The sequence below is a fragment of the Cryptomeria japonica genome, chromosome 10 (genome assembly GCF_030272615.1).
Source record: "Cryptomeria japonica chromosome 10, Sugi_1.0, whole genome shotgun sequence".
Taxonomy (NCBI): domain Eukaryota; kingdom Viridiplantae; phylum Streptophyta; class Pinopsida; order Cupressales; family Cupressaceae; genus Cryptomeria; species Cryptomeria japonica.
Window position 1 is genome coordinate 474,067,439 of NC_081414.1, and position 72,089 is coordinate 474,139,527.

Genomic DNA, 72,089 nt, shown 5'->3' on the forward strand with positions numbered 1-72,089 from the left:
CACCTTCAATCTTGTAAACATCAACAATGCTTAATCTTAACTCAACATAATCATCTCTCAATGCTTCTACTTAACATACCTTATTAGAAGTTAACCAAATCAACAAATAAGATCACAATCACAAAAGCATTCATCACTTGACACAAATGTTTATATGTGGAAAACCCAAATAGGTAAAAGCCATGATGAGATGGGACTCACAAGGATAGCTATCTGAACTCTTTCGAAGTTTGCCCTATTAGGAGCGAAAGCCTGTTAGAGCTTTACAATAAATCATGTTAAGGACTAATTCCGGTTAGGAATCACCCGGTTAAGGGATTTACAAATATGCCTTGTTAGAAGCACAACACCCTGTTAGGAGTAACCTCGCTTGAGGATTTAAGAATCCAAGCTAATGGACCACCTTGTTAGAGGATTTAATGAGTAACCAAGCTTGTTAGATCTTACCCAGTTAAGGGATTTTACTTCTATTGTAATTGTTAGAAAACAACAAGCACTAGTACATTCAGAGTTGATTTTCGAAGGCCGTTTGTCGGATTTTTGACGAATTTTCTTCGAAGTGTCGACAAAATCCACCATCGAAAACTCGGCGTCGGATTGGTCGACGATGCCATCCCCATCGGAAATTCGACAATCCAATGGACTCTGCCGACGGTCAAAGAAGTCATCGAGTGAAAGCTTGGTATTCGTCGTAATTCCGACGATGACCATTTTTATAAAAAAAAGTAATAATTATCATCGATATAAAAAAAAATAATACATGAGAAAAGCCCTTTTGGTTTCTAATTTGGCATTACTGTACTATTCACTTAAGTGATAGGTCCATTTATCATAAAAGTGTTCTCCCCTTGTCATTTACCTAGGCAGTCCCTTTAAATATTTTATTTGTTGTTCACTTTTAATCTGCCTTTTCTAATGTCCGTCGGGCCTTATAATTATCATGCAATTTTCTATTGATCCGACAGTCCGCGTTGATTCGTGACCAAAAAGTGCTCGAAACTTAGTTTCCGCAAAGTAGCGAAAGGCGAAGGTGGACCCAACATATAGGTTTGGACCAAAGCTAAACACCGATCAAGTTTCATTTGATCAGACGGACAGCATGGTTTCGTGAGATCAAGCTAAATGTGTTTTAACCTTCGCAAAGTGGCGAAAGGGTTTGGTGGGTCCCAGAGACAGGCGGTCTTCTTTGGTTAAAGAATGATCGGGTTCGAAAAAGATCAATGGCTTCTTGTTGTTTCGTAGTCAAGAGATGCATGAGCTATACCTTCAGTGAAATAGCAAAAAGGTGGAGGGTCTCGCTAAGAGTGGTAGTAAATGTGGTAACCCCAGTTGGCAATGACATGGTGGTGACAAGGCACTGAGTTGGCGGTATGCAATGGGTCTGGGAAAGGTTGTCATAAAAAGAGTAAACAATGAGCAAGTTCTTGAGATCTAACGACTCGCTTGAATTCGTGAAGATAAGATGCTAGCAAGTTAGTCATTGCAAAGTAGCAAAAAGGCCGATGGGCCCAAGGGACAGGCATGGCATGAAGTTAAAAGTAGATCAAGTCTATTTTGATGTAACGGTTCTCATGGTTTCGTGGCTGCAAGCCAAATGAAGAATAATGTTTGAGAAGTCGCGAAAGATAGGTGGAAATCACACGGAGGAGTGACATGGCATAACAGCTCCCACTTTTTGTAGAGCTTGGAAAAAGATCAATGGCTTCTCGTTATTTCGTGGCCGGGAGATGCATGAGCTATACCTTCAGCGAAATAGAGAAAAGGTGGAGGGTCCCGCTAAGAGTGGTAGTAAATGTGGTAACCCCAGTTGGTGATGACATGGTGGTGACAAGGCACTAAGTTGGTGGTATGCAGTGGATCCGGGCAAGGTTGTCATAAAAAGAGCAAACAACGAGCAAGTTCTTGAGATCTAACGGCTCACATGAATTCGCGAAGATAAGATGCTAGCAAGTTAGTCATTCCAAAGTAGCGAAAAGGCTGATGGGCCCAAGGGACAGGCATGGTATGAAGTTAAAAGAAGATCAGGTCTATTTTGATCTAACGGTTCTCGTGGTTTCGTGGCTACAAGACAAACAAAGAATAATGTTCATGAAGTCATGAAAGACAGGTGGAAATCACACGGAGGAGTGACGTGACACATGGTTTAAAAAAGTGGTTGAGGACCCGCCTAGGTGTAACCGGCAGTTATGTGGGAATAGTAAAAGGAACATGTGGTGGATTAAGGGTGGAACCAAAAGGAGTTTCCAGAGCTAATGGCCGATTGCCATGTGGCATTTATTAACTGGATAACAAGTGGGGTAAGTAATTCCCAGATAAAGGGCCCACTTAAAAGGCATTCATCTCAAGATTGATCCAACGCTTCTCGTTGTTTCGTGACCCAAAGATGCCTGCAGATTAACCTCAATGAAATGGTGAAAATAGTTAGCCATCAAGATGAGGCGTGGTTAGTTAAAAGGATTGACGGTCCCGGTTAGAGTTAAAGGCTGGGTGATTTGAGTTTGATCTAACGCTTGGCACGGCCTCGCGAAGGAAAAGTGCACGACTGTTAAACTCCGTGAAGTGGCAAAAAGGAGGTAGGGCCCGACACTAAAGAAAAGAGATTAAATGGAGATAAAGGTGATGTAAGTTCTCAAGATCCAATGGCTAACATTTTTTTGTGAAAGAAAAGAGCACGGGTTTTATGTTTGGCGAAGTAGCGAAAGAGCGAAACAGAGGAAAGACTTAGAGAAATTATGACCCATTGGAGCCAGTTTTGAATTTGATTTGGCGAATTTAATTCTGAAAAGAAAGCCGAAGCATGCGGAGTTAATTTCTAAAAACTTAAATGCCAACTTGCCCTTTTCAGTTCGCATCAACTTGATTGCTAAGTATTGTTTCATCGAAGTTTGTTGTAGAGCGAATTGTTGCAGAGCGATTTTCTTTAGGTGAATAATCAGGTTTCTTGTGCTTTTCTTGATAACTCTTGGTTTGTTCTCAAATACTGCTATGTGAATTACTTCATTAGAGGTCTGTGCTAGCTTCTAGTGGTATAATTGTTTGACCATAATGGCACCCAGAAGAGAATTTACAGGGAAAGTGAATTACCAGGACCGAAATATCTATGATGATTTTTTAGAGCAATTAACCATGTCCACCAATGTTGGGGCTAAGGCCAAAGAGCTAGTACCTAAGAACCCTCATCTAAAAATTGGAGATGGCCTTTATGATAAGGGTAATTGGTTGAGGGACCCTGAAATAGGATTGTCAGGCTTAGGACTCTTCAAAGTCAGTTTTGGGTAGAGGAATTCCCCAGCTCCTTTGAATGGCATATGGGACCAGGATGTAGGAAAGCTTGTGGTCCCAGGTGTTTTTATGGATGTAGATCTATTAGCCCTAATTGCACAAAATTATGACTCTGTGGCAAGATGCATCAGGAACATAAAGGGATCAATCTTGATTGAGATAAATGAAGATGAATTCAAGAAAGTGTTTAAACTCAGTGAGTCCTCCAATTTGTTAGAACCTATTGACTTTGAGTCGTTAGCCCAGGTTTACAACACACAAAGGGATCATCTTAGAATTGGCCCATTGAAAGAATTCTTTGTAAAGATAGGGGGGTTAATAGTTGTAGGCCCCAGCACAATGGAACCATTCTCTCTCAACCTATTCACTCTAAGAGCTAAGGGTATGTATTGGGCATTATGCCAGATTTTTGGAGAGGATGCTGAAAAGAATATGCCAACCCATTATATGTTAATGATTGCACAAATTCTAAACCCCTCCCTAGCAATAACATTTGATTATGCCTCATACCTTGCTGATGCAATTCATAAAGGGCTAGTAGGAATAAAAAATGGTAAGGTGGATAGGCCATTTGGATGGTACTCCATGTTAATGCATATGTTTCTATTCAAAGGGGCTGATTATTTTGGAAAGGAGATGGACCTGATTAAGGTCAAGGATAAAGAGGAGATGCCAGTGTAGTTGTGGAGTACTGTTCTATCTTGGGATAGAGAAGATGCAAGTTATTTAAAGTTTGATAGATGCTTTGCATCTAAAATTAGGATTCTTCTATGCAGAGAAAACCCTAGAATTCCTAAGGCTCTTTTGGAGTTTCTCAGACCAAAGGAGTTTGTAGAGGATATCAAGATTGTTCACAATTAGGGAGACATATATTTGTGCCCTGTGTCTACTATTTTTAGAGTGTTTGGATTTAGAGGCACCCCCTTTTTACTACCCTATCAAGTCCCATTGAAGATAGGGATTGCAGAAGTCCTGAGACAAATTAGGGGAGTACAAGAAGCAAAGCTAACCAATAGAGGTAAAGGGACTATTTTCCCAACTATTACCATGGCTCACCATTTTGTGAGCACTAAGGGTGGATGGATATTTTTTGAAGAATTTTTTAAGCCATATAGGTTGTCTATTGCAATGTCAAGATGTGCAGACCCTGAGGATTTTTTCAATGGCATGTTCAGAAAAAGAGTAGTGTGCAGAGGTAGGCCACATCAATTTCAGTTCCTAGAAGATCTGATTAGAAATGAATTCAACTTAGATGAACAAGAACTGAGTAAGGAGAAGTGGGTGGCATATAAGAAAGCCCTTAATTTTATCCATCAATTTGACACTGGCTATGACCCCCTTTCTAGCTTCAATCCATTTGAGGAGAAAATAAAATTCCTGATTCTTTATTTTAAAGATCTCATGCAGACCTTAAAAGAAAAGAGGGATGACATAATGCAAAATGAGCCTAATAAGGCTAAGATGGTATTGGCTAAGCCTGCCTTTGCTAGAGATATCCCATGTGGTGACTATGTAATGCACAAAAGGCCAAAGTACACTGTGATAATGCTAGTGATAGGTGAGCCTTCCACTTCAAAAGGGAAGAGGAAAATTGAAGATGTCATTGACATCCAAGATTCCCCTAAGAAGCAGAGAGTGGGAAAGGAAATTGAAACTGATGAGCCTCAATATTCTCCATCTTAGTCTCCTATCCACATTGGAGATGAACAAGATGTGGCTAAACAATTATTGTAGTTAGGGAGTCTCGGTGAGATTGCCTATACCTATAAGGAGACCCAAGAGGGGATGCCTGAAGAGCCACCTAATGCTGAAATGGATTTGACTGATGGTGAGTTAAAGGGCCAAGAAATGGACCTTACCATTAAGAAATCTAGTGAAGAATTCCTAGCTGACAGTAATTTTGTCACATCAAGAGCTTTTATATAGTTTCTATGGAAGCAAAATATTGATCAATTCAAGGCTAGATGTGAACAGAGGAAAAGTGAACAACCTCTTAAAATTACAACTCAAGTAGAAGAAGAGGTTAAGAAAGAAATGATGGAGGAGTTCAAAGCAATCACCCCTGAGAAAGGAAGAGAAATGGTAGCAAAGGCTGGTGTGTTGATTCTCCCTGAATGGGATATAGCTAATGCCTTGGTGCTTGATGCAGTGAGGAAAGAAACAAAGCCTATGGAAGGAGTGACATTCAGCAAAGATAATGTTGCTCTTGTCATGTGGTCTTAAAGAAGGATGAAAACAAAAGAAGGAAGGATGCATTAGATTCTAGCCTCTTAGGAGGCATGATAGTTAAAAGAGTCCAAGACATAAGGGTAGTGGAAGCTGCAAGCACAGTCCTAGAGACTGCAAAATTCAGTGTTACGGTGGCAGAGAAAGAGGCACAAGAAAAGGCTAATCTCCAATTGAAGTTGGAGACTATTTTAAAAGCTTACAATGATGCTAAAGAAGGAATAGCCAATAGAGACAACATAATTGCTAGACTCCAGAGTCAACTGGCAGGTCAATATCATCTCGATGAATCTTCTACACTCATGATAGCCTCCTCTCCAGCAAGACCCCCTCCTACTAGTCCCATCATTGAATATCCCCCTTCTCCTATGCCTTCTAGATCCCAATTACCTGAAAATGTCCAACATGAGTTGGAAAAATTGAAACAAGCTCAGACATTGTATGCAAACAAATATGAGGAGATGGTGAAAGCCACCATCTTGAAGTTTGTTGACTTAGTCAAACCCTCCAATGTATACATAAATATGAAGAGGATTCTTGAGATTTTGATCAAATTGAGAGAATAAGAAGCCACTTTGGAACCAATCCTGAATAAGTGGGTGCCTAGAGGTAAAGAGTTAGAGCTCATGTGTTCTTCCCATGCAGATGCAGAAGAGAATGACAATCTAAGGTCCACATGTGAGTTTATAAAAGAGATGAATATTCCTTTAGTGGAAGGAGCAGGTATAAAAAGAAAAGCCCAACTTTATAGGAAAGAATATGCAAATCATAAATTTGAAATGTTTCCAGGAGGTTTCATTGGTCCTGTCCAGCTAAAGGAAGAGAAGACTTGGTTAAAGGAGGTGGACCACAATTTGTCCCTAAGGATCAATCAGATTATTAGTACTGATGACACATCCTTATTTGTCCAAACAATTGAGTAAATTGAAAAAGTGAAATCTCATTATGGTTTCATAGAAACAGAGATTGGGCATGTACGAATCACTTGGAAGTGGCTAGAAGATATGAAACAAAAGATTGCTAGTTTTACTTGGCCTAGTGATGATGTGTATCAGGAGTGGAAAGATAAGTATATGGGACAGAAAGAAGATGCTCAGGAGCACTTAAAAGAGGTTGCAATAGAACAACAAGTAGAGGAAGCCATAGATGCTAAAAAGGACTTATAACCACTTCTTGAAAACGACCGGTTGTTTGTAACAAACTTTCTTTTAAAGGGTCCAAAGCTTGTATGCATCCATACTATTATAAATGGATACCAGGACTCCTAAAAAAATGATTGCAAGTAATTGTAAGAAAACGCTGCAAAAATTTATCTGAGCTTTTTTCTAGTCTTATGGAGAATACTCTAAGTTTTGTAATATTTTCTCCAAATTAATATCAATATACAGACCAGAAATAGTGTATATACATAAATGTGCATAGAAGTCATAGGGAAACTCATGTCAAATGTGCAACTCAATACAATAAATAATCTTAGTTTGTAGCCCTATAGCATCATAATGCAGTCCTTGACCAAGTATGCATACAAGAAACATCTAGTTCTATTAAGGCACAAGCATCAAAGTCAGAGGTTATGACAACTAGTGAAAAACATCAAGAACAAAAAGTTTAGTCTCAAGAATTAGGAGTTGTAATAAAAAAACTTACAAGGATGAGGCATATTCATAACTTTTGCAGTCCCACCTTGGATATCAACACTAGAAGCAACTCATATTGTTCATGTAAAGACAAGGCAATATGGGAGTTCATTATACCCAGCAACTCATGGTGTTGTTGTTCATGTTGGCTCTGTTGGACCCTGCAATTAAGATTCAATATACATTATTCAATAAGATTAACTGTGCAACATAATGAAATATTGAAAAGTGTGTTACCTTGTTGAGCTTCGCTTGGTTTCAAGAATAGTTTAATATTATCTACTTAACAGGGCCAACCACATGAAGGTGGAAGCTCATTTGGCCCCTCCCCCCCCCCTAACATCACTCTGAATTCCCCATTAACATCTTATAACATTCATTCATTAATTCTTTCTACCATTAATAAAATATAGCATTCATTCATTAATATCACATAACATTCATTAACACATAACATTGATTAACATTAATTAACACGCAACATTCATCAATATTAATTAACACATATCATCCATAACCATTAATTAGTACATAATTACATTCACTAAAACATAAAAATCAGTCATTATCAAATAAGTTAGATTACAATCATTTCTTTCTTTGTTTTTTCTTTAAAGATATGAAAAGACTAAGTGGAACATCGGTGTCTTCATCATTTCCCCCCTCTGTAGATGTTCTGCCAACTGCTCATGATCTCAATGTATGCCTAGTCCTATACTGAGGATGAGGACACTGAAGCGAAGGGGGGTTCTCTGCAATAACAAAGAAATGGGTTAAATTCAAAAAAAAAAAAAATTATTGTTACAAGTATTTCATTAATTTAGAGAACATAATTGTTGTGCTCTTTACTTGATGGGGCCACATCATTTTGTGTAGCCTCAACCTCAACATGCTAAACACCATGTTCCTCTTCACCTGAGTGGGGAACATTACGTTCTTGAGGTTGTGTACCCAGATCATGCTCCACTTGCTCACCACTGACTACATGCTCTAAAATATTAACAAGAAAGGTTACATTAATTACTACTCTAATTACAAATTAAGATGTTTAATTGTATTAATAGCTAAATAAATAAATTTGAATAGCAAATGAATACCTCCACTACTGGGATGCACATTTGGACCTTCATGTGCAGGTGGTGTTTCACAATTAGCAGGCTGCATTCTAATGACATGCACATTGTCATCAATGCTTGCTTATTTAAAACAAATATAGTTACTTTATGTTGGAACTCAACATCAATTAGATTATTGGTAAAGAATTCAAATTGAAACAACTTCCATTTACCATATCTACCTATGTGATGGATGCATTTGAATGTTGTGTATACCCACTCAATTCTCGTAGTCGATCAGCCATGGCTAAATAGCCTTGCTGGTAGGCAATTCTCTTGTCATCTTCTGTGGGCGATCTATTGAATTCAAAGCCCTGCATTTTTGCTTGGTACCGTGAATTTTGCTTGCATTGTTTGATAAAAACAAATGTTTGCAATTTATTAATATTTTGAGACAATATGGGAGTTTACAAGAGATACTTACAATTCGTGCAACAAGTTTCATGTAACCACTAGAGTCGAGTTTGTGTTGCCTGTGCTTTTCTTGCCTTGCCTTGGTTGCCTTTGACGTGTCACTCAGTCTATAAAAAGTTTGAAATATGTTAGATTATATAAATATAAAGAGTAATTAATTAGTACATAATTACATTCTTAATAGTATCCCGTACCTTCTTTTGGCACCTACTGGTGTATTTCCTTTTTTCCTTTCAATTCTCTCCTTGCCATCCAAAATCAAATCCTTCCACTCCCTCTCTGGAATCATGGGGGGACGCACGTACTTTAGGTTCCTCTCCAAATGGATCCTGTATTGGTCCCTCACATACTTTAGATATGTGCCAGCTTTTTCAAGGAGCTTGGTTTTGTCAAAGGTGTCATTTCCAAACCACTCAACCATTTGGTTTGTCAATTCATCTTTTAACCTTTTTTCTTGGTCATTCCACCTTTTAAAGCAAAAACAAACCTGTTAGATTCAGAAATGAACTGAAGCTACATTTATTACACTTCAAGAAATGGATCAAAGGAAAAGTATTCTAGCAATGATATGAAATCAAAAGTGGATAAGGGTTGTTCACATATGATGTACCACCTTTTACGTATGGTGGGCCCAAATATCTGCAATGCAATGTCACTAAGATGTTTATAGAAAATATCATTGCCTCCAAAAAAATTCATGGGATCAATATTAGTCCAAAATGAGTGATCATAAAGTAAATTACAATTAGAGTATATATAATAATAATTTTAAAGTACCTAGAACCTTTTGTATCTTTAAGGGAAGCATTTCTTTGTCGCTCACCACGAATGTGGCCTGCAATGTTCTCGTGCTAGCAATATGAGAAGATCTAGGAAATGATGCTATGTTATCAGCAGTAGTCGACTGTGGCACATCCTCATGTGCATCTCCTCCTACAAAAAATGAATCCACTATGAAATGGCATTAGAATTCAAGAAAGAATGCTTGAAGGGAAATAAACACATGATAGAAGATAGAGAAAAAGAGGGATCTACCAACAGTGGGCGGGCCAATATGACGTGCACTAGAGGATGTCTGCATGCTACATGTTTCTGACATTGCAGTCGGCAATACAGGTGAGGGTGACCTCTGATGAGGCGGCATCGGCATCATTTGCATAGTAACATTGATAGCACCTAAAGAATAATACATTAAATATATCAAACATTAAATATATGAAAAGTGCAAGAATTGTAAACAAGGATGAACCTTTATTTTGAAAATTGACAGTATCAAGTATGATGTGTTTTGGGTACTCAGAGTGATAAGCCAAGCAAGTGATGATTACCTCATGTATTTTCCAAGATCATATATGACTTGCTTGACATTATTGTCGAAGTCGTCTGGAAGAGATAGAGGTAGAACATACTGCAACAATTATAAAGTTATCTTTTCATTTTTTTCTAACATAATACAATGAAAAGTACATGCATAGTACTTAAATATATAGTAAAAACACAAGAACATGAATTACCTTAATGAAGGTATGTCAATCATGCGTTTTCATCCCTGGCCCAAATTCACTTTTCTTTGATATGAGATTGTTTATGTTCATAGCAAATCCTGTGGGAAATCAAATTTTTCGTATGACTTCTTTTATAGCATTGCTTTGCTAGTCCATTAATAACCAAGGAAGCTCACTTATATTAATCTGGTCTCCATGGCTATTCGATTGAATGACATTTTTCATTGCATGATTGGAATCCTGAATGTCACTACAAATTTTGACATTTTTTTCTTTGTCACGCCTTCCATCCAATATTTTCCATAATGTCTTTGTTATATTCTTTCCAATATGCATAGTATCAAACAAATGCACAATTTGTAACTGCTCGTAGTAGGGAAACCTACTAAATTGTCAGGGATAACTTTTTAGTCCCTTAGAAAGGTGGTCATTTATGCCTTCATGACCTTCACGATCATCAATCACATCATCAGTAAACAAAACACAATAGAAAATATGTTTTATGACATAAACCATTAGATGGAATGCATTACCTTGACGATTAATTCTATTATATTCCAACTTCCACAGGTGAGGTGTCATTCTTCGTGGCTTTGATGCATTCTCTTCTTTCCCATTGAAAAGATGTTTTTCAGTATTTCGATACTTATGATTTTTGTGGAGAAAGTGCCTATACTCATCAAACACCTGCTTTCCTAAACTTCTTGAATGACGAGATTTCATCTTTGGACCACAAACAGGACATGCAAATTTTCCCTTTGTTTGAAGACCTACAAGATAATGTATAATTGGATTAAATATGATAATTTTTTGAATTATAATGTTCATGCACAACTTAAACACTATAACATACCACAAAAATGTGTTATCCCCGAGGCATCGTGTATTGTCCATAGAATGGCATGGAATTGAAATTGTCTTTGTCCTATTGGTCTAGAGACATCATACATAGTGACACCATTCCATAACTCTAGCAACTCGTCGATAAGAGGCTCAATATATACATTCATATCTTTAACTTGGTACTTACCTAATCGAATGAACAAAAACATTACATAATTATTATGACCATTTTACTGCAATATTTATAATTAAATTTAGATGACTATATTTAAATGATAAAATACCTGGAACAATCATTGCCAACATTATGTGCTCCCTCTTTATTGACATCCATGGAGGAATGTTATTGTTGATAACAAAAACAGGCCACACTGAGTAAACAGATCTGATCTCTCCAAATGGATTGACACCGTCCGCTGCCAATGAAAGCTTGAGATTATGAGGTTCTTCTTTAAAGTGTGGCCACTTTTCCTCTATGTCCATAAATGTTGAACCATCCATAGGCATTCGAATAATTTCATCTCGACTTCTATTGCATGCATGGTAATCCATAAATTGTGCCAAGGTAGTGCACTTGAATAATCATTGCATACGTGAAATAATGGGAATATAGTGAAGAACCTTGCGAGGAACCCTTTTTGTTATTTGATCTGTTCAATATCTACTGATATGACATTCAGGGCATTTAGTTAGAAATTCATGTTGTTTGTGATATATAATATGATCATTGGGACAAGCATCTATTGCTTGATACTCCATTCCAATATCTTTCATAACGATAGATAATTCTTGGTATGAGCGAGGTAGAATATTTGATGGTGGTTACAAAAACTCACCTATCAATCTACAACAACAAAATATAAATTTTTATAATAAAGAATATTAAGGGTACAACATATTCACATTTTATTATGACATATATGACATGCCTTAACATACGTGATATTGTTATGTTGGATAAACCATTCATAACCTTCAACAATACAACAGAGAGAAGAGTTGCCTACAAGCCTTCATAAAGGGCCTCAGATGCCTTCTCAAGTAGAGGGACATCATGAACAACATCATGGTCATCTTCATAATCATGATCAGCTGCGTGAGTACTAAATGAGTCATGGATCAATGTATTTGTACCATCATCTTCAATTGTGTTTTCTGGCTCATGATCATCATCTTCCATGGGATCATTATCTTTAGCTTCAATATTCACACCTCCATGTTCATCCACTTTGAAAACCATATTCTTAGGGTTGTGTTGATCCATACCATGTGCTCCAAGGTGCTCGACCTATATAAAATTGATATACATAAATAAACCGTGATCATGATCTCATCATCACTTGATTTATTATGTATATAAATTGTCAAAATGATATAATGAAAAACTTACCAATGGATGATAATCATGTCCACCTTCAATGTGACCATGTAGCCTACAATGTTTCTTCGCTATTTTGATTAGAAGTCTTCTAGTCTTTAACCCCTTACAAATTTTGCACGAACAATAACATTTTCCATCACCTTTTCTTTTCAAGTTAGACCACAATCTAGCAATTGTCTCCTTATTTTGTTGTTCGTTGATATTGTCTGGCATGGTCTTTCTTCACAGGCAAGAAAATAGAAATTATTGTCTGACATGGTCTTTCCCTCAGGAGTTGGCAGATCCTGCTTCCATACTTTAATTCTATTTTCTCAAAGGACAATCCTAAAAATCTATGCATTGCAAACAACTTTTTACACCTTTGTTGGTTGTGGTGGCGTCACAGAGAGTTTACATCAATAAATGAAGAACATGCCAATGCTTTTAATGCAGCAGTAGAAGTCTATCTCTTATTCAATATCTCTAGTGAAACCCCCATGATCTTTTGTTAGAGTAGAATTTGTTATATTCTAGAAAGGGTCTTGTCCTTTGTTGATGGGATATTCATCTACCTCAAGAAATAACTGTTCTTATCTCCAACAAGAAGTGGAACTAAATGAAGATTTAGCACCATGAAATTAATCCTCAAAAGGATTACTATAGTTAGTTTTGGTAGATAATGATCTAGGTAAAATACTAATGTGGCTTTACGAAACATTATGTACTAGCCGTTGGCATTTGGCATTATAACAGACAATGGGAGATTGTTGGCATTTCAATAATGATATTGAGAAGGTTGTTGATGATTATGGATATAACTGATTAAGGATGTTTACTGTCTTGATATTATTATTTTGTCATTGATGTCAAGAAATTGATTTTCTAATTTAGTATGATGTTGCCATATCTTGAGAAGTATGATTTGAAGAGTATAAAGATGTTGGTAAAAGACACAGAAAGAATATGATGAATAAGGGGATGAATAAGGTATTCAATGGGAAACTATTACCGAGTCAGACAATGATGAGATCATGATGTTTAGATTGTTTTAACATCATACATATGTTGTAAATTGTAAGGATAATACTATACTATGTTACCGAGCAAAGAACCTAGTAGGTAAACCCAAAGAACCTAGTCGGTAAACCCTAAGGTTATCGCTATCGGTTAATGAAGGTAGAATGTCTACCGAGTGAAGTTTAGTATTTATTGAGTTGTAACCGAGCTATAACAGAATACATTAAATGGTTACATGCGTTATTTAATGAAGGAAGCTAATGAGCTAGAACTAATTAAATGATTGGTATGTCATGCATGAAGTTTGTTAATGAATCTATGGCAAAGGAAAATCGGCGTGAAGATCTACAGCTCAAATTGAACTACAATACCCTAGCACAAGTTCCAAGAAATGTATGCAAGTTCCAAGGCAAGGTAAAACATTTTTAGATCAAAGGATACATTGAACCTAGTCAAAGTTTGAAGATCTGATGGCTATGATTGATCATGGGAAATGTGATCAAGGAGATTGAGTGGTTAGCTAATTGTTTATAAATAGGGAGTTGTTGATAAACAATGTATGCGGGCAAATGTATGCACAGGGATGCTACAGTATGATTACCGAGCATAGAAGCTTGAAGACCTGTTTGAATAACAGAGTATAGAAGCCTAGCAGATGGACAAGATTAGTTCTATGTCTAGATTGTATTGAGCAAATAAGAATCTGCTTTAGCATTTTAGATGTGAAGTTGCAGATAGATTTTTATTACTGTTATTTTGTGAAGTGATAGAAAATCTCTTAACCAAGTGGACTTAATAGTCTTATTTGTAAAACCCTCTAGAAAGGTGACATTCTAATTGAGTGTTTGAAATCCTTTAACAAGGTCACTTCTAACAAGGTGAAGATCCTAATAGATCTGAGGGAAATCCCTTAACTGGGTCACATCTAGCAATGTGTTTGTAATCTTTAACAAGATTTGCTTTTAACCGAGCATACTCTAGAAGAGTATATTTCTTAGTGGGTCTGAAATCCCACAGTGGTTTTTCCCTATTTGGGTTTCCATGTTAAATCTGGTGTTATGAGGTTTATGATGTTTATATGCTTTTGAGTTTGCATGTTTAGTAGTTTTGGTTATATTATTGAAGTATATGTTACCAAGGTTGAATCTGATGTTTTTATGGAAGGTTAAGTTTGTATGATTCACCCCCCCCCCTCTCATCTTGTTGGCTATTGGATCCATACTTACATTAAGTATCAGAGCCTTGGACTCCAGAAGAAAAGTTTAAAGGTACTTGAGGCAAAGATCCAAAGATGTATAAGAGGGATGCACCAAAGCTGAACAAGTCAAGTTTCTCTACATGGCAGAAAAGGATGAAGTTGCACCTATCAGGAGTTGGAGAATATGTTGTATATTATTTGGAGAATGATTTCATCACACCGAGAACCTATCCATTAACAATGGAAGAGATAAAGGCAAAGCAAGAATATATCCAAGCAATGATTGAAATAACATCTGCATTGACCGACTCAGAGTTTAATGATCTAGAAGGCTACAATGATGCAAAGGCTATGTGGGATAAGCTCATATCACTATATGGAGGAGATGAACATGTTCAAAGAGCAAAATTAGACAATGTAAGAGGACAACTTGAATCTATGAGGATGAATGAAGGTGAGAACATAACCCAGTATAGTACAAGACTAAAGGAGATTGTCAATCAAAGCAAAGGAGTAGGTGGAACTATCGAAGAAAAGGATATAACAAGTAAGTTGTTAAGAACCCTTCTACTGGCTTATGCAATCTGAGTCTCTACAATCAATGAATTGAGGTCTGTACCTAATATGCCAGTTTCTTTAGATGCTACTATTGGTAAGCTACATGCATTTGAGTTAAGTAACTTTGATAATAGTGGATCTTTGGCAAATAAAGTTGAATCTGCATTTAGTACATTCATCTTGATGAATCTAATGATTACAATGAAAGAAAGTATAAGTACTCTGATGGAGATCACAGTGGAGCAAGTGAAAGATTTCATAAGAACATGGAAGAAGTACACAAACTATATGAGGAAATCAGAAAGCAGGAAGAGTTTGAAGCACTATTAGCCAGAAGGTTACCGAGAGGCAAAGGTAAGTCTAAAGGAAAACTACCTTTGAAATGTTTCAATTGTGATAAGATAGGACATATGGCTTCTAACTATCCTGACAAAGAATCTACTAAAAAGAGAGATTACCGAGATGACAGACAGAAAGACAATCATTACAGAGGACACCGAGACTTCAGAAGAAGAGATAGAAAGACATGCTTAATAGCCGATGAGGAATCCAATGATGATAAATTAGATGAAACTGATACAGAGGAAGTAGTTTATGTGGCTATCAAAGATGGATCAGATGAAGAAAGGTATGAAGAAAAAGCCCTAATATCTCACATAAATACTAATGATTCTTGGATCATAGATAGTGGATGCTCACATCATATGACAGGTGACAAACACAAGTTTGTTATGTTAGAAGATTATGATGGAGGCTATGTGAGATTTGGTAATGATGCACCATGTCCAGTAAGAGGTAAAGGATCTATAACACTTCTTGAAAATGCAAGATGCAATGATGTTTATTGGGTTGAAGGTTTGAAATACAATTTGTTGAGTGTAGCACAACTAAACAATATAGGTTACCGAATAGAATTTCAAAAAGGAATTGTCAAAGTTCATGACAAGCATGGAAAGTTAGCTGCTACCAGGACACAAACAAAAGGTAATACATTTCACCTTGACTCAACTCGGAACAAGTGTCTATATGCAAAGATAGATGATACCTAATTATGGCATAAAAGGTTTTGTCATGTAAATTTTAATAATCTGATCAAAATAAGTAAGAAGCACCGAGTGATGAAGAAGATCATACAGAGCCTACCGCACCTATATTGGCCAAGTATGTCAGAAGACATCATGCACCAAGTCAGATTATAGGAGATAAGGATGATCCAGTGATGACAAGGAACAAACTGAGACAGAACACATGTCTGATATCTGAATTTGAACTGAGAATAGTGAAAGAGGCATTTAACAGTGAAGATTGGATAAATGCTATGAAAGAAGAGATTGATCAAATCAAGAAGAATGACACATGGACACTAATCCCAAGACCAAAGGACAAAAATGTAATCGGTACAAAGTGGATTTTAAGAAACAAGCTAAATGAAAAAGGTGAGGTCATTCGAAATAAAGCAAGACTAGTTTACAAAGGTTATGCTCAAGAAGAAGGAATTGATTATGGTGAAACTTTTGCACCTGTGGCTAGACTTGAAGGAGTAAGAACATTGTTGGCATATGCTACTTTCAAGAACTTCAAGGTATATCAAATGGATGTCAAATCTGCATTTCTGAATGGAATATTAGAAGAAGAAGTTTTTATTGAACAACTTGAAGGATTTGTTGAAGACAATAATAAAGATCAGATATGTAAATTGAACAAAGCATTATATGGTTTGAAACAAGCACCTAGAGCATGGTATGAAAGATTGCACTCTTATTTGATTAAAATTGGTTTTATATGGACAAGTGAGAACAACAATATGTACATGAAGAATTATGAAAATGGAATACTGATCTCAACCATATTTGTTGATGATATTACATTTTGTGGAAATGACTCTTTATGCAAGAACTTTGGAAATGAAATGAGCAAAGAATTTGAGATGTCATTAATCGGTGAGATAAAGTATTTTATAGGTTTACAGATACAGCAAATGAAAAATGAGATTTTCATTACTCAATCCAAGTACATAAAGGAAATCTTGAAGAAATTTGGAATGGAGGATTCAAAACCAATAAGTACTCCTATGACTACCAACTGTAAATTATCAAAGAATGATGAATTTGCATCTGTTGATGAGACACTTTACTGATCCATGATTGGAAAGCTACAATATGTTGTTCACAGTAGACCAGACATAGCACATGCAGTAGGTATAGTTGCAAGATTCTCTGCAGATCCTAAGGAAACACACATGACAGCAATCAAAATAATTTTTAGCTACTTGAAAGGCACAAAAGATTATGGCTTAGTATATCAGAAAGGAAATGATTTTGATTTAAAATTTTATACTGATGCTGATTGGGTAGGCAACATTGATGACATGAAAAGCACAAGTGGAGGAGCTTTCTTTTTAGGAGAAAGACTAGTGAGTTGGCTTAGTAAGAAACAAGGATGTGTTTCACAGTCAACAACAGAAGCTGAATACGTTGTTGTAGGATTGAATTGTACCAACATAGCATGGATCAAACAATAATTGGAAGGAATAAATGAGAAAGTTACCAAGCCAGTAACTATATTCTATGACAATACTAGTGCCATTAACATTTCGAAGAATCTTGTTATGCACTCTAAGACAAAGCACATCTCTATCAAATATCATTATCTTAGAGAAGAAGCTCAAAAGAAGAAAGTGGTGTTGGAGTATGTTAGCACAAAGGAAAAAATAGTAGATATCTTTACCAAGCCACTACCAAGGGACACTTTTGAATATCTCAGAAGTAAGTTAGGGGTCCTACCCCTATCTTCTACTCACTGACCGAGTTCGGTGAAAGCATTAATTCAATGACTCTATCGAATATCTTTTAAGAGTTGATGCTGATTTACACACTTTAGGATGTTTTCTAAAGGTGTGCAGGAAATAATACAGGATACAATACAGGGAATAGGAATTGAAGACAAAATGCTCTGACTGAGACTCAGTTGATACACAACAGCAGGAAATCACTTCCTGTAGGAAAAAATTATGTTTTAGTTCTTTACTTTTTAGCATTTTTGTCAAAGGGGGAGAAGACTAATTGAAAAGACTAAAACTGAAGATTGAAAAAAGGGGGAGAAGACTGAAGAAAATAGGAGAAGTCTATTGAAAGCAACAGAGCATTTCAACATTTCAGAATCATAGCAATCTGAATCTTTTTAAGGTCAGATCAATTGGTTTTGCTATCAATGCCAAAGGGGGAGATTGTTGGCATTTGGCATTATAACAAACAATGGGAGATTGTCGGCATTTCAATAAGGATATTGAGAAGGTTGTTGATGATTATGGATATAACTGATTAAGGATGTTTACTATCTTGATATTATTATTTTGTCATTGATGTCAAGAAATTGATTTTCTAATTCAGTATGATGTTGCCATATCTTGAGAAGTATGATTTGAAGAGTATAAAGATGTCGGTAAAAGACACAGAAAGAATATGATGAATAAGGGGATGAATGAGGTATTCAATGGGCAACTATTACCGAGTCAGACAATGATGAGATCGTGATGTTTACATTGTTTTAACTTCATACATATGTTGTAAATTGTAAGGATAATACTATACTATGTTATCGAGCAAAGAACCTAGTCGGTAAACCCAAAGAACCTAGTCGATAAACCCTAAGGTTATCGCTATCGGTTAATGAAGGCAGAATGTCTACTGAGTGAAGTTTAGTATTTACCAAGTTGTTACCAAGTTGTAACCGAGCTATAACAGAATACATTAAATGGTTACATGCATTATTTAATGAAGGAAGCTGATGAGATGGAACTGATTAAATGATTGGTATGTCGTGCATGAAGTTTGTTAATGAATCTATGGCAAAGGAAAATCGGCATGAAGATCTATAGCTCAGATTGAACCACAATACCCTAGCACAAGTTCCAAGAAATGTATGAAAGTTCCAAGGTAGGGTAAAACATTTTCAGATCGAAGGATACACTGAACCTGGTCAAAGTTTGAAGATCTGATGGCTATGATTGATCATGAGAAATGTGATCAAGGAGATTAAGCGGTTAGCTAATTGTTTATAAATAGGGAGTTGTTGATAAACAATGTATGTGGGCAAATGTATGTGCATGGATGCTACAAAATGATTACCAAGCACAGAAGCTTGAAGACCTATTTGAATAATAGAGTATAGAAGCCCAGAAGATGGACAAGATTAGTTCTATGTCTAGATTGTATTGAGCAAATAAGAATCTGCTTTAGCATTTTAGATGTGAAGTTGCAGATAGATTTTTCTTACTGTTATTTTGTGAAGTGACAGAAAATCTCTTAACCAAGTGGACTTAACAGTCTTATTTGTAAAACCCTCTAGCAAGGTGACATTTTAATTGAGTGTTTGAAATCCTTTAACAAGGCCACTTCTAACAAGGTGAAGATCCTAACAGATCTGAGCGAAATCCCTTAACCGGGTCACATCTAGCAATGTGTTTGTAATCTTTAACAGGATTTGGTTTTAACCGAGCATACTCTAGAAGAGTATATTTCTTAGTGGGTCCGAAATCCCACAATGGTTTTTCCCCATTTGGGTTTCCATGTTAAATCTGGTGTTATGAGGTTTATGATGTTTATATGCTTTTGAGTTTGCATGTTTAGCAGTTTTGGTTATATTACTGAATTATATGTTACTGAGGTTGAATCTGATATTTTTATGGAAGGTTAAGTTTGTATGATTCACCCCCCCCTCTCATCTTGTTGGCTATTAGATATGTACTTACATTAAGTATCATAATTATCACTAGCTTAGCATACTCTAACAACTTTGGTGCGACATGCTACATCCAATTAAGTCTCCATCGGTATCTCTATTGTGTTTATGGATTGGGATTCAATGTACTCTTTTTATACACAAATTTTACTTTCAACTGAGGAGGTTTGTATGTACTTGTCTTTCAATTGTATCCCTATTTCAAGAATTTCTTCTATCAACAAATCATTTGTTATAAGTTGTACAAGTGGAAGCTTGAACATGCCTTCCATGCTAGCCTTATTGATACGTTCAACACCATCTTGTGCAACAAATCTTTAGAACTCCATTTTTCCGAATTGAAGAGTGAGTAGTAGGGACAATCTAGGACACTTACAGAGGTTTTGCAAGAGAGATAAATAGACCTAAATATTATGGCTTAATAATGATCAATAGGTAAACAGATAAGAAACTCTCAATATCAAAATGACTTTCTCAATTGTCTTTACTAGAAATGGATAGATCTACTAATAATGGCTTTATGATTGTATGTCAACTTTAGACTCGATCCAAGAAGAGCTATAACTAACATGTGATATGTAGATTTATGATCTCTATAATATAACAATCCAATAATTATGTTTCCACATATCTATACCACAACACAAACATCATGCTAGTGTTCAGCCATAGCAATTGATATCCTAATTATAGAATGTGAAATATGCACATAACTATGAATAAAGATTAAGAAAAACAAAGAATGATGCTTATTGCAAACATAAATGACTAATGGACAAGAATTGAATTCATTGTAGATAGTTTTGAATATCAAATTCACTTATTTGTGTGCATTTAGTAACTCGTGTACTTGTGGCCAACCATTTATCTCTTTCATAAATTAAACACTTATTAATAACATTAAATGGCTGAGTAATTATGTTTTAATTGAAATTGAAAATAAAATATTTTATTTTAGGATAGCTCACACTATTCCCTATCATTTTTTAGACTCTCAGTTTTGTTAGTAGTGGTTTGATGTTTTTGGAGCTGATCATTGCATTTCTTTAGTTACGTTTGCCAGCCTACTCCCAGCCTGTGCCAAAATGGGAGCTTTGGAACAGGCTATGGACATCCATCAAAGCATAAAAGATAGAGGAATTTTGTCAGATGTAGTTGCAACTGCACAAAATGGATTTGTTGAGAAGGCTTTAGAAACTTTCAAGCAAATGCAATCGGCAGGTGTAAAGCCAAATTCCATGACCATTGCTACTATCCTCCTTGTCTATGCCAAAATGGGAGATTTGGAACAGGGTATGGACATTCATCGAAGCATAAAGGATAGAGAAATTTTGTTAGATGTTGTAGTTGTAACTACCTTGGTAGACATGTATGCAAAATGTGGAAGCATAGACAAGGCACGTGAACTATTTGATAGAATGCTTGAAAGAAATGTTGTCTCGTGGACTGCAACGATTGTTGGATATGCACAAAATGGATTTGTCAAAAAGGCTTTAGACACTTTCAAGCAAATGAAATTGGAAGGCATAAAGCCAAATTCCACAACCTTTGCTAGCATCCTCCCTGCCTGTGCAAAAATGGGAGCTTTGGAATAGGGTATGGACATCCATCAAAGCATAATGGATAGAGGAATTTTGTTAGGTGTTGTACTTGCAAATGCCCTACTTGACATGAATGCAAAATGTGGAAACATGGACAAGGCTCATGAATTGTTTGATACGATGCCGCAAAGAGATGTGATCTCATGTGAACAATCAACACACATGTATATGGGAGGAAGGGATTGCTGATACAAAATTGAACGCTCACTCCTCAATCATAGTTCTATGGTTTTATGAGATTAAACTAGGACAATTAACCACCACATGTATATTTTTTGCAACATGAAATTAAAAACTAGGGAAAATTGAATCTACCTCATGTGTGGGATTGCCTTCAACACGGGTTTGATGTTCTTGGGGGTTGAAGTCGCCACGGACACCTACGCGGGATTGCAATTCACAAATGAATTCCCCACCTCTTTTTTTATTTTGTAATGGCCGTTGTTGTCGGAATTACGACAAACTCAAGCACTTTTTTGAAAAAAAGAAAATTCTCATTGCTAATACCTTCTTCGTCGAAAAAAAATGGGTAATTTCCATCGGAATTACGATGAATGCGGGCATTTTAAAAAAAAAAAATCAAATTTGGCCACAATATACCTTCTCCGTCGGAAACCTCAGTCGAAAATCTAGTCCAAATGTATTAGTGAGGTTTTCTTGATCTGTCTGAGTAGCACTACGTTTGCTTGATCAAATCCTTCTAAGCTTCAATCTACCTTCACTCAAAGTGCAGATCCATTCACTGGTTGGGCAACCACACACTCAACAGGTTTTCTACCAATCTTGCCAACAACCTTTACAAACAACTTCATCAATCTTAAATACAAATCAATTAGGTCGGTAACACAACAAAAACCTAATTCTCATCATTAAGATTACAAACAAGTCGATTTAATCTTGGTCGTTAGAAATCATAACAATCTCTTCACATTCTTCAAGACAATTCCAACTGCTCCATGATCACCGCTCAATTGGACTTTGTAACTCATCACATGTTGTGTATTAAATGCAATCCCCTTTGTTGCTTCCATAGACAATAAGCAAACTTGTCAAACCAGTTTGAATTTGTCCTCATACAATGATCACACATGTCTCCATCATTACCGCTCATCAAATTATAAACCAACAAACTTGATCGGTTAGGGTTTACCGGTTACATTACATAGAAAGGTTTGACCCTTTACACCGGTTCAACTCACAAACTTTACATACCGGTTACAACATCTTCTACAACTCTCTTCTTACTAGTTACTAGCCAATATCAAAAACAACAATATCAACAATAACATGAATACCATTTACCGGTTCAATTGACATCAATGACAACATATCATTAATGCAATCTCTATGCAAAATTCCAATAAATTCAAAATGCCAACAATGATAGCCTTTCCAACCCCATTTATTTTCTAAAGTTTTCGTAGATCCTACATAATGATAGGGAGAAATTCTAATCACAAGCAATAGCCCCCCAGGTTTCTACAGTTGGAGAACCCACCAAAGGAGTTTGAGATAGTAGAAAAGTATCAAGAAATAAATATCATGTGCAGTCAAATCCTATAATAGAAGTGTATCAAGGCCCTAGGAATGGGCAATGAACCTAATTTCATTTGGACCCCTAGGAAATTCATTAGCACCTTCCTTTATTCATGTCAAATCTACTTCAAAAAGGATAGACCCTAAGTGGTTATTGAGGACTTCCTCTATTTACACCCGATCAATCTCAACTACAAACTCCATTTTTGTATCCTTAGAATTCGAGAAATAAATGGAAATCATCTATTGTATCAAATTGTTGCTATGTCCCCTTGAGGGTGTTGATGTTTGTAGCTAGGTAAGATCCCTTCTAGGGCTGACCTAGTACTCTTGGCAATTAAGTGACCTATCAGCCTTAGGCTTATTATTTATTCAATTTGACTTTGTCTAAGTCTAGCCCTAATTGGGCGTCATATGTAACTTGTCATTAAGCAGGACCTATATGTAACTTTTAATTAAGAAAGACATATATGTAGCTTGTAATTAAGAAAGACCTATATGTAACTTGTAATTATATTGGACAAGACCTATATGAATGTAGCTTGTAATCTATAGGTCTGATCCTATTCTTGGCACCAAAATAATAAAGCCGACCTAGGTAAATTGGGAGGCTATGCCACATATACATACAAAGCATCATTCATGCTTATGACACATTCATTCCACATAATGATCTCCTTCAACAATATTCAGAGAATACATTCATTCACCAGTGATCAATGAATAGCATATACAGTTAGCAAATGTCTTCTTAGGACAATGAATTCTCTCCTAAGGACAATGAACTACCTCTTAGGGACATCAAACTTCTTCCAAGACAATGAGTCCATTCAGAGGTTGTGAATCTTCCTCATTATCAGCAAATGGTGTTTGTCTTCCCTGATCAACATTCAAATGTTTTGCAATAAGTCCATAATACTATTGTGCCCTAGTTTTGAATCTATCACTCTATTGTGCATATTCTGTTGATCAAGTGCTTCAAGTGTTGAAGCAGACTTGTAAAGATTTATACTAATTTTGCCTAATATGATATGAGATTATTGTTGGGTTTTTCACCTCCAAGAGGGAGGTTTTCCTAGGGTATTTTGGTATTCTTTATGTGCATTGATTTTTGGTTTTTTGATTTTGCTATCTATATATTACAATCTGGTCCTACAACTAACAAAGGGTATGAGTAGGACCTACAAAAGTAGGCTACACCAAGACTATATAGCCCAAAGACAACAATTGAGGGAGGTGAGATGGAGTATAGTAATATAAACTAGGTTGGCCCAAGTTCACTTGGTCTTTTGTGAACTATATATAGTTTGGATTGACCCAATCATGATCAAGTTTTGCATAAGATTTTCCATATTGATCACTTGTACATTCAATCTTTACCTTTTCCTAAAAGAGCTTCTCTTGCCAACCCCCCCTAAGCCCCTCTAGTTCCCCCAACTCTTAACTCTGGTCTACATAGGCAATCAATACATTAACCATTAAAATGAGCTTTCAAGCAAGGCATGCACAAAAGAATGGTTTGGAAGAAAGGATCTAGCTGGATCTAGCTTTGGATTCACAAGATGTGTGTATGTGAGGCGAAACACTATGAAATAAATAGGGTCACCAACTAAATCAAGTTGTTTAGGATCTCTTGCCATTGAGGCTTATCCAATGAGGCTATAGCAAGTGTAAGCAATGAAATAAGAGTGTTCAAAAGTGAGTTTTTTTAGGTGGATCGATTCATAGTTCACAAACTCTATGAGTTCTCACCGAGTTTTTGAGTACTCAATTTTTTTAATGCACAAGGTTTTACAAACACAGGAAAAATGTGAGTAAAAACACCAATGCAAGTAAGAAACTAGTTAAAACACATTTTTCACACATTTCTTTTGTTATAAATTTTTTTATCTACACCCCCTATCATCAAGGTTCTTCAAAATCTTTCAACCCTTCCTCATGGTTTAAATTTCCCAGTTTTTGCCAAAGTCTAAAATTTTGGGCTTGTTGAGTTCTCTCCAAACCCGAGTCTGTGAACTAGAGGTTAGTTCACAATATGAGTTCAAGAGGGGCACTTTGGTAACAAATCTCTGTAGAATCAGGTGTTAAAAGTGAGTTGGCACTGACTTTGAGTGCTCAAATTTGGGCAAGGTGCACCTACCCCCTCCCGATAGTGAATTTAGAGTGAGTATACATAGGGAACCAGTGATCCATCAATGTATAGAAAATTAATGGGTCATAATATGGGATAAAAAGTGCCCCATGTATGCAAGGTCTACATACAAATGTTAATCAATTTTGAGCTGATCAATTATAATAGTTGGGAAAAATGACATAGTCTCACCCTTTAAAAATACAATCCAATTATATGATTTAAACTTTATTCTCAATCCTCAAATTGTATTAAGTTTTATAACTTTCCCCTTGGAAATTTTGAGAAAGTCAAAAGGGCACACAAGAATGAGGTATCATTCAACTATAGAATTTCACATTTTGAGCTAATATAGCTAGCTAGCTAGTTCTCTCTTGCATTCAATTATTTTCACTAATGTTGACATCTCCACCTTCAATGTCAAAATAACACCCTTAATATTGGCGTTTCCTTACCTTTTAAATTCAATATCTATGGAACCCACCTCCTCAATTACTACATTTTCCTTGTCTACAGATTTACCAAGTGTGATAAGATTCTCGGTTGCCTCTTGTTGAAGCCCTTGTCATTGTGTGGAAAAATAATTCTGCAATAAATTAAAAATAAAATAAAAATCCAAGCAATTTGAAATATTTACTATATCTTCACACTAACTCCATTTTGTTAGAAGTATGGTTGTCGTTGCACCAAAAGTTTGACCCTATTGGAGTTGAGGAAAAATCAACTCTATAGCTCTCAAAGATCACCTGCATGCAAACTTGCCATAAAAAGAGAGAAGCAAAATAGCTATGGAGGCCAGGATTCAGAGATCCAAAAAAGAGGAGTCATATTGATTGTGCAACAAGAATGCAATTCAATATTTACAGTTATTATTAAAATACAAAGAGAGAATCCTTATAAGAGGATACTCAAAACCCTAAAGAATTATAAGATTCCTAAGTTTAGCTTAAGCATAGAGTATAATAGACTAATAATTAAATAAATAAGTATTAGCTAATAAAAGATAACTCTAACACCTCCCCCCCCTTAAGATGAACTTAGGGAGTAGCTAAAAAACAACTAAGGACTAAAAAAGCATGTAAAAAAATGCAGGAAAGCAATAATGGGTTTCGGCAACTAGGCCTGATGAGGTACCCAAGTATAATAAAATCTTTCTAAAGTGGATAAAAAGGATAAAACCCCATGGGAACAAAAATCCTCTCCAAGAAGAGATGAAAGCTCAAGTGAAGGACTAAGAAGCCTCCAAACAAGAGTGTTCCAGAAGATAGGAACAAAAAATAGAGAATAAAGAACACCACTGAAGCATGAAATAGCTGCAAACACTATTGAAGAGTAATTGCTGATCTGAAGAACCTCCACTGAAATAAAACATGACCAGGTAGAGAAGACTATAATCTGCACGAGTGTCCTCAAATGACACTACTTGAATTAGATGGCAAGCAAGGAAAATAACTGAACTCAAAGATACAGATGGCATGAAACACCAAAGCCTGAAGAACTGATCAATCAAACCAAGGAAGCATTAGAACCAACAGGACAAACCCCCCCATAATGCTAAAAAGGGAGAGGGACAAGTACACTAAAAAGAATGACCAACAAGAACTGCATGATGAAGAACCATGAACATCGAAGGTGCAAAGAAAGTACACAATGTCATGGAAGGAACACTCACTTGACACACATCATGAGGCTAATGTCGTGAAAGGAACACTCATGTGACAAAGGTAGATGGCAAACAAAGGCAAACATCAACCCCCCCCATGGCACTTTATAATTAGTGCATGTACAATAAAGCACAAGATGGGAAAGATCCCAAGTATACAATGCATGGTGGCACTTTATCTCAGTGCGTTTGCATAAATAGAATTGCTAGAATGACTAGAAGAGATAGAAGAATGGAAACAGAAAGAACAACCAAAGACAAGACATCCTACTCAAAGGAAAAGGAGATCCTAGGACCTAAAACATCCAAGATATTCACCAGAGTGTTGAAAAGCAAAAAAATGAATTAAATGTACCTGGAGAAGAATCTGGAAATAAAACTCATATGAATGGAAAGAAAATAGAACAATTTTTCCAACAATATAAAGTTTTCGAGAAATGGAGTTCGGATGCTCAAGTTATGTCTCTCGGAGTGAAAAAATGAACCTCTAGCTTTGACAGCAAAAAACACCATCAAAAAAGAAAAATCAGAAGATCAAACCTCCAGATCTGGATAGAGCTCAAAAAGAGATTTCTGACGATATAAGGTTTGTCAAAAAATGCCTCCGTATGACCAAGTTATGACCAAAAGAAAAAAACCCCTCTTTTAGGGCATAAAGAGGGTAAATTTTATTTTATTTTATTTTTGTCAAAAAATTTCTGACGCATTTGCAGGTACAACCGTACGGATTTTTGTGCCTCAAAAAACATGTCAATAAAAATCATGCCCTAGATGCCCCTTTCATCGAAAATAGGTAAATTATATAACAAAATTCATGGAATCGGCCTTCTGAATCCAACTGTGAGGTCCTTTTGGCACCAAAATGTACCAAAAAATAAGCTACCTCTAAAAATGGAAAAATTCAATTGCACAAACCCCCGAATACACAAATCTGAAAAACAAGGTCCAAAATCTCTCATGAAGAGAATAGGGGCATGCAGATCTAGAGCTCTGATACCATATTGGAGTTGAGGAAAAATCAACTCTACAGCTCCCAAAGATCACCTGCATGCAAACCTGTCACAGAAAGAGAGAAGCAAAATAGCTATGGAGGCCATGATTCAGAGATCCAAAAAAGAGGAGTCATATTGATTGTGTAACAAGAATGCAATTCAATAATTACAATTATTATGAAAATACAAAGAGAGAATCCTTATAAGAGGATACTCGAAACCCTAAAGGAGAAAACCCTAAAGAATTATAAGATTCCTAAGTTTAGCTTAAGCATAGAGTGTAATAGGCTAATAATTAAATAAATAATTATTAGCTAATAAAAAATAACTCTAACAGACCCATTAATACTCGATACAACCACTAGACTTATAGAATCCACAGGAGGCAGTTAAGTCATGTCACAAAACCAAGCACTGCATTGCACAACACAAGGAGACCAAGGGCACACACCTTGCAACAATCCCCCCAGTGCAAGTGAGAGGGTTTGAACCTATGACCCAGGCTCTGATACCACTTGTTAGAAGTATGGTTTTCATTGTACCAAAAGATCAACCTGTTAATGCCCAATACAAGCACTAGACTTATAGAATCCACAGGAGGCAGTTAAGCCATGTCACAAACCCAAGCATTGTGTTGCATAGCATAAGGAGACCAAGGGCGTACTTGACAAGGGCAAATTTAAACATCATACACAATCCATAAAGTTCAGTCACGGTTATAAAAGAAGAGATTGTTGTCAATAAAAAAGCTACAAGATGGTTCATGGATGTCAGATAATAGAAAATGGAGATTTATACTAGCCAAGAGTATAAATATAAATGGATGAAAGAATGATCAAACCTAATCATAAACCTTTAGAAGATAAATCATAAACATGGAGTGAGCAGTCATAAGCATCAACTCACAGTGATTCAATAAAACATGGAAGAAATTGAATACCCTACAAGCAATTATTTATATACGAGTCTTCACTATCATAAGGCCAATGGTAATTTCAGGTCTACAAGTCATCAAGGACAACATAATGAAGACACAGATGACAGTAGAGGTTTAATGACAAAAAGAAGTAACATGATTTAGAGGTTTTTGAAAGCATATATTCGTAAATCCAATCCTTTATGAGGACAAAGATATAATGATAGTCAATGAAGAATAATGGAAAGATCAATCAAGATTCCAATAAAATGACAACCTCACCAAACAATGATAGATCATGGCACAATGCAGCCTAGTCAAAGCATGGTTAAAATTATCATATCAAGCACAAATACAATGTGTCAAAGATAGTGAATTATTTGTGAGCACATCAATTCCACAAAAAAATAGTGACAGTAAAGCCTCAAGAACATAAAATATTCTAAAGCTAAGCTAAACCATGGAGGACACTAAGCATCAATAAATATCAGGATGCAATCATAATAGAAAAGTGCATTCATAGGTGGTGTGGTGATAGTCAGAGAAGTATTGAACATCCATGATAGTCATATCATCATGAAGATACAAAGTATGAGAAAGTAATTCAAATGCAATCAATGCATAATGAAAAGTACAGTATGACAATCGTCAATGCACACACAGGCAACAATTACCATTGATAGATAAGGGATAACAATTATGAGATACCACAAATTAGCAAGGACATTTGAACCTCAAAAGATAAATATATGGTTGGTCATCATGAGCATACTTTAAGCATGATTATAAGAAGACCTAACAAAGAAATCCATGATAAGAACATAGGAGCAGACCTAAAAACAAAAAAGAGCACCTACTAACGTGTGAAGATAATCTTTATGTAAAGTAAGACATAGATAAATCCCAAGATCAGTCATTCACGGTCCACAATAATAGTGAAAACAACTACAACATTCACAAAGAGGAATGAGATGATAAAGGATAGTATGGCTAGAATAAGAGGCTATCCTAAGCATTGATACAATCATAATGGACATATATAGTCTAATTATTGAGATAGGTTTCTATGCCAAAGTCACACACACATTGAGATCTGATTGAATGGGCAGCCATTACCACTATACACAAATTTATTAACAATCATTAGTTGGTTTGTAACAGTAAGACATAGATAACAATATTATCTTGATGAAACCTTGTGCACAAAGGGGGATTATGATAAGTCAAAAGAAAATCAAAGAATAGTGAGCATTCACACACGACCAATATAAATATGGACAAAGAAGCCTATAGCAGCATCACTAAAAGCTACTATCATATAGAAAGAAGATCAAAAAATTATCACAGGGGTCTGAACCCAGAACAAGAAGGACAACCATTGTCAATATTGAAGGAAGTTTGTCAAAAAACTTGTGAATAGCAGCCTACAAGATGGTCAAGTTTGAGTTTATAACAGCCACAGTGAGCATTCAAAAGCAAAAAATCTTGTTGCAAAACCAATTAGACATAGTTAAAAGCATAGAGTTATAAACCAAAACCAATATTAGAAGTCCTAATATTTGCATGAGTTATTAAATCATAGCATAGAAGCATTACAAAGTCATAGTAATAATGGCAGAGGTATCCATTAAGGATAGTATGAACAACAAATTACAACATCATCATGAAGAAATAAACCATGCATCCTACTCTTTTAGGTATGGTATATAGGAGTCTATGGAAGAAAGAGTTTTGATGCAGCCATAACACAAGTATGGTAGCGAACAAAGTAAGACTCCAATGTATATCAGTCATGGTCCACATTGAAGATAATTTAGCAGCCTATACAAGGACATCAAAACAATGCCAATACTTTGGGCTTGCAGCCTCATGAATTACAATCTAAGAGCAACATGAAGGAATAAATACACTCATCCTTAGGAGCGGCAACAAAACTCAAAACTACAATGGCCATCAACAAGAGATCAAAGGATTGCGATGGTAACAAGATGTCATAATCTTAGACTAGATCCATGCCATGAATTCCATGAATAGGGTATTATCTTCAAAGAAAGCTATAGACCAAGATACATACACAAAGGAAAAAAGTGCATTAAAGAGCAAAGAAACGGTATTAATGTTGAATCTCTATCAAGAGCAGACAAAACAATTCACTGTCTAAAAGATCTAACTGCCATGAACAGCATGAGAAAACCTTTACCAAAATAGTCATAGTGCACACAAAATATTAAACCATCAATATTCACTATCAAACAAGAACAATGGCAGATATCATATACAGAGTTTGCATAAGGAACCTTTATCCTTTTCTCAAAACCCTAGCAATACCTTGCACAGAGCTAATATTTCCAAACCCTCGTATTTTTAGAATGCAAAATAGAATTAGGGTTTGAGAAGAGAAAAGAAAAAATGTAAACACATGAAACCCTAATGTCGAATGAAGAGATTTTACATAGCATGTAAAATACGCGACAACATGTAGAGAGTTATTTCACATACCACACAAAAAGAGGTTCTAGAAAAGTCTGAATGCATGCTTAAGTGCAGTTGAAACCATCAGTAGCCCTATTTTGAACTCTCATAGAGTACATGGTGGCATAGCAGTGTCTTCTTCAGGAAGACAAGCATAAAATACAATCTTTTAGGGTTCAAAGCTTCTCTTTGTCCACATGCCCTAAATTTAGGTTTTTTTTTCTTTTTATTTGTTTTTTATAAAACAAATTTGGCATGCTATGAAGGTCGTGGTCAAGACTTATAGTCTTCGACTTATATTATAAAGGCCTAAAGCTTTTTACTTTTGTTTTATTTTATAATATAATATAACTTAATTAAAGGTTTTGTTTTATTTAAAAGAAAAGCCTTAATTAAATTATATTATATTATAAAAAGAAAGTTTTGGAATTTAATATTTTATTTTATTATTTATTGAAATTAATTTAAGTAGATTATTTTAATAAGTATTTAAATAAAATTATTATAAAAGAAAAGAAAAATGAATATTTTTATTTTAGCATTTAATTAAAATGAATTGTTTTAATTAAGTGTTAGAATAAAAATATTTTGAAGATTAAAAGCAAAGGTAATATACTTTCATGCAAAATTCAAAAGGAGAGATATTTTAGGCATTATGAAACATGCAGTTTTTAGGGGGAGATGTTTTCTTTTTTGGCTATATTTGGCAGCTCAGGGGTCCATGCAAGTTTCAGAGAGTGGAGTGCTTTTTCAGAGCTATTTTGGACAGTTACATTAGTTCTATTTCATGCCGAGAGTTACACATGCATACTTTTTCAATTGGGGAGCTATTTTTATCACCAAGGACTATTTTTCGTAGATTTTTACATGTGCTTTCCACGCTATTTTAGGCAAATTTGCCTAGGGTTTCTTCATGCAAATTTTGGAGATTTTCTTCTATATCTTCTTCTCTTCTCTTCATTATTCTTTCTGGTTCTTTCTTTTTGCTTACACATACAATAAAAAGCATTGTAGCTCAAGATTTTTATCATTTTTTAGCATTGTAATAGAGTTTATTTTCAGTGTGCAATAGAGAGTTCAGTTTTCCTTGTCAATTATTTTTGTTTCTCCATTTTTAGATGAATGATTTGATAGAGTTATTGTGATTTTCTAAATCCTTTGCTCTGTCTCATTTATGCTTTGTAGAAATAGGAAGATTTCATAGTAAATTCAGGTTGTGGGTTGTGTTCATCTAGTTTTCAATCAGTTGCATGTTTTGAAAAATCACTTTTCCTTCATACAACATTGGATAACTTCCAGCCTTCACATGAAATATTTATGAATTTCATGATATTATTTGATTTGTGAGATAATTATTGGTCTTTATTGTAGCCTATTATAGTTTTAGGACAACAAGTAGAATTGCATCATTTTGGTGTATCACCTCATTTAGGATAGGTTTTTTATTACATGCAAGCCTTCTATCCCTTTTTTCAGTAGAAGTTAAATTGCAGGAGATTCATCATATAGGAAGCTGGCCTATAATTTGGAGATTCACCTTCAATTTGAGCAACCCATAGGATTGAAGGTGTTTCCATGTTTCACAGGATTGTTGGGTTTCACACTTAGCTTCACAGATGCAATCCTTCGTGACAACAATAATATTATATAATAAATATTTATTAGATAATGATTTAATAATTAATACATAATAATCTGATCTAATCTATATATTAATGAAATAATTAATAATACATTAATTATATATAAAATCCTCCAAGTTGATGTAGCGAGAGTGGAGAGTTAATTGGAGGTGAAGCCTTATTTATTAGACTCAAATTAGTAAGTACAAAGTGTTGTTTGACATTTAAGGTGGTTAGAAGGGGGTCTATACGGTTGGAGTCTTGGAGAAGCTTGCGTGCTAAGAGTTCTCGGCTAGGTTTGAGAGAAATGGAGGCCAATTTCTTGCTTCAATCTTCCAAATAGATGGTGGCTTTTTGGGGCCACATTACAGATTAGAGGTTATCAAATATTTTCATCTTCAAAGATCGAGAATTTCTAATTCGGGTAAAATTGTGCTAGGAGACTAATACATTAAGGTTGAATTTTGTTACTGCACAAATACGAATATAGTCTCCATTTTCCTTGCATGATTCTTAGTGCTGGAATCGAGGATCATGTAGTCTAGATAATGAATAGATGTGTTAGAAAGGTTTGGTTGTAGGGGCTTGAAATATTTCTAGGCATGGCACGAGACAAGGAGGGGTTTGTATATCTGGGAGGAGATTGAATACGTGCAAGCAAATTCACCCCACCATTAAGGCCTTTTTTTCTCTAGAGTGCAAACTACAATAAGGAGGTTTGAAGAGCCTCAATGCAGATTAGTATGCATGGGGTGAAGGCCTACATCAAATCCTAGGAGGCATAGGAAATACAAAAGGAACTGGCTAAATGGGGAATGTGCAGAGAGATTCTGGCTTTAAAGGTGATTGAATCTCCCCCAAAATGCAAAAAGGGTCATGCAAAGAGTTTGAGGAAGACATGAAGAGTATGACATTTGCTCCAAGGTGAGTCATCTTGGAGGAGATGTGAACTAGTGAATGAGAATTGGGATGCTATTTGGGCCGAGGTGATTGAGGGAAAGGGAAAAACGATATTGGTAGCAAGCTAGGAGAGATGTTGCCATTTTGTTTTGTTTTTTTATTTTTATTTAATCAGATAAATGTTGAATGTATTGGATAGATAGCATACGATTAGGAACTGTGTTTGATGGATAGGTTTTGATAAACTAGTATGTTTGAATATGGATAGACATAGCTGATGAATTATGGATGTACTTATCTTTTAAAATTAATATATAAAATACAATTTACTGATAAAAAAATATATTAATTTTATATATAAATTAATTCTATTAATTAATTAATTTTATTATTATATAATCATTAATAATAAATAATATAATAATTATTATGAATAATAATAAATTATATTAATAATTAATATTAAATAAATAATTATTATGTGTTTATCATTATTATTATAAAATAGATTAATTATATGTATAATTATACACGATATGAGTTATCATAATTATTATTATACTCAATTAATTAACAATAGTACTTGTATAGCTATTATAATTATATAGTTATTATTATAATTATATATTAATCGAGAAAAAAAAACTTAAGAAGAGCAGGGAAATGGTCATGGTGCTACACAACCCTTCTATAACTAGGGTTTCAACCTGTACCCAAGGCCATGTGCATGCGGGTTCCTTTGCTGGTTTCTCAAAAGATGGAAGGCAATGTCTTCTTTCTCAACTTGTCGTCTTTGGGTGTTGCAGGGATTGCCACAAGATAGGTGGCTCTTGTAGTAATGGTGGTCGCCAAAGCTTCACTTAGGCTGTGTGTGGGAGGGACAGATCTTTGGCGCATCAAACTGATCATGGCGAAGGGGTTTTGACAGGCCATGACTGATTAGGGGGAAATCTCTTACAGAGTTTTCCCACTACTGAGAGGCCAACTATGATTTTAGGGGGGGATGTTGTTGAAGTTAAATAAAATAAAAGATAATTCTAAGTTGGGTTTGATTGGAAGATTTAAGAGCTTTTGGTTGAGTCTGTGTGAACTCCACACATGGATATCTACGTTCTGGAAACCCATCCTTGATGGGGATGTCTAGATCTTTCCAGAGGCACGTGGTCATTTTGTGGTCATTTTTAAAAATGAACGGGATAGGAAGAGGGTCCTCTGTGAGTATCAATGGAGCTGGGAGGACAAGTACATGTTGCTCCGGAAATCGTGGTACCCAGCTTTCAATCCAACTATGAAATATTTTGATAAGGCTCCAACATGGGTAAGACTTCCGTACTTTCCTTTGCATTTCGAGCTAGAATCTTGCTTTGAGGTCGTTGGAAATTCTTTGGGTAAATATTTGGGAGTGGATGAGGGATCCCTAGGTTTTTAACACATGACCTTTGCCCATATTTTGGTTGAAATGGACCTTAAAAAGTGCTTCCTATATGAGGTGTGCTTAAGGTTTGGAGAGGGAAAGTGGCTTCAGCTAGTAGATTATGAGGGCATCCCTTTTCAATGTCACAGATGCTTTTAGATGGGTCATATTGTTGCAAACTGTGACTAGAAATCTTCATCTAAGTAGAGAATGTGGTGGAAAAATGCATCTGATTCCCACTATGTGGTGGAAAATGACAATCTTAATGCCCTTTCTTATGCCTCACAAGTGAATAGTTTCACCCAAATACTGAAGGATGCTTAGGTTTCATCATCTAGATCTATTGATGGTTCAATGGCTATTTCTAGTGTAGATACTGGCACTAAAGGTCCAAGAGTTGATTCCCCTATTGAGGAGACAACATAAGAAGACAAAGTTGGGACCGAAAGCTTGAAGATATGGTGGGCTCCTAAGATTGTAACCATGTTGAAGCTACATAAACTAGACAAGGTTGGGCTTGAGGGCCCATGATGGTATGATGAAAGAATAAGGATCTAGTCAACTACTGAGGGGGGGGGGTGAATCAGTAGATAGAAAACTGATATAAACTTTCACCAATCTCAAAATCAACCTCTCAAAGTAAACTCTAAACTGACTGGTTTAAACACTAAACTTCAAATGCAATATTACTAACAAGTTAAGCAGCTTCATTTTTTTCTTCACTTGATATATTAGATGAGAGATATGGACCCCATTCATATTCATTTGTATTTGCCTCTGAACCATTATCTAGGACTATACCAATATACCACACAGGAATGTTGCATGGTGCAAAACATTCCCTGATTTCTGCCATCTCGATTTTCACTGCTTCTAGAATATCTTGTTCAGATTTTGCACTTGCTCATATTCCTTGAACCTATTGACAAGATTCTTCTTTTCTTTTGATTGCAATCTCCTCTTTTTGTTTCTCATGTTCTTGTTTCTGCTTATTGGCTACTATTTCTACTGCTTGATGTAGCTTTTCTTGCCATTTTTCTTCTTTAGAGACTGATTTCTTTCTCCACTTTGGCTATTAATGATTATGTTGATTTTGATTTGATTTTAGATATCCAAGTCCTGATTTATCTTCTTTAGATTGCGAGTGAGGACAAATAGGTTCTGAAATACCTTGATGTCACTTACCAATTGGTTCTTTTCCTTCATATCCCATTTTTTGCATGATTTTATAACCCTTGCCATATTGTTCTATGGGAATATTAACTTCTGCAGCGGTTGCTATAGTTTCATTTTCATCTTTGTACAACCAACCAAGAATGTCCCTGTCTTTGGTTTCTTCTTCAAGTGTTCCAGCTCTAACAAATGCTTTGTTAAACATGTCTTTTGATTTCTCTAAGGTCTTTCATTGGATATTTGTAGGCTTTCCATATGACTTAGGTGAAAGTGGAAAATTATGCAAAGAATATTTTCCCATTCCTTCATCATTCAATTTGAGCTTTTTCTCAAAGGTTTCCCATAACTTTTCTTGAATCTCTTTGGAAGGATATACTGATTCTCTATTATGTGGAACTCTTGTATCTTGTGTTGGCTTCAGATTATTGCAATATTGGCTAGAGTTTGCAATTATAGTGACCTCTTGTCCTTCATGAGGAAATTTTACACATTGATGATATGTAGAAGGAACTGCTTGCATGGTGTGAATCCATGGCCTTCCCAGAAGAATGTTGTAAGAGAGGTTCAAATCTAAAACCTGACATAATGTATTCTTTTCCATAGGTCCTATTTTGATTGGTAACACCACAGTTCCTTTAGAAGAACTCTCTACTTCATCATAAGCCTTAATAGTTATTTTCTTCTTTGGATCTACTACATTTTCTGAATATCCCAAAGCTTTTATTAAACTTAATGCATAAATGTTTAAGCCCGCTCCACCATCTATGAGTATGTGTTTGACATGAGTTTTATTAATGGCGACTTCAACCTGTAAAGGAGCATTGTGAGGATGTTGCAAGGACGCATCATCATTTTTAGAAAATGATAAGCAATAAGGGGTTATAAGGTGTCCCACCATGTTTTGGAATTGATCCACATCCAAGTCTTTTGAAACTATCGTTTCTACTAATGTTTTTTCCAAAATTTCCTTATGCATAGGTGAAACTTTGAGAAGTTCCAAAATTGATATTTGAGTGGGTATTCTCTATAAGTGCTCTACTAAATTGTATTGTTGTGAAGTGGATGTTGAGTCTTTTGTTATACTCAGAAAGGTGACCTTCACTTTGCTTCTCGTAATGACATTAATTGGTTCTAAAGGTGGATTATCTTTAACAATGATGACATTTACCACATCATCATATTGATAAGTGTAGTTCACTTTGGCTTTTCCTTTGTCATCTTATAATTGGGATTGTTCACCTTTATCATAATTCAGAAGTGGAGTTTTGAAAGCTAGGTGTGATCCGTTTGTCTTATGGCTATCCACTGTGATAGTTCCATTATCAATTAGATCTTGGATAAGGTGTTTCAATCTCTGACAATCATTTGTTTGGTGTCCTTTATTCCGATGGTAATTATAAAAATGATTGTCATTCCACCAATTAGGCTTGACTTGTGGTTCATAACTTCTTTCTTTTGGTAAAACAATCAGTTTGTTTGCAAGAAGAGTTTTTAAAGCTGATTCCAATGGTTCTCCAATGTTTGTGAATTTCCTGCAAGGATTGGAGAAGAAAGGCTTGGTTTTATTACTTTCTTGATTGTTATTGTTTGGGATTTGACTTGATAGATTAAAAATTGGTTGTTGTTTTGTAGCAATATTGTCATCATTTCCTCCGTTGATGACATTCCTATTCTTTGACCAGAACTTAGGTTTGTCATTGTTGCCATTATTGTTGCTATTGTTGTAAGAATTATTGTAAAGTTTTAGCTCTCCTTTCTTTACCATAGCGTTTTCTATTTTTAGAACATTCTCAATCATCTTGGCAAAGGAGGGAGGACATTGCATTTTTAGTCGATAACTCATTTCACTGATAAGATTATCAATGAATATGTCCATCTTTTCTTGATCAGGTACATCTCTTGGATACCTACTAAACATCTATTTCCATCGCTTCAAGACAATCATAAAAGATTCACCATTATTTTGTTTAAAATTGCATAAATCAAACATTGTTATCTCATTCCTTACATTGTAGGAGTATTGTGAAATAAATATATTCATGAGTTCTTCAAAAGATTTGATTTCAGATGGTAATCTTGAAAACCATTCCATTGATTGTCCATTTAAACTCCTAGGGAAAAGATGCATCAGGTAAGTTTCGTCGTGTGCAAATTCCATACTTATAGTAAAAAACTCCCTAATGTGATCCTGAGGATTAGATTTTCCATCGTATTTGTCATATTTAGGGATCTCATAATGTTGTGGAAATGGTACCATATTCAAATTTTTATCGAGAGGATATGGGTAGATATCTTCCAATGAATACTTCTTGGAGCTTGTTCCATTTTGCATATCTTGTATCTGTTGTTATAGAGTTTGCATTTGTTGAGTAAGGTTTAACAACGGATTATCCATATAGTTTCTCCTTATTTCTTCATAAGTTCTTTTATCACTACACTTTCTTCTTGTGTCATCACGTTCTTTTCTTCTCTCTTCATGACTTTCTTTGTTTACATCTTCGTTATTTGGATCATCTGTGTTTTGGGTGTTTCTTGCCTCCGCATCTTGTTTTAAGCTTTCTATGTTAAAGTCTTGTGGCAATTTATCTCCTTATTTTACCAACATCAAAAGATAATTCTCTTTTTGTTTTGCCAATAATTTTTCCATTAGTCTATCAAATTTGAAATCTTGCTCAAGGTCTCTAATGGGGTTATTGATCGCTTCTTCATCAATAGTGTTATACCCAAAAGTTTGGAATATTTGATTATCTTCTTCCTCCATTTGTTTTTGTTGTTTTCTAAGTTGTTCGTATTGAGCTCTAGTCCAAACTGGCATGTGATTGTTTCAAAAAAATTGAAGTTTCCAAAGGACAACTCAATAAGTAATTATTGGTTTAGGAAGATATGCTTTGTTTATTTTACCACTATTGTTTGTTCATTGTGATAAAGCATCTCTTTGTTGAAAAGCATGTCCTTGCAAAATTTCTCCGTAAAACTCTATCCCGCAACCACGTAAATAGTGACAAAAACAGTGTAGGAATGTCCTATGTTTTAATAAGATCTTGCGATTGATATACAAGAATTTTATTCTTTTCTGAGTAGCTTTATAACTGGGTTTTCTTTTCTTGAGGTGATACTTAAAATTCATATAAGCATCTGATAGTTTACAAGTTTGTTTGATTCCAAAGTTGGTGCAATTTTGATTTTGATATGACCTAGGTTCAAAATAGGAAAGATATATCCAAGATAATGAACACAAGATGAATTGATCAAGCTTCGTGATAAAGGATTTGATATATCCTGATGAGAAACTTGACAATGATGTTAATTTTTGTACTTAAAATGTTTGAATCAATAGCCTGTTGAATGTTTATGCTTATGGAAACCTTTCAGAAATAGCCAGTTGGATTAGTGACCCAGTTATTGAACTAGTTTGAAAATGTGTGATAGTTTAGAGACAAATTTACTCAAGAAGTGTTTTGATACTGATGTTGAAATTTTGGTTTGATATGCTTTTTAGATGCGAAAAAGCCTTTTTGCTAACTCTTGTGGCAAAGAGTGTTAACTAATGGGATAAAAGCACTATTTTTTTGCTTAAAAGCGCTATTCTGATTATGTTCCAAGGATTTTCCTCAAATCCTTCAGCAAGTTGTTGGATTTTCGCTCATTTTTAGATGATGATTTTCTTCAATTTTTGACCATTTTGAACATGTGATAGACATAGAAGACACAATGTTTTTGAAAAACAAAATGCATAAGCAAGTATAAATCCTATGGCACGCTGAGATAATAATTGTTGAATCACACATGGGGTTTCCCCTGAGGCTACGCTATTCAAAGCAGATATTTAGATGCTTGACCCCACTAGATCCACCCTCGGTACTCACTTCTCCAGGGCAGCCAAGCACCAATTTCCATGAAAAATCCCCATGGAAAACTTTATATCTCTACTAAGAACCATATGTGTATGAGTTGCTTCAGAGGTCCGACCTCTTGCGCCAACAATTAGAAGGATTTTGGCAACTAGTACAAGTGGTTTTTAGTAAAGGCGTCTGGTCATGTGGCCATACATGCAACACTTTCAGCTTTGTAAATACAGAAGGTTCCCAGCCTATAGAGGTTACACTCCATAGGGTTTATGGGGAAACATAGTATCGATATGAACTTATCAACACATGTTGCTTGTGACTTTTGTCACCAACACAATTTATTTAGAGTGGATTGGAAGGACTCGGTATTATCCTATTACCACTTTGGGTCATTCCCCTCTCACTGGCCCCCTCAAGGCAGCTCAGGAAGGCAGGCCCTCTAAAGGTTATACATAAAAAAAGTAGGTCTGGTTTTCTGATCACTATATGATGGTGAGAGCATACTTACCTACTACTTCATCAAGCATGGAAAACACAAGTTCATTTTAGCCTTCTAAAATCTATGTGCAACTATTTTAAATAAGTCACTCAAAATGCAAGTTGCATGTTGTTAATTTATCCCCCTTAGTTAAACTAAATGAGCATGACATGATGTGTTACTTTCCAAAATAGAGCTCTTAATTAACTAGGTGAGGAAATGCATGAAATTTTCTTTAAAAACAATCCTACATATGCATGTCAGTAGTTAAAAAAATTTAAGTTCTTGGACATTCGGACCTGCAAGAAAATTCTGTTAGTTGCAAATAAAAGCGCTATCCTAACAAATGCTTTGTCTTTCACCTCGAAAGCGCTAACCTAAAGGACAAAAGCGCTAACCTGAAACACAAAAATGCTGCTCTATAGACTAAGAAGCAAAAATTCTCTGACAAAAGCATTAACCTAAAGGACAAAAACATTGTTTTGAAGATTAAATGCATTGATTTACAAACAAAAGCGCTAACCTAAATGACAAATGCACTGACCTGAAGGACGAAAATGTTGTTCTGAAGATTAAATGTGTTGATTTACAGACAAAAGCGCTAACCTAAATAACAAATGCGCTAACGTGCAGGACAAAAGCGCTAACCTATCTGTGTGTGAAAAAGTGGTCTGTAGCTACAAGCACAACACTTCAATTAAGTCATTATATGTATGGTTAGTAATCAATAATAAATAAGTAAAAAACCATAACAAAGCGACTAATTGCCTTCTAAAAGATGCAAGTATAAGATTGCTCTCAGATTTTTATAAGCAATACCAGTGACTAGACTACACCAAGATGAAGGATTTAATCTATATGATATTTAACTATATGGATGCAAAATGGATAAATAATTCAAGCAATAATCAATTCAAGCAAATATGGATTCCAGCAATATGGATGCAAATAATCTAAAAAGCACAATGATCTTCAATGATTCTAGAGTGAAATTAGCGTGATAATAATCTCCAAGCGTTTTCTCAAAAATCTCTAGGGTGAATTGGAATGAGAGATGAAGGCTGAATTTATAGAGAATTGCAAGAGAAAAGCTCAATTTAGGATTAATTGAAAATAATTGAGAAATCAGGTTCAGTTAACCTTGAGATAGATTCCAATTATAGTTTAATTGAAATGCATTTAGATTAGAAGTTCAAGTTGCATTAGAAATAATAATTAAGTAATTCCATGCATATATTTGATTTATTCAAGAAAAGAGTCTTTTCAATGCAACTAAACTTCTTTTTCTGAAAAGCTTTGAGTTCCAATTTTAGAGAATAATTCAATAATTCAATTTAATTGCTTTTCTGATTTCAAGTTCAAAATTTAGAAAAAGAAATAATATCTCAAGTTTGATTTCTCTCTCAATTCAATTCTTTTTGTTTATTTTCAATTCAACTCTTGCTTTGTAATTAATTCCTCTTTTGTAATAAATTAATTCCTTTTGCATGATTAAATGGCAAATTTATTAATTAATTAAATATGCAAGGATATTTAATAAATTAAAATAGGATAATTGATCAAAATGATTTTCTTGGAAATGATTCAATTAATTAAATAAATATTTAATTAATATTGAGTAATTGATTTGCCATGTGATTTTTGATGATTAAAGAATTAATTGTGTGCTCAAGGTTGATTTAATTGCCTTTGGTTATGACCTTGGTGATGTTGTCGACATTAGGGGCCCATGGTTTAGATGACCATTTTTAGGGTATTACATTTATCAAATAAAGGCACTATCAAAACTCACACAAGCATGAATCTATATTACAAATGCGTTAAATTTGCCTTTTGCAAGAAATAGACAGGATATTAGAAAGAATATGTGAGGCTCTGAGCCCCACGGTGGGCGCCAAAATGTGTCGACTTGAATTTCATCATCAGAATACTACTTGCAACATATTAGTTTCACAAAATACAAAGGAAATGCTACAGGAAATCCAAACTCAACCAATGAAACTACATGAAATTGATATAAAATAAAAACACTATTATTACCTTCATGATTTAAGTCTTATTGTGTCCTAACTCCATTGTTCCTAGTTGCAAATGGTGTGCTCTCAAACAAGCACCGATAGCTTCCAAGATGGCATATGAAGAATGGACTGATAAATGATAGTTAACTGATACTATGATATGCAAAGCTAAATGATTATGCTATTTGCTTCAAGATTAAAATACGGATGCATAAGTTTTCACAAATGAATAGCTTGAAAACTCACTTGAAGAATAACTCTTTCTCAACTCAAACTCCTGATTTTATAGATTTTGAGAGGATAAGATGATGTGGCCCAGATCAACGGTCATGATCAGATCTATAGATTTGGATGGTTGTGAGCAAAGGTGAAGGTTGAGAGAAAGGGGGGAGGATAAGACAAGTGTCACTCATCTCACCTTGACTGGGTTGCTGACTAAGGGAATCTAGGGATGGTTGGAGAAGATTTAGGCATGAGAGGACAAGTGGACTCAAGTCCTTCCTAATATGTAGGGATGTTGGAGGGAAAATAGAAAAAAATTTAAGAAATATGTGTACGTACACAATATTGCATTAAATTTGGAGGTTGGAGATAAATGATGAATTAATATTAATATCTTTAGCCACATGTTTGATGAGTTGGCAAAGGAAAGATGAAGTGGACATAGAAGAATGAGTTGGAAAAGGGATTAAATAATTTAAAAATTATTTAATATTTGAGACTATAGGATAGAAGAATAATCATTAAATATTAGATTTTTAAATGATTGAAGGAAATAATTAAATATTTAGATATTCAATTAATTGATCAGAAGAATAATTAAATATTAGATATTTAATTAATTAGAGGAATAGGATAGATGAATTAATTAATTAAATATTTTAATTAAATTAATTAATAGAAAGACACGAAATGATTAAATAAATTAATCTTTTCAAATTAACTATTTATTAGAAGAATAAATATTAAATAAATATAAAATATTTATTTAATCACTCATAGCTATTTTTATGTGTATGCACCCATATATTGCCACCTTGGATGATTCGGTTGGCACATTTTTGCGTGTTCAAGAAGGAGTTGTTTATGTGGAAGACATCAAAGCATATATTCACTGTCACATTGAGGATCTGGGTACCAGTGACATCAAGAATATGTATATGAATGAGTTGATGGGTGACTCCAGAAAGATCAAGCTTGAATAGAAGCACATTGAGGATCTAGGGTTTACTGGCATTCTTGATATCCCTGAATTTGAAGATGAGATCATCTAATATGTACTGAGTAGAGTTCATGGAGAGTTCATTTCATTGGATAGGCCATATAAGATCACAAAGGAGGCCATTAGGGCCATCAGTGATTTGCCATAGATTGGTCAGCATCAAGAGAAAAAGATTTCAAATGATCAAGTTAACAAACTCACCGACGCAACTTCAGACCAACGATCGATGAGGATCAACACCATCACTGATCGAGAGATCTATTTTGGCAGCTCATGATCATTGGGTATAAGGTAACTCAATCCAATCATTTCAATTCTGTTTCTAGCTCCTGCATATATGCCACACATAAGATTATGAGGGAAAATGAGAAAATAGATCTTTGTGGATGGATGAATGATGAGTTGTTAATTAATCTTGGAAAGGTTAAAGGAGAGAAAAAGGGGATATTCTAGTATGGGAGTATCATTGTCCGCTTGATGTTATTTTTCTTAATGAAACTCCCAGTTTTGGGAAGAGACAGTGGACATTTTATATCCCGGTAGGTAGACAATTGAAGCAATCTATTGCTAGTTTGGGTAGCCAGTGAGATGATAAGGTTTGGGGTTACTTTAAGGTATTTAAGAAAGCAATGAAATCCAAAGAGAGGGTTCCTAAACACATTGTTGACAAATACTCAACTGAGATCTACTTTATAATTAAAAAGGATGAAACCTTAATGAAAGAAGTTAAACCTTGGAAGATATGGATAAACGAGATGGGGTATGAGGTTGATGTTGTGATTTTGGATGCTTATGCTAAAATGTTGATTGATTCTCCAATTGATGAGGTTGAAAATTCTTTCGATACTGCAAAGAAAAAGAAGCAAGAGGTTCAAACTGAATTCAATAGGAAGAAGACGGAGAAACAATAAGGCAAGGCCAACAAATTTGTTGAAAAAGTATCCCAAGACATAAAGGCCTTAATGGATGTTGTTCCAACAAAAGGAAGGAAGAGGAAAGAGCCTAAAATCTTCATTGAGCCTATTCCATCAAACTCTGGAATTGAAGATGACACTCCTCTAGCATTCAAGAGGGTATTGAGGAAGAAAGGTAAGGAGTCTAAGGAGGAAACAAGGAAGCAACCAGTAAGAAAGGTCACAATCAAGGTACCGCCTAACAAACCTGAAAAAGAAAAGAGCTCCAAAGGAAACATCTCATACACCTTCTACACCATCTAGTTCCGGTAGAAGAAAGAAGAAGGATGACAGAGACCTTGCTATTGTAGCCGGTAATGTATCTATAATCCCACCCAAGACTTGTGCAAAACTGATAGATGAAATCACCAAGGATGGTATGTTGAAAATGTATAATATTATTATGAGCACTTAGATGATGACAAGTAGAAAGAAATTGAGGAAGCAATTTTGTTAGACCTAGATATATTTAAGAAGGCTTTGTTAGAAATTGAGAAGCAAATACCGACACAACTATATGACAATCTATATTCTAGGAGATTATCTGCTATGGAGGAGGACAAGCGCATAAAAATTCAACTACTTGTGGTTTAATTACTCCAAATGAATTGGATATGATCCTTGAAGTTGCATATAGTACAATTTTTCGCAACAAGCACGAGATAATTAGTCTTATGGCATACAGGGTTAATGAAATAATTAGTGAAACTCACAAGGCATGGGTTCAATTATTTTTTGACAACCCTGGTTTCTTCTCTTCACTGAAAGCTAAGACTGACACTATTGACATTTTGGCTGAAGGGAAAGGCAAAGGTATAGTGGGTGCCTCACCCACAATTTTGAAAGATACTAAGGCATTGGATGTAGAGCCCCCAACATAATCAAATGTATAAGACATAGAGGAGATACCGACAGAAGTAGATAATGTACATATATTGGAAGATATACAAAATGTATAGGTTATAGATGTTGAGGACAACAGTCCTTCAGATCAAAATGTATAGGTTAAGGATACAGTTCATGTGGAACCGACAGTAGCAGATATTGCACCAAGTGGCAAAGCCACTGATGCAAAAGTGGATGTTATTAAAGGTATTAAACCATCGGAGGAAAAGGGAGAGGAATCCGACAAGGAAGCGATAGCCAGCACATCATTGCTGTCAATTGACACCTCCCAGGTAGAGCAGAAGAGCATAACTGAGATGAGTTCTATTGAGCTCATGATGATGGTTGCTCAAAAGATGATGAAGGAAGGATCAGTGGACAAAGGAATAATTGATCAGTCAATTCCAATTTTGCACAAACTTGTCCCAAAGTGCCAGTTTGACAAAGGAGCAAGCCCATCTGACAAGCTCAAAATAATTACTGAGCACATTTCTAAGGATTTTCAATCACTGCAGCAAATATCTAACTAGTAGGCATTGGAAAGATTCACTCAAGCTAAGAGAGCCACTTTTGATCAGTTGATCTAATCAGAGAAGAAAGAGATTACTGACAAATTGAATTTAATTGATAATGCTTTAAGGCAATGTACAAATATATACTTAGTATGTTATAACACCGGATTACTTATTGCAGATATAGATAAAGGGATTAAAGATTCTCAAGATAAAATTGTAGGTATAGTCAATTCTTTTTATGATTTCAATTCTTTGACTACATCTATTGATGGGCATATTTTGGTATTAGAAGCTCAAATTTCAGCTCTTGAAAGGGAAAGAGACAAAATCATAAGGAGAGCTAAAGGGCTTAGAGGATTGGTGAGTCCCTAATTGGACTCCTTGAGTGTACATAAGGAATGCATTGATATGGTTGGTAAGACCACATTGGCAGAGCTTAAGGAGAAAGAATCCCATGCTCATATGCTTAATGGACTTGTATCTATATCCGACACATTCAAATCTGGTTGGGACACTTATCTAGAGCTTTTGGAGAAAGCCTATCTAGAAATTTTCAAGTATATTCAACTCTCATAAGGTGTTTTGGGACACATTCTTTGTACAAAATTTCATTTTTCATCTTGATTTTTGTTGTTTTTTTGGCATTGATGTCAAGGGGGGAGGTATAGGTGAAAAAAATATCCTTGACATCAAGAGATATGGAGTATTTGTAAAGATCATGATTATAGATGAATATTCAGCTTAAGGAGAGTAGTCTCAGGGTGAAACTGGCAGATGGAAACCATTATCATTTTTCACATGAGTGTTGCCATCAATGCCAAAGGGGGAGATTGTTTGTAGTTGACACTCATTTGATTGGTTTCATATATTGTCATTGATGGAAATATGTTTCGGCTTCATTCTTTGGTTTCGTACTTCACCGACAGACACTTCACCGATACTGATAGGTATCTTCACTTGTAGGAAGGACTCTATGGGTACCGGCATTAAAGATCGACATGATTTATAGATCAGGCAAGTTAACCAAAAAATATGGTACCGGTATAGGAGGCCGACATCATTCTGAGATCTAACAATCGACAATTCATTTTGTTATTTATGTATATATGTAATGAGCCGACATGTATAATAATATTTCTTTTATCTATGTAAGCAGACATGAGTCATGAAGGATTGTAAGGGTATATAGGTCAGTTGATTAGATGATTTTTCATATAGGAGTATGTGGTGTTGTTAGTAATGCAAAGATCATGTGTATGAGGTCATTTATGTATGATATCAATATTGTGTAATGATCTGTAGATGATTTTTGATGTGAAGGTTATTCCGGTAAGGTTTTAAGGTTACATAACCGGAATAGTCAAAGCTTGAACTGGAACTCAATCAGGCTTAGAAGATGCATTAAATGAGTTATATTTTATGTTTTCTTATTCAAAGTGACTATAGTTAGTGAGACTCCTTTGTGTTGAGCAGTGTGCTCTAGGTGGTAAGCCTTCCTACATGTGCAGGCCCCCATATTATGTAATATCTTTTCATATGGCCAGTGGATTGATATTGTGGGTTACAAAACCCACCATGGTTTTTCTCTTTGAGGTTTTCCACGTATAAATTCTTTGTGTTATGGTGTTCATTTGTGTGATTGGTTCATTGATTTATTTACTTCTTTCAATTATATATGTATCAGTTTACTGGTTGGTGAATGCATGTTATAATAAGGTTAAAATTGAACATTCTGTCAGAACACTGATTCACCCCCCCCCCCCTCTCAGTGTTCTTGGATTCAAATATATCAAAGATTTGAGTAAAGTGTATGATGATGTTGTGGTGGTAATTAAAGAATTGGAAACAGAGATAGCCTCATGGAAGAAAGAGGAAGCCAAATGGTTAACAGTGATTGCTCAGATGAGAGAAGTCCAAAAATATGGCATCATGAAATTTTTGAGAGAGAAGGTAGTGCCTGGGTTGGATGATAATGTGTTGTATGTGTGTAGGAAGAACATAGAATGGTAGAACTCAATTGTGAGATAGGGGTACGAGGAATCTGTAAAGATGCTAAAGGAGTTAAAGGAGCTTATTTTGTCGATGTAGAATGATCTTAAATGTATTCATGTTAAATGTTTAAAGGACGACGATAAATCCATAGAAGATACATATAATATAATTCAGTCTTTCAAAGAAAAGATTGATTATATAAAAGAGGCAAAAGTGTTAACAATAGAAGATTGATTATATAAAAGAGGCAAAAGTGTTAACAATAGAAGATTCCTCTAGGACAACGAAAATAGAATCTTTGTTAACTCTTTGCATTTTCCACCTGGACAATCATGCAAGTAAAGTGACGCAAGTTAGGTAGGATAAGGAGGTTTGGAGACAACGGATTACCCACATTGTGCTTCCTAACTTTGTGGTTATTGAAAGCTTCTACACAACCCATGTGGAATGGAAATGTGTCCTTGCTACAACATAGAGCCAGTCCAGAGTTTCCACATCACAACAACAACCTTGATCATGCCAACAAATTTCAGCCTTTATTTCAGTTTCTTTGAATATGTTTCTGAATAGTTTTAGTTATGCAAAAATTGGTTTTTACTTTAGGGCATAGTTAAATAACTTTGCGTTTCAAAGACAGTTAGCCTATGGTGTCTATATATGTGTGTGTGTGTGTGTGTGTGTGTGTGTGTGTGTGTGTGTGTGTGTGTGTGTGTGTGTGTTTTAAAATGACTTTAAGAAGGTCTGAGAATTTTTGGGGATTAAAAACTTAGCTATATTTTGATATATGATGTTTTGAGAAAGACTTTTTGTCTGGGAATAGAATGAATGAATGATTATTATAGGCTTAAATTTGTGTATTTGAGTTCATGGAAATAAACTTCTGTGTGAATTTATCTTTCAGTGTGATAATTTCTCATTGCATTTGAGATTCATCATATATCCTAGTGGAGTTGGTTGGTTTATAAGCTCATTTATAATTAATTTTATCAGAAGTTAAACAGAGTCTATGTGCTTTGTTCATTGTGATCGATTTCATGAAAAATCACATTCATGACATGTTTATGTGTGGATGGTAGTTTGCCTTTAGTACTTTTTGGTTAAAAGTATTCATAAGTTTATTTTATGTTTAACTTATTCATTGAATATCACAAAGGGAGTTGTACCTTAATTCAAAGGGAAACTATTTATAGTTTACCCAATTGATTGGTTACTGATTTGATCCTTAAAAAAAGGTTACAGAGTCACATACACAAATCACTATTGGGGACAAATATGTTAACCAACAATGATTAAAAATTAGTGTACATGGAGCTTTAATTCTAATTTGACACACTATGTTTTTTGCAAAACCTCAACTAACATATCTAATGTTTATTACATGTAGAAGTTATTATTGTTACAATGTTGTTTAACTAAGCAACATGTTATAGATTTTACTCATTTACAAGAACTAGATGTAATGCGCCTTTGTTTACTTACTAAGGTAAAGAATTTTATAGTTTAACATTTAAATATATTGCTTCAAAGTTAAACTTTCCTCAATTCATAAATGTCAGAGATTTACTATATTATTACTACAATTAGTATTTAAAGATGTCAAGATTTAATATTATTACTATAATTTACAAAAGTTCCAACTTTAATACAAAAGCATCATTGCAGGAACCTTACTCAGATGTGTCTCTTGTTCAAATATTAATTCAAGACAAAAATTTAAAATTTGTCAAATTATTCATATTTGATTGAAATTGATTGATATTTTTTTTTGCTAACTACTACCTAGGGGTAGCTATCTTTCATTACTTTAGAAAAAATATAGTTATAACCAACCAGAAAGAGAGAAAAGTAGGACTCTAATGGCCTTTATGACCACTTGCGATCACTCAATCTACTCTGGTGGAAACATGCTTTCATTTACAACCATTACAGACTCATGAGTTTCCAGATTGTTTCTCATAGTGGCATCCCTCATGACCTTTATGGTGTCTACCTTGATTCTATTTTTGAGCACCTCCTTCACATCAAATGCATCTTCAATCAAGCCTTTATATGCTACAAGATCTAGGCACTTCAAATCCTTGACTATTGGCTACATCAGCTCTTGAACTACCATCTTCTAAATCACTCCCTCTATGGATTCATAGTTTGTAGTGGTCCACACTATATTATAAACAAAATGTTCCAACAATTCACCAATGTGTTGGTGTTTTCCCTCCATCCTCTTCATGCCAATGACATCCTGTATTGCTTGTTCTACAACATCACCTTCAAAGATAAAAACCTCCTTGAGTTATTCCAAAATTGACTCCTGATTGCAATTGCAATTGCATTCCTTGATTGAGATATACTACTCTGCCATAGTCTCTGTTTCTGCAAAAAAGCATCCCTACACCTTTTATTTAAATGCAGAAACTGCCCTCTTTCGTCAAACCTTTGTCAAAGTCATTTCCCCATAAAAGAATAATATCTTTGAGCAAATATCCTAACTCCCTAATCAATCTATCTAAACCAAATTTGAAAGAGACCTTCACCAGCATACACTCCCTAACGGTGCCTTAAGATAGCCTTTTGGAATTCACCTTTAGTCCCACCCATGGCTCATGATTTTTTGAAATGATAATATCCTCCCATTGACCAATGACCAATTTGGACAACAAATCTCTCTCCATATTCACTTCCCTAAAGACATGAATAATAGAGTACTTGAATTTTGATAAAATTCCTCTAATATTTTTTGTCCACATCTTCATCTTCCAGTTATGCATCGTACCTATCGATATGGCTCTTACCACATTCAACAAGTCACCTTCGATATCCAAATATAAAAAGGCTTCCTTCTTGCATAGGATCATACCCTTCAACAAAGCAACAAACTCCACCTTGTTATTGGTGTTATTCAGTATTTTGATTGATCCTCCCCAAACCATCTCCCCTTTGTCATTATGAATAATTAATCTAGCGCCCGAGGGGCTTGGGTTCCCCCTAAAGGTGCCATCAAAATTCAACTTGAGGCAGCCTAAAGGGGGTAGTATACAATGAGCCTCGTTCCTTGAGGCCCCATTATCAGTAGGTACTATCTGTGGCACAATCAAGTGTGGCCACTCCCTTGTCATGTGGTCATCCCAAACCGAGAACCTTCTATTGTCTCTTGATGCCATGTATGCATTAAGATGTTTGCATACTATCATTTTAAAATTTTGAATAATGCTTCCTACACATGATCTTTTGTCATTAAATATACAACAATTTATTTCCTTCCATAATATCCAGACAATAGAAGTCAAACACGCAATCTATAATCCTTCCCAGACAAACCCCTTGGACATCGTCAACTAGGACATGAAAATATCCTTCAAAGAATTCAAAAATGAACCAATTAAACCCAATTCCTCCTAATGTGCATCCAATATTCTTGTGCTATGTCACATTGAATAAAGAAATGATCTATGGTTTCCTCCTAATTATTACAAATGGGACATCTAAAAGGCCCTACCATACCCATTTTCATCAATCCTTCTCTTGTGAGCACCTTTTTTTTAATTGCCAACCATGAGAACACACCAATTTTTGGGAGTACACATGGGTGCCAGCATAGTTCTCTTTTCCAATTGCAATGGCCTCGATCCATTCTCATTACTTCATAACCCATCTTAGGAGTGTAATTCCCAAACTTGGCTGCATACCAAAAAACCTCATTCTTCCCCTCACTTATCAAAATCGATCTCTTCTTGAGCTCAGTTTGAAGAACATCCCTACTCTCTCCATCAAGCATATCAGAAATTTTCTATTTGGAATTGGTCATCCCATGTTCCTTGAATATTGTACAGTAGTCTGTGACTTTTGATCCCATAATTAGGAACAAAACCTCTCTGGCTCTAGCCATTCCCAAAAATTTCACAATGGTATCATACCCATTCCATGAATCTAACTAGAAATCTGCTTTGTACCCATCTTTAATTTGCCAAGACAAATGGTTTGTAATTACTTCCCAAATTTTTACCATGAAATTCTATATTTTTTTATCCAGAGGGGGATTTGCAATAGTGAATATCCTTTCTGTATCATCCATGTCCAATTATTTGTGTTGTGACAACATGCTCCAAAGTGCCTCTAGTTATTTGTACATACACCTCACTAGCTTTGCAATTGGGGCTTTGTTTTGGGTTCTTAAATATTTAACTCCCATCCCCCTACCCACTTAAGCATCTTAACAATATCCCATACCAACAAGGAAATTCTATGCATATAATTAGCAATGCATCCCATAAAAAATCTCTTAATTTTTTTAGAAATTTCAAGAGCGATTTTGCTTGTCATCTCTAAAACTGACATCATGTAAATTGGAATAGCACTTAAAATTGATCTTACCATCATCAACCTTCCAGCCAACATTAGCCATTTGGCCTTCCAAGACTCTATTTTCTTTCCACATTTGTCAACTGTATCCTTCCATATATTATTCTTAATTATCACCATAAAATGACAACACCCCTAGATATGGAGTTGGTAGAACATCTGCTCCAAATCCCATAATGGAAATAATCCTCCTTTGAGCAACCACCCTAGTATTATGAAAGAAAATCCTTGATTTCTCCTTATTAATTTCTTGCCCTAACACTTTACAGTTTCTATCTAGAATGTCTTTATTCAGAGTAGCTTTTTCAAAGGAAGCTTTACCATACAAAATCGTGTCATCCATGAACAACTAGTGCTTAAAGGAAGGCAAATATTATGTAACACCTTGCCAGGAAACCCTAAAGGGATTAAACTAAAACACTAGAAAAGAGTGTAAATAATTTATTTTTTAAAATTTAATAAGTTTAATGATACATTGAGTTAACATGACGTTTAGATTACAGAATGAAAGACTTAACTTAACACCTAAAGGGTTTCCCAACTTGGTTAGCATAGTTTAAACTAACATTTCTTAGCATTAATTAATCTAATTAAGTTGATTAAACATAAAAACATAATTATATTTAATCCAAAGGTTAATTGATCCATTAGTATAAAATATTATTAACATGTCTAGGTTTCATTCATTAGGATTCTATCCATTAGATTGCATCTAATATTCAAATAAAACGTATGCATAAAACATTTAATTTCCATTCATGCATTGTTTGCATCATAAGATAAAAATACATTACATTTCACTAAACCACTAAGTCTTAAAAGATCAAATAATGTGTGCATTACAATTTCCATCTTGCCATGAAGGCATACATATCAAATAATTACAACTGACCATATAAGGTCCATGATATACAAAGAATGATCCAAAATTAGTGACATTGTGTTTTCATTTATGTCAACTGGTATAGAAGGATACAACTAGTATGGGAGAGTGTTGACATTACTGTCATTGATGTCAACCAACATTGTGATGTCATTGGAGTCACTGATACACAAGTTAGTGTTTGACTTGTGTAGAAGATATGGACAAGAGACTTGTATGATATAACAACCGGTAAATGATGACATCTATGAGTGGGAAATATATTAAGATATTGATTATGATGAAGAGGTGGACTGTTATCTAAATCACATCAAAATAGGAGGAGAAGGATGTACAGGTCACCAGTACTCTGTGTGGATGCAGAATAATAGGACTCCCACCAGATAGAGATGTAGTCACCATGTGAGGAGAAGACTGACAGTGAATGAGCCCCAACTAGATCACATGTTCCTGTTTGAATATATGTTGCACAAACAGGGAAGCCACATGAGTGCATTGTAGGATGCAGATGACAAGGATCCATTCCCACTGGTAAGTGGAGCTTATCTCCTATTATGCAAAGTATGCATCTTAGTTCTGTGAGATAAGACAAAAGTAGAAGACAGGTGATTGAAGACTCACACCAGATCTACCGATGAAACAAAAGGATTCCTCAGGTGCATGTAATCAGAGATGTGCACCAGATTAGAAAGGGTTGGCATATTGTCCCAACCAGACAGAAAAGGAAGAGTAAAGAAGTGATGGGTTTGTCACCTTGAAAAACTAGTTGAGATAATGTTCGGTCTGATGATGAAGAAGGCAAAGTGGAGCAGCTACAAATAGAGAGTGCAAATGGTATGAAGATGCCTCAGATGGAAACAGTTGAAGTTTGATGACATGGTGTCATCAAGGTGCCTATCGATAAGTATGAGAACTAGTAAGAGAGCAAAGAGACTAAGTGATGTGCTCCTACCTAATGAGAATGAGCATGTTGTGGATACCCATGTCTGGCAACCGGTTAAGGTATTCCACCGGTAGATCAACAAAGTGTAGACATGATGGTTAACCTGTAAAGTGCTAGATACCGATAGGGTTAGAGAACCGATAGAAAGAAGGACTGGTTGTGTGTTGATTGTCGGTGACTGAATCTAGCCAACATAGAGATCTTTGCTAAGGTGGATATCGACAAGGATGCCACATGGAGTTGAAGTGGCAAGCTCATAGAGGTTGATGACATGTCATGTTGGTGAGGTAACTGGTGGTTGGTCAACATTAAATATTGACTGTGACAATCACGAAGGAGTTGCAGAGGTTTTACGGCTTGATGCAAACCGAAGATATGGGTGATGCCATGATCGATGAAAGACATTAACTGCATATCAGATTTGGTAAAGTCAACTACGAGATCACTAAATGTGATTGGCAAAAGTAAGTCAAGGAACAGGGCCATGTTTTCTAAACATAGCAAACATGTATTGGAAGCCGCGAGATTGATTGTGTTTGATTGATCCATTGTAGGTGGTCGATCTCTAGAAGGAGATCTACTTGGATTTGATGTACCTCATGATCAGTGGAAGAAACCCTAAGGCACCAAGTTTTAATATTGCTTTTGGTGGGAAAGTCTGATTATAAATATGCAGGATAAAGATAAAATTTGATGATGCCTCAGAGAGAGATGCTCCCAAGTAATGCAAAAGGTCAAATAGAAAAGTAGATGAAGAGTGATATCTGTAGAGGATCATAGAGATTGAGGAGAAGGGAGACAACCAACAACATGGTTTAGCAGAGGCTTAACTGGTAAGGTTAATGTAACTGACAAGTAGCAAAGGAGGATCAGTGCATAAGTGAATAGGTGGTGTTCAAGCCATCCATAGGATAGCATAGAGTGAGGTGGTCTTGAGTGTGTTGCAGAGAAGATCTCGTAGGCACAGAACATAGTAGGGTGGAACCAACTAAATCGGTAGATAAGAGCCATAGAAGATTGTAGAGAAGGAAAGATGAGGACTGGCAAGGATCAGATGGTAGACATCTGACTAAGTTACCAAGATTGGTGGTGGATAGCAATTGTGTGGCATAAAGAAAGAATAATCGACAGAGAAGGAGAAGAGGGTGGGCTGGCAAGAGTGTAGCAGAGAGATTTGTAGAAGTGTTACAAAATCCATTTGTAACAAGGTTATTAATTTAAAAATGATTATGTTTTCTATTCACTGAGTTGTAGCTCGGTGTAGGGGTTGTAACTCCTTGGGTTGGTGCCCTAAACATTGTAATGAGAGATTCATTGTGAGGCTGGATTGGAGCAGTAGACTCCCGCAATATTTCTCACCGAGTTTTTTCCCATCTTGGGTTTTCCTCGTATTTGCTAGTATTATGTGATGTCTCTCTTTGTGTGTGATTGCATTTGTGTTGGTCTCCCCTCTAACCGGTAAGTATGCATTGAGTTAGATCTGATAACCAGTATACTCACATAGCATAGTTAAAGGAAAAAGTTTGAGAACCACTGATTCACCCCCCTCTCAGTGTTACATTGTATTGGGACCTATAAAATTCTGAGGGTTTAGGGTTTTTGCTTTTTTGTGAAGGCATATTAAAAAATTGAACCTTTGTTGTGTGTTGTTGGAATTCATATTGAAATTCAACCCTTGAACCTTTTTGGTTCAAGGTTCAAGGTTAAACCGCTTCTCCTGCTTATGTCATGGCTTTATAATTTTTGTTTATAAGCATGTGCGAATGCGTAATGTCTGTTTTGAATCATTTGCTAATCGGTTCAAGGTTCAAGGTTCAAAATGTCCCTTTCTTTGTATCCAAGGTCTTTGCTCATTACTTTTTCCATTTAAGTGGAAGGGTTTGTGTGTTGTCAAGAGTGAGTTCATATAAATTTAAATTTTTGCCTAAGTCTTGTGTCTTTTCCTATGTCTTTGTCAGGCTTCCTAAAGATCAAGTAGGTTCCTATTGATCTCGCGGCTGTCATTATATCGCAACCCAAAAGTGCTCGATGGTTAACATCTGTGACATAGCGACTAAGTGGTGGGACCCATGAGAAAGGTGTGAAGCACAAAAAGTCATCATCGACCATCAGAAATTAAGTTCTGAAGTTATCCCGATGACCCGATGGATAGTGCAAAGAAGTGTGGAGCACGAAAATATTGCATCGGCCATCACGTTTGCATGTTTGGAGAGATCCCAATGACCCGATGCAAAGGGCTAAGGAGAACTTTTATCCCACATTGGCCGTAGAGAGGAGCATTTCAGTATTTATGTGTAAGGTCGCATATGTCCTAAGTGTCAAAGCTTTCAGGCTTTTGGCAAGTAGCTGATCAAGCAAGTGGTGTCCCCCCCACCCACGTGTGTATGCATCTTAGAGATGCATAAATTTGCAGCAAAAGGGAAAATTAAACAGTGGGCAAGTTGCAGGAGATTGGACGGTGGTCACTATACCGCAGGATGAAAGTGATTGACTGTTAATAGTCGTGACTTGGCGACTAATGAGCTGGCAAACCAGGTGGCACCAAGGTAAGCACTGAGCAGGTCATGAAGTGTAGTGTGGTGACACACAGTTGACGAGGTGGAAGGTCTAGTGGTGATGTGGCAGAACAGATGGCAGATGGATGTAGCCGCTCAGAGGGACTAAGGGTTGAGTAGATCAAGAAAGATCAATGGTGATCAAGATGGATCCAAGGGTTGTCACTATGTCGTGACATAAAAATTCTTGCCAGATATCGTCTGTGACTTGGCGACAAACCACTAGTGGTGAACCATGGCCAATAGTTAATGCAAGCGGTTAAGACAGACGGTTCATTTCGATGGTTAGTGGAGGCTCTACTAAGGTGCCTGAGTGGAGAGCCCGGAATAAGTACCCTCACGATAGGTGGCACCCAGTTGTAAACTCTGAAACCAATCAAAGGATGCCAGGTGGAAGACAGATGGCATATCATCAAGGTGAATGTTGAGTAGACCATGGTTTTGATGGATCTCAGGGAGGACTCACCGAAGGCATTAGTTTCATCAACATAGAAGGTGTCGATGAAAGTAAGGTTTTGATAAGACGTGAAAATAGTTCACCGAATGCTCGGATCCATTGACAAGGGCACATCGAAGAAATTTAAACTAGTTTCATCAAAAAATGAAGGCATCGATGAAACTACGATTTCGATGGGACACAAAAATGGTTAGCCAAAGAGGAAGTTTCGCCGAAAGGTTGATGCGTAACAAGCCAAAGGAGATGGTGGGTCCGGTGGAGATGACTTGGCGGTCCAGGTGGATCAGGTGGAAAACTAGAGGTTGACAAGTGGTAGGCCTGACTGGAAAGGTGGAGTCCAGGAAGATCTTAGAGCGAATCCAGAGATGCCAAGTGGTGACACCATGGCATAGGCGAGGGCCATTCAAAGAAGCTAAAGGCTAAGCGGGTTTAGCAAGATCATTGGCTAGGCGAGATGATCTAATGATTGTTGCCATGTCATGATGCATAGGTGCTCGCCAAATATCCCATACGACTTGGCGACAAAACATGTGAGGAAATGTGAAGCGGCCCAGGCATTAAGGTTCAAGCAGCTTGAGGGAAGATCTATGACTATCGCTATACCGCAAGATGGAAGTGCGCAGATGTTAATGGCCATGATATGACGACTGATAAAGTGGCAAGACAGGTGGAGTCCAGAGGGACTCATGAGAAAACCAGGTGATGACATGTGGTTGAGATCTGCGAGGGTTAAATTTTGCCCAGATATGGATTTGTCACATATTAGTGGATGGCTCTTGATCCGAGGAATCTTATTTTGCAGTCAAGTGCAACCCACGACAAGTATTTTTGGGACAGTGACCTCAGGATCTCGGGGTTTACTCTTCAGTCAGAAAGATTGGATTTTCTTTAGGCCAAGTGCGGTAGCGGTTAAGTTTTTAACAACTAGAGACCAGGTGGTCAGGCCTATTTTTAAGCAGATTACTCAGGGAAGTTAAAAGGCGTGTTAGTTTCCCATGATCGGATGGCTGTCGCTAAACTACTATGGAAACTCGTCCAAACTTTAAAGGTCGTGACTTGGCAACTAAGGGAAAAGTGCTCAGAGAGAAGGCCTCTAGATTTGTTGGTGCCAAAGAATTTTAATTATTCAAAAGAAATATCGACAGAGCTATGCAAGTTGCATATGACATTGCTTCAAGATGAAAAATGGGTTGGTGAGAGGTACCCAGGAGATCTACAGGGAGATATGTGAAGAACATAATGGTGTGCCTCTCTATGATAAGAACTCATCAATGCTCTGACACAAGATGATCCACCGATATTATGAAGTTGTCAGTTGTTGCAACCATTTTTGGGTAACAGGAGCCTGCCTTTTTGGCCATCTTCCAAGTGAATGCCCAGTGAATTAATGAAGCACGCATCGCAAAAAGAATGTTATATTTCTCCCTCAACTACAATGGCATAGATATAAATTTTGCATTAAATGACTGTTAGGGTAAGATTATTCTTCTAGGTGGTCCAAAGCTTGTTGCATCCTGATTTCTATAAAAGGATACCAAGCCTACCTAGAAAAGGGACACAATTTTTGTAGCTAAACTCTGGCAAAATTAATGCAGGCCTTTGTCTTAGCAATTTCTGTGTCAAATATGAAGTACTTGTAACCTTTTGACAGAGGAATGAAATATACAGTCCAAAGAATTTAAACTCAGACTTATATTGTCTCTATGTCATTGTGCTGGTGTTTATTTCATTTAAGTAATCAAGGATTGCTCATTTGAATGATTTGTTATGCATCTAATGAAGTTGTTCTGAATCTTTTTCTTGAGGAGAAAAATATAAAATACTTTGAACAAAGTCATTGATATCAGTACTATTGGTGTGGATTGGATGAAGAAGTCTGGTGCAGATTAGGACTCTGTATATGTCAGGCATATTCAGAGTTAATAGATCAAGAATTTTTGATTTGTGTACTAGTTTCTCTTATCAGGTTGCAGTCTATGTAGATGACTCTATTGCCCGAATAGGGCATTGGTTTATCTGTTGGTTTTTGTTTAATTTTGTGATCCTCTTTTAAAAAGACAAAATCAACTTTCCATTTATGTTTTAGTTATACCAGTCAGAAAGGAATGTTTGCAGGAATTTGCACTAGTTTTTTGCAAACCATTTACTATTTTTTTGAGAAAATAGTCTTAAAAGGGGTTCACCTACCCAAGATTTTATAAGCTTAAAGTGTAGGAGTTTTCCTAATTCTGGAATCTCATATTGTTGTCTTTATTTCAAACTTTTGTTGTTCTCTTCCATTGCAACACATAGGCAGTAATTTTCACTTTTAAAGAGAAGAAACAAAAGGTGTCAAAATGGAGAACAACAAAAATGGTGACTCTGTTGGGGAGTAACCTAAAGATCTCTGGTTAGACTGTTGAATTATATTGTAAGTGAGTTTTCTCCTTGATCTATCTCATAGCATCTTAGAATACTATTCAGTTATGTTCTAAAGATCAACAGTTTCATTCTTAAGTGTCTTGTAAGTGATTCACTGTGTTAAATTATATATTTTATTCCCAAGATATTGGGTGGCGACTCTGGAGTAAAAAAAAAAAACAACCAGTGTTCTTTTAGAAAAAATCACAGTCACTTCACCAAGTTAGAAAGATGAATAAGAGAAGGAATACTAGGTCTTAAATGAAGAAACACCCTCAAGAGAAGTTGCATGAAGGGTTACCTGAACTAGTCAAGAAGGGTTGGAGAGGAACTGTTATTCCTGAGCAGTCAAATCAGTCATGGAAACAAAAGAGTAATCAAATGGGCAAGTCTTCTGAGTGTCCTATATATACAAGGTCTAATGCCTCTTCTCATGACTCTGACCATGATATTATGGGTTTTCATGCTGGCCTATTTGGCACTAATGATGATATCCAAACCTTTCACCAAATATTGTCTAATGCTAGTGTTTCTGGAAGAGATAGGCATAGTAAAAGTAATAGAACCAGTTCCATTCCCAAAACTATGGAAGGAAATATTAGCCTGATTGATATGGACCAACTAAATATGTTTGATTCAAAGGAAACTTTGCCAGACCAAGATGAAGTGTCTCAGGAGATTGAGGTACTAAATTAGAGAGTACATCAGTTGATTGCCAATAGTAAAAAGAAAGATAAGGAAAAGTAGAATGAAACCAAAGCCAAACTCATTGAAAGAGATAGGTTATTACGACATATTGCAGAGCTTGAGTTGTTTGCTCAAGAAGAACCTAGGAGTAAAGAGCAAGGTCCTGTTATTAGGGAAATCCTTGATCCTAAAATTGTTTCTACACCTAAGGTTGTAGTACAACCTAGTAGGGAGGTTCATAGTGATCCCCAACCTACCAAACCTATTATTGACAAAGGAAAATAAAAAGTAGTGGAGAATAGATCTATGGGTCTAGTGTCAGGAAGTGCAAAAGACCCCAGGGAATGATGTCGCATGAAATTGAGGTAGAAAGGATAAGGAAAGAAAATGAATACCTGCAAAGGGAGTTAGAGAAGACTGAAATAGAAGCACTTAATGCCGAGTTCAATAGAAAAATATGATGCTTGAAAGCTCCTCCTATAAATTTCCCACCTGTAGATCATAGTAATCCTACATCCCAGCATACTTCTGCCTCTCTGTTGAACACTCAACCAATGATGCAAATAGTACTATCCCACCCATTAACCAATCTAAAGGTGCTGCTCCAAATATTTCTTCTATTCCTCCAAATACACTTCCAACAAATCAAACCGGTCACAAATTGCCCCATAATCAAAGCCATTAAAATCCTAGAGTTGGCGGATCAGGCCCAAGGGTGAATACTGGAAACAACTTTATTGGAAATCAGTTTCAAAGGAGACCGATAAATGTTGAGTTGTACAAGCCTTTGTATTTTGATGGAATTCCAGGATATCCAAACCATGTCCTTATTAAAATGAGGGATAAACTCCAAAAGTTTGCTAGGAATAATGATGTCAGTGCTGAAGAGCATCTGAAATCTTTTGGTGACATGATTAATGACTATGAAATTGCGCATGAAGATGTCATCATGAAGCTGTTTGTGCAATCCTTGATTGAGGATGCTAAAGATTGGTACAAAGGACTACCTGTGGGCAGCGTTGGTTCTTGGGAAGAGTTCAAAATTTGCTTTCAAGAGAAATATGGAGACAAGACAAATGTGAGCTTCATGCTCAATGAATTTAACAACATCAAGAAATTTGATAATGAAGTCGTCACAAATTTAATGCAAGGTTTCAAAAGGCAATGCATAGACTTTTTCAAGTAATGAGGTTAGATGAAAATGTGTGTCTAACTACCTACTATAATGCATTTGACCCCAAAATGGCTTACATTCTTAGAGATAAGAACCCACATATCTTGAGGGATGCTTTTAGAATTGCAATCAATATAGAGAGTAATAAAAAAGCATCAGGTAAAGTGGGAAGAAGGACTGATGGAAGATTGTGGCAGGAACAAAAACAACAACAAAATAAATCCTCTAAAGAAGAGGATAAGATAGAGAAATTAATGACTGTTGTCAAGGATCTTACTGCTAAAGTAAGTAAACCTGATAAGCCTCACTACAACTGGCAAGAAAGACCTGCTAGATTGCATGATATGCCATATAAAACTGCATGGAAAGATGGCAAACCTGTGCAAGACAGATCAAAAGGCACACAAAATCATAATACCCTTGATCCTTTGAAGGGAGGAAACATACATAATGTGAAAAATACCCCGTGGTGTATGGCATGTGATGGGCCACATTCCCCCTATCAGTGTGTGATGGCTCAAGCTCTAAGTGAATCCATGAGAAGTGAAGATGAATCCTCAGTTAATATGTTTGTGTATACTGTAGAAACTGACTGTGAGTCTTCAAAGGATGAAGTGAGTGAATATAATGTCTCAAGAAGCAATGCAAATTTCCAGGAGCAATTGAAAATTTATTGGCATCCCACTCTAAATGTAGTTACAATACAAGATCAAGAGATTCACCTTAGAAGGCCTAGTGAGGAGGAAGTCAAAAATCTCGCTAAGGCTGCAAAAGCTAAAGCTAAGCATAATTATAATTTGAGAAGAAACAAAGATGATGGAAGTCAAGGTATGCCTGGTTCTCTATTTTTTAAAGAAACTTCTTCTAAGAGGTCCATTGAGAAAAAGACTTTTGCCAAAGATGGTCAGGCTAAAGGTGATCAGTCAAGAAGTTCAACGAAATCTGATATTGCTGATATAGTTGGAAATAAGGCAGAAACCACTGGTGACAAGAGAACAAGTCACCAGAAGGCAGAAAAGGTTAAAACTCATGTTGAGTCTAATGTTAACACTACTTTTGATATGACTCAAGCTTTAACACATATGAAGATTTCAGTACCTTTGATAGAGCTGCTGAAAATAAAAGAATATGGAGAGGCTTCTTTTTCTTTGATTTCAAGTATATCAGATGGAGATGCTTCTTCTAAAAATGGAAATGCAAAGGATGAGAAGGATCAAGAACAAGGGGTCCTAGAAGTTTATGTGGGCACAACTATTAATCAAGAACCATCTCAGATAGATGCCTTTTATGTCACATTGTTAGTAAATAACAGACTGATAAAAAATTGCATGATAGATTCTGGTGCAGCTACTAATGTGATGCCTTATGGGGTTGTGAAAGAGCTAGGTTTGCCAGTACACACTTCATATGGGAGATTTTATGCCATGGATAATAGAGAAGTGTCTATTGTGGGTACTATGAGAGATGTAGAAGTAAAAATAGCAGCTTTCCCTGAAGCTACTTATAAGATGGATGTAATTGCTACACACACCAAGCCACATTATGGCATGCTTCTGTCTAGGCAGTGGGTTGTTGCTGTTGGAGGACATCTTAAGCTAGATTTGTCATATGCAACTATCCCAGTGAATAGGAATTCTGTAAAATTATACAGAGAACCACGTGCCCCAGTGGTTACTAAAAAGATAGACCCAAACATGCTTAATTGCATGATTGATTTGGATCTTGATAACTTCAGGATTGAACCCATTCAGCCTCAATTGAAGAATACTGATCCTATTGTTGATGAGCTAGAATCACAATAGGAAGGCCTATGGCAGATGTAATTTCATGGAGCTTGCTCTAATTAAGGGTTTGGAGTGGGAGTGCTATTTGTTTCTCCATCAGGTATTGCCTTCAAGTATTCTTTTATGTTAGCATTCCAATGTACAAACAATACATCTAAGTATGAAGCTCTATTATTGGGTTTAGAGATTGCTAAGAGACACAGGATCAAGTTGTTAAGGGTTTATGGAGACTCTGAACTTGTAATGTCTCAAATAAGGTCAAGATATGCATCTAAAAATAACAAGTTAAAAAGGTACAAGCATGTTGTTTGGAATGTCATTGAACACTTTGATGCATTTTCCATTGATTGGATTGAAAGGTCTAAAAACACTATGGCAGATTTTTTAGCTAATGTTGCATTAAAGAATAATTATGTAACATTGACTGAAGTCTCAATAATTGAGACAAAAGCTAGACCAGCCATCCCAGATAATGTGTACAATTGGCAAGTTTTTGAGGATGATGAATACATCCTTAGATTTGTACAATGCATAGATGGCTATGAAGGTCAAAAGATTGATTGTAATGCATTGGTGGAGGTAGTAGATGGACATGAAACAATTTTTGGAAGTGACATAGTGCAATTAGAAACAAATGAAATACCTCGGGGACTAGTTGAACTAGAGGGTATGTTCCATTATAGTGATTGTCACTTACATCAAGCATCATCTACAAAGTTGGAGGAATTGGATGAGGTGAACTTAGGGACAGAAGCATCCCCTAAGTTGGTGTATATTGGGAGGAACCTGTCTCCCTATATTAGGACCAAGCTCATTAACTTATTAAAAGGATATAAACATGTTTTTGCTTGGTCCTATGAGGACCTAAAGGCGTATAGACAAGATTTATTTCAGCATGAAATTCCTCTGTGTGCTGATGCTAAGCCTTTTCAACAAAAGCAAAGACCTATTAACCCCCTTTTGGAGACCAAAATGCAACAAGAACTAACCAAGTTAAGGGAAGGGGGAATTATAAAACCTATAAGACATTCTTCGTGGGTATCCAACTTGGTCCCTGTCAGAAAGAAGAATGGGGATATAAGGCTTTGTGTAGATTTTAGAAATATGAATGTTGCCTCTTTAAAAGACAATTATTCTTCCCCAAATATGGAAGCCATGTTACAAAGGGTAACTGGTTATAATCAGGTATTAGTAAAGGAGTCTGAGCAATTTAAGACTGCATTTACTACCCCTTGGGGAACTTATGTATATGTGAGAATGTCATTTGGTCTAAAGAATGCTGGAGCTACTTTTCAAAGAGCAATGGATGTATCTTTTAAGGAGTTTATCAACATCATAATGGTTGTTTACCATGATGATTTGACATGTTTCTCAAAGAAGGCAATTGATCACTACGGTCACTTAGAAAGGGTCTTTTGCAAGGCTCTGGAGTTTGGTGTATCCTTGAACCCAAAAAAATGTCATTTTGTAGTGACTGAAGGAAAATTATTAGGGCCTATTGTCTCCAAGGAAGGGGTTAGGATAGACCCTGAAAGGATTGAAGCTATAAATAATGTACCTCGGCCAAAGAATGTTAAAGGGATTCAGTCTTTCTTGGGAAAGGTAAATTTTGTCAGAATATTTATTGCAAATTTTGCTGGAATTGCCAAGCCCATTGTGAAGCTTTTGAAGAAAAATGCAAAGTTTTCTTGGGATGAAGAAGCTGCACAGGATTTTAACAAAATTAAGAAGGCTATTCAAGAAGAACCGGTGCTAAAATTACCTGATTACAATAAACCTTTCTCATTATTTTCTTTTGCTTCTTATCACACAGTAGTCGCAGTTCTATTACAGAAGGATGCTAAAGGATATGAGCATCCAATTTCTTTCTATAGAAAATCTTTACAGGCTGTTGAGTTAAAGTATGAAATCATGGAAAACAAGCATATTCTCTAGTCAAGGCTGTTAAAGTATTTTGTCCTTATCTGGTAAATGCCTAGATAGTAGCATATGTACCACATGCAATGATCAAGGATATCATGTCTCAGTCTGAAGTAACAAGAAAAAGATGCAGATGGATAAGTAGAATATAAGAATTTGATCTTGAGATCAAAATCACAAAGTTGGTAAGAGGTCTAGGCTTAGCCAAGTTAATGACTGAGACAAACTTTAAGGATATTGACATAAATAATGTTGAGATTGAACAAGTTGTTGTAACTAGCATTGAGAGGCAGCCATGGTATTCAAATGTGGTATACTTCTTGAAGAATGCCTCATGTCTAGAAGGTATGACACACAACCAGAGGAGAACATTAAAGTTAAAATCATAGAAATATGTTCTTATTCAGGGAGACCTGTATTGGAGGAACATTGATGGGATGTTACTGGTTTGCCTGGACAAATTCCAAGATGAGAAGGTTTTGAAAGAGATGCACGGTGGAGTGTGTGAAGGCTACTATTCAGCTAAGACTACTGCTCATAGGATAATCCAAGCAGGGTACTATTAGCCAAATTTATTCAAGGATGCTCATAAATATGTTCAAAAATGTGATCCTTGTCAAAGGTTTTCTTCCAAACTAAGGTATGATGGTTCTTTACCTTTGAATTTTGTTACTGTTGAAGCCCCTTTTGTTCAATGGGGCATTGATTTTATTGGAGAGATAATAGAAAAATCAAGCAGAGGTCACAAATGGATTCTATTGGCTATAGACTATTTCACCAAGTGGATTGAAGCCATACCTACCAAATAGGCTACTAGTAAGGTAGTCATTAATTTCTTGATGGATAATATAGCAACAAAGTTTGGTGTGCCAGCTAAAATAGTCATGGATAATGCCATGTGCTTCAGGTCTGAAGAGTTTGCAGATTTCTATGCTAAATATCAGATTATTATGTCATACTCTTCACCCTACCACCCACAAGGAAATAGCCAGGTAGAATCGAGTAATAAAAGTCTCCTCAATATCATCAAGAAGATCCTAGAGGAAAATAAAAGGTCCTGGGATCAAAAGCTCAGGTTAGCTTTATGGGCTGACATGGTGACTATAAAAAAAGGCCATTGATACATCCCCTTTTGAGCTAGTTTATGGAGTGAAGGCCAGGTTACCTGTGAATAATTTGCTTCCAGTTTACCAATTCTTGTAGATTGAAGAATTAGGAATGTCTAAACCCATGGAAGAAAGAATGATTCAGTTGGTAGAGTTGGATGAAATGAGGACTGTAGCCCATAAAAGGAATATGAAACTTCAATTATAGTTGAAGTACCTTTTTGATAAAAGGACTAGTGCAAGAAAGTTCCAGATTGATGACATGGTGTTGCAGTGGAATGCAAAAGACCAAGACAAAGGCAAGCATAAGAAATTTTAATCACTATGGATAGGTCATTTAATTGTTTGTGATATCAATGGAAAGGATTCATACTTCTTGCAAAGAATGAATGGCGGAGTACGGGAATTTCCAGTGCATGGATAATTCTTGAAATATTACTTCTCTTGATATGTTTCAGTCCATGCACAGTAGTTGTAAGCTGTATATGTTTTCTTTAAGTTGTGTGTTTTTCAATAAGGTGCCCTTGTTTTGATTTTGGGAGAAGTCTTTTGTTCCTATTGGTCTGTGTTCCAAAGTTTTTTCTAGCTTCTTGTGTTGGTCTTGCGTCCAACCATCCCCAGTTAGAGCAACTGTTGGGACCTATAAAATTATGAGGGTTTAGGGTTTTTTCTTTTCCTGAAGGCATCTTAAAAAATTGAACCTTTGTTGCGCGTTGTTATAATTCATATTGAACTTGAACCCTTGAACCTTTTTGCTTCAAGGTTCAAGGTTCAACCGCTTCTCCTACTTATGTCATGGCTTTGTAATTTTTATTTATAAGCATGTGTGAATGCGTAATGCCTTTTTTCAACCATTTGTTAATCGGTTCAAGCTTCAAGCTTCAAAATGTCCCTTTCTTTGTATCCAAGGTCTTTGCTCATTACTTTTTACATTTAAGTGGAAGGGTCTGTGTGTCATCAAGAGTGGGGCCCCTTTTAAGTCTAGGCCTAGGCGGGTTAAGATAAATTTCAATTTTTTCCTAAGTCTTGTGTCTTTTCCTATGTCTTTGTCGGGCTTCCTAAAGATCAAGCACATTCCTATTCATCTCGTGGTTGTCTCTATACTGTAACCAAAAAGTGCTCGATGGTTAACAGCTGTGACATGGCAACTAAGTGGTGGGACCCATGAGAAAGGTGTGGAGCGTAGAAAGTCATCATCGGCCATTGGAAATTAAGTTCTAAAGTTATCTTGATGACCCAATGGATAGTGCAAAGAAGTGTGGAGCATAGAAAGATGGCATCGGCCATCGGGTTTGCATGTTTGGAGAGATCTCGATGACCCGATGGAAAGGGCTAAGGCAAACTTTTATCCCACATTGGCCGCAGAGAGGAGCATTTCAGTATTTATGTGTAAGGTCGCATATGTCCTAAGTGTCAAAGCTTTCAAACTTTTGGAAAGTGGCTGATCAAGCAAGTGGTGAGCCCCCCCACGTGCGCCTGCATCTTAGAGCGGCCTAATTTTGCAGCAAAAGGGAAAATTAAACAGCGGGCAAGTTGCAGAAGATCGGACGACGGTCGCTATACTGCAAGATGAAAGTGCTCGACTGTTAATAGCTTCGACTTGGTGACTGATGAGCTCGAAGACCAGGTGGTGTCAAGGTAACCACTGAGAAAGTCATGAGATGCCGGGTGGTGACACACAATTGATGAGGTGGAAGGTCCAATGCTGACGCAACAGAACCGATGGCAGATGGATGTAGCCGCTCAGAGGGACTAAGGGTCAAGTAGATCAAGAAAGATCAACAGTGATCAAGATGGATCCAATGGCTGTCTCTATGTCATGACATAAAAATGCTCGCCAGATATTGCCTACGACTTGGCCACAAACCACTAGCGGTGAACCATGGCCAATAGTTAATGCAAGCAGTTAAGATAGATGGTTCATTCCCACAGTTAGTGGAGGTTGTGCTAAGGTGCTAGAGTGGAGAGCCCGGAATGAGTACCCTCATGATAGGTGGTGCCCAGTTGTAAACTCTAAAGACAATCAAAGGATGCCACATGGCAGACATATGGCATATCATCAAGGTGACTATCGAGCAGACCGTGGTTTTGATGGATCTCAGGGAGGACTCGCTGAAGGCATCAGTTTCATCGACATAGAAGGTGTTGATGAAACTAAGGTTTTGTTAAGATGTGAAAATAGTTCACCGAATGCTCGGATCCATCGACAAGGGCACATCAAAAAAATTTCAACTGGTTTCATCAAAAAATGAAGGTATCAATGAAACTGCAGTTTCGATGAGCCACAAAAATGGTTAGGTGAAGAGGAAATTTGGCCGAAAGGTTGATGCCGAACAAGCCAAAGGAGATGGTGGGTCCAGTGGAGATGACTGGGCGGTTTAGGTGGATTAGGTGGCAAACTAGAGGTTGACAAGTGGTAGGCCTGACTAGACAGGTGGAGTCTAGGAAGATCTCAGAGCGAATCTAGAGATGCCAAGTGGTGGCATCGTGGCATAGGCGAGGGTCATTCAAAGAAGCTAAAGGTCGAGTGGGTTTAGGAAGATCAATGGTCGAGTGAGATGATCTAACGGTTGTCACCATGATCCAATATGAAGGTGCTCGCCAAATATCCCATGTAACTCAGTGACAAAGAATGTACGGAAATGTGAAGCGGCATAGACATTAAGGTTCAAGCAACTTGAGGGAAGATCTATGACTGTCGCTATACCACAAGATGGAGGTGCTCAGATGTTAATGGTCGTGACTTGGTGATTGATGAAGTGGAAAGACAGGTGGAGTCTAGAGGGACTCACGAGAAAACCAAGTGATGACATGTGGTCAAGATCTACGAGGGTTAAATTTTGCTCAGATATGGATTTGTCACATATCAATGGATGGCTCTCAATCTAAGGAATCTTATTTTGCAGTCAAGTGCAACCCACAAAAAGTATTTTTGGGATAGTGACCTCGAGATCTTAGGGTTTATTCTTTAGTTAGAAAGATTGGATTTTCTACATGCCAAGTGTTGTAGCGGTTAAGTTTTTAACAGCCAGAGACTAGGTGGTGGGGCCTATTTTTAAGAGGATTACTCGGGGAAGTTAAAAGGAGTGTTAGTTTCCCATGATCGAATGGCTATCGCTATACCGCTATGGAAACTCGTCTGAACTTTAAAGGTTGTGACTTAGCGACTAAAGGAAAAGTGCTCAGAGAGAAGGCCTCCTAATCCATTGGCTCCAAAGAATTTTAAATATTCAAAAGAAATATCGACAGAGCTATGCAAGTTGCATATGAAATTTCTTCAAGATGAAAATGGGTTGGTGAGGAGTACCCAGGAGATCTATAGGGAGATATGTGAAGAAAATAATGGTGTGTCACTCTGTGATAAGAACTCATCAATGCTTTAGCACAAGATGATCCATCGACATTATGAATTTTTCAGTTGTTGCAACCATTTTTGGGTAATAGGAGCCTACCCTTTCGGCCATCTTCCAAGTAAATGCCCAGCGAATTAATGAAGCACGCATCCTAGAAAGAATGTTAGATTTCTCCCACAACTACAATGGCATAGATATAACTTTTGCATTAAATGACTGTTAGGGTAAGATTATTCTTCTACATGGTCCGAAGCTTGTTGCATCCTGATTTCTATAAAAGGATACCAAGGCTACCTAGAAAAGGGACACAATTTTTGTATCTAAACTCTGTCAAAATTAATACAAGCCTTTGTCTTAGCAATTTCTAGGTCAAATATGAAGTACTTGTAACCTTCTGACAGAGGAATGAAATATACAGTCCAAAGAATTTAAACTCAGACTTGTATTGTCTCTATGTAATTATGTTGGTGTTTACTTCATTTAATTAATCAAGGATTGCTCATTTGAATGATTTGTTAGGCATCTAATGAAGTTGTTCTGAGTCTTTTTCTTAAGGAGAAAAATATAAAATACTTTGAACAAATTTGTTGATATCAGTACTCTTGGTGTGGATTGGATGATGAATTCTGGTGCAGATTAGGACTCTGTATATGTTAGGCATATTTAGAGTTAATAGATCAAGAATTTGTGATTTGTGTACTAGTTTCTCTTGTCAGGTTGCAGTCTATGTAGATGACTCTATTGCCCAGATAAGGCACTGGTTTATCTGTTGGTTTTTGTTGCATTTTGTGATCCTCTTTTAAAAAGACAAAATGAACTTTCCATTTATGTTTTAGTTATACTAGTCATAAAGGAATGTTTGCAGGAATTTGCACTGGTTTTTTGCAAACCATTTACTATTTTTGTGAGAAAATAGTCTTAAAAAGGGTTTAGCTACCCAATCTTTTATAAGCTTAAAGTGTAGGAGGTTTCCTAATTCTGGAACCTCATATTGTTGTCTTTATTTCAAAATTTTCTTGTTCTCTTCCATTGCAGCACAGAGGTAGTAATTTTCACTTTTTGATGGGATGGGGTATGGGATAGACTAGCCTAATATATGCTCTTGGATCCCCTAAACTTTCCTTTCTTGACGAATCCCCTAAACTTGCCCAACCCACCCACCAATGAGTTGCAATGTTGCTCCTAAGGTCTCACCTACTCATGAGACTCAAAATCCCTTACTATGGCTAATAAGGGCTTGGCTTGTTCCACACCTTCCAAGGTCTTAGCAAGGTTAGGTCAGGTCAATTTCATGGTTTTTCCACCCATTCATGTGCCCCCAATAGGTTTCAAGATTCCAACCCCTTACTGATTTCACTATTTTGTGTTTTTGCCTTCAAATAGGGCTACAAGGATTATGACCAATTAGGCCTCCTACCCGGTCCTTTAGGGCTCCCTCTCACAAATGATGCACAAACTACCCAAACTCCCAAAATGGAATACCATTCATTTGGAAAGGGCTCAAGGATTTCTTTGGTTCTAGGCCTCCAAGTGGCCGTATAGTGCCTTGGGCGAATTTTGGGGTTTTTAGGGTCTACCTGGGTCACAGTGAATGTTTTGAGTTTTAGCCACCTTTTTTGGATTGGTGGAGGCTCCTCCTTCACACCAATGATGCTTCACTCACTCCTCTAAACCCCCTCCAAAGGGTGCACTCTCCTCTGACCAACCTTGCTCTCCAAGACCTCTGCAACTTGACCTTTCCTAGTCGGGCACTATGCAGTCTCGCCTAGGAGTGGGTCTTTATATGGCCTCCCTACATTTTCAAGGGCCCTACTTGCATTGAACTATGGTACAAGGTCTTAAATCTCATTCCCCATTGTTTCATGGTGATTCCACAATGGGGAATGGAGTTATGCATCCATTTACTCAAACCAGTCCAAAACTGGATAGTGAGAAGGCAATTTATAAACTATTTACAAAAACACACAACCTGCATATAAAAACCTAATCTAATTGCTCAAAATGAAATTATTTACACCATAGGAAACATTCCACACATTTTTACATGCAAATCAGTCCATTAACTTGCTCAGTTGTTTCATTCAAACTGATTGGTAACCAATTTTTAGTCTCAGTCAGGTCACTTTGCTTGGGCTGCACAATGTCTGACATCCAACCCATTAACTTAAGGTTTGGAAACACTCTTACTACCCTCTCCTTGGTCTTTGTGCCCATATTAGGGTTTTCCATGCCAAACTAAAGGTTT